The sequence below is a fragment of the Cyprinus carpio genome, chromosome A19 (genome assembly GCF_018340385.1).
Source record: "Cyprinus carpio isolate SPL01 chromosome A19, ASM1834038v1, whole genome shotgun sequence".
NCBI lineage: Eukaryota > Metazoa > Chordata > Actinopteri > Cypriniformes > Cyprinidae > Cyprinus > Cyprinus carpio.
This window is the reverse complement of record NC_056590.1, coordinates 8067992-8129598: the sequence shown is the minus strand read 5'-3', so window position 1 is coordinate 8129598 and position 61607 is coordinate 8067992. Positions and strand designations below refer to the sequence as shown.

The following is a 61607-nucleotide window of genomic DNA, read 5'->3' as shown; positions in this document are numbered from 1 at the left end:
GAAAATACAACTTTCAACAGATCTTTGTTAGATGTTAATTCTGATCACACTGGAAAAAAAAAGTCTTTCTCAGTGTTTGTGTCTCATTTTCCAATTTAAAAAAAAAAATCAGTATACATTTGACATAAAAAATGACACAAAAATGACATAAGATTTTTTTATTATTATTATTTAAAGTGTCTTTTCTGAGAACAAATATTTTAAGATAGGTTTGGAAAAATCAACTTCAAAGGGAAAAGAAAAGTTTTCTTAGCCCAGTGACAGATATTTGCTCATGTTTCAAGCATAAACTAACTTCATTTTGTTCAGTTTCTCAGAAAACAAGACTTTACATCTTCATTTTCCATCTCATTTAAATGTAAATCTTGATTTAAGGATGTTTAGACAGTTCAACTGGAAAACAAGCCAAAAATACTGAGGAAGAAATAACTTTTTTTGCAGTGCATGCAACATTTAAAAAGAAAAAAACGGTCATATTTAAGAATTGTAAAGATGTTTTAAGACCCACAGAAATCCTGTTTAAAATCATTATTCTCCGAGATGTTTCAGTGGCTGAGCAGATGTAACAGAGCACCATTATGATGCTGTATAAAAGGAGTTACAGGTGAAATTCCTCCAGGGATTCAAACAGCTGCCAAAGGTTGAGGAACATGAACGGGGAGGAATTATCATCCATCCCAGTGGACCTGGAAAACACACATATATACAAACAATTACCCAAATACAGTGAACATGAAAGTAATGCGTGAGAGAGACAGCGATAATGAGAACAAGACACACATCCACATAATAGGATTGGTTTTACGAGTGCTAAATACCCGCTATCATGCCGCGCACACGTTCAGCGAGGATGAACGGCGGCTTAGTGACACTATCCAAACCTGCGGCGTGTCTGCGCTCCCTTTGGAGTCTCGAGGTGTGAAAGGCCTCCTGTGAATTACATTGCCTTTCTTACTGGATTGTGTGTATTGACAGACATCGCAGACAGATGGCCGTTTCGCAACGCTCTGGCGGTGGACGCCGCTCGCCACCCCCGCTAGCATATGTACAGCGAAGACAATGACAAACAAAATGAAAATAAAAACAAAGAAATATGTATGTTCTTCTGTCAGTCTCACGTTGTGAATCCCGTCATACTGAATCAATAGATCAGGTTAGGTTGATCCTATCTACCCGTACGATCGACTGCCGCGCAGAAACACCAGCTTAAAATGAAAGGCCTCGCGGTCGCAGATACAGGTGTAATTTCCGCAGTCAATGTGAATGAATTTGATGAACAATATTCAATAGACAAACATCCCAAAGGGTATAAGAGAGATCTTAGATATGGGTGCTTTTGTTGACGTTTTTTCACTGTGATCCGCAGCTCCGCACTCAAATCCCATATCAGTGAAATATATCTGAGGCGCTGCTTTGTTGGTTTAAACAACAATGGATTTTTAACTACCGGAGCATGTTTGTACAAATGGACTGATAACCTGCGATAACCCAGCTTCTTCTCTTTCTGCCATCAGCCTCTGTTTTCACTAGAGAATGAGAAACAAGAAAGCATTTAATCTAGTACTGTATCTCCTTTCTCAGGTTGCCATAACAATGTTTATGAATATATCCACTTTAGAAAAAGGTAAAAATGAACTTTGTAACCATAGCATCCACCGAAACACCATAGTGACTGGCTGTTATTATTACTGCTACAGTAAAATGGTGATAATTTGTGATAGACACCAGTGCCATCTACAAATAAACAAAGATTCTTTTAAGAAAGCAGAACATTTCCTTTGACTGGGATCCCATTTTATTATATGATTTAAATGCGTACTATATTATTATGACAAACATTAGTACTAGTATTGCTCATGCTTAAGTTATGGATTTAAATTTAAAAATGTAAAAAAAAAAAATAAAAGGGTTCCAAAAGGGGTTTGTTTATTTCCACAATGATGCCATGGAAGAACCATTTTGCTTCCCCAAAAAACCTTTCAGTGAACAGTTTATAAAACAAACATTTTCTTAGTGTGCAGAACATTAAAAAATTAGAGTACCCTTTTCCACTATAAATATCCATTTGTGCAATTGAAAGGTTCCATGGATGTTAAAGGGGTAGATCACCCAAAAAAAAAATTAAATTCTGAAATCATTTACTCACCAACAATTTAATCCAATGGCAACCGTAAACTGTTTCTTCCAAACAAATTTCATTAACCCATGCTATGGAAGTCAATGGCTACCGTCAACTGTTTGGTTACCAGCATTCTTCAAAAAATATCTTCTTTTGTGCTAAATAGAAGAAAGAAACTCATACAGGTTTGGAACAACTTTAGGGTGAGTAAATGATGACAGAATTTATATTTTTGAATGATTCTTCATGGTACTGTAGGCCCAGTTTACACCTGGTATTAAGATGCATTTTCAGTAATCCGATCACAAGTAGTCAAGTGAGGTCTTGCATGCATTATAATGAGTCTCTTGTGACCAGTTGTGTTGGATTTCATCTAGTATTTTGTCACACTCTGCATCACTTTCATGAGAGAGCTGCGGTAAACACGACTGAATGAATGCTATTTGCCATTACAAAGCTTACCAGCGACTGGGAAAGGAAGCAAATGGAAAGGATACGAATGGTAACAGCGTTTAAAATCCTAATATGTTTTTCATCACAACAAAGCGAGGTTGGAATTGATTTTTTGGTGCGCTTCCTCAAATCACATCCCACAATGCATGTGTGTCAGATCAGTGCAATATTTAAAAAAAAATTATATGATCTGTCATGGCAACTTATGTTTTTAGATTACTTTAACTCATCAAAATCAATTAAGCAATTTCAGCTTTTTAATAAGTTGCATGCAATTCAACTTGATTTTAAGATTATGTAATGTAGTGATGATTATACTTAAAAATGTTAGGTATCAACTGAACTGAAGTTTTTAAAGTTGAGATAAGGAGGTGGCCTTTTGTGGCTATTCGAACACATTCAACTTCATGAAAGCAACTGAATAAAAAGCATTTGTCTACTACCTTCAACACCTGTATTTAATGTCTTCCACTTGTGACTGGGCTGATAAAGACACATTACCAAATGTAAACAGGGCAATAGACGCCAATAAAGAAGCTTTATTTTAAGAGTGCAGTGACAATAAAACAGCCTTTAGCTCAAATCAAAGTCAAGTACACTTAATGTTTGCAGGCAAAATGTGTTCAAAAGCAGTTCATTACATAAGCGCACAATGCATTCTCCATGTCTCACTACTGGGTATTTGCATAACTGACCATTTTTAACAGTAATGTTTAAGCAACTTGCTAGAGTAATAAAAGAGCATGTTTCTGGCCTTATATTTATACTGAAGGAATTTATATCTTCTGACTTTGGCCAGTAAACAACCACCAGACACCAACCAGAACATCTTAGTAGAAGCATAAGCATTCACAACACCTTATTAAACTTTAAGTAAAAATGTAGCTTTGGTCGTAATGCTTGATAAACCCCAAAGGTTTGTTGCTGCTTGGTAAATAAATCATCAGATTTCAACCACACAAGACAACCATTTACAAATTTATTACTAAAGGGTTATAGAAGCTTGCAATCCAGCTACATCTAATATTTGAAGCGTGGTGTATATTAGACCAGTGGTTCTCAAAGAGGTCTCAAAATTACTTAATGAAAATGATTAAAAAAAAAAAAAAAAAAAAAACAAGCATTAAAATAAGCTAAAACTATTAAAAAAAAAAATCAAGATGTTAATTCACCCCCACAAAATTTTTAAAGGTGTGATTTCTAGACCTGGAAAAGTCAATTAGATTAAAAAAAAAACTCCTTTTTAAATAGTTTACTATAATTTCATGAATGTAGTTGTGAGAATACCTGAAAGATTTGTATGAATTGTAAAATATTTAATAAAATAATAAACTTGAAAAATCATGGGGCCTTTGAATATTGTTTTAGACAAAATGTAAAGAACCATTATACTAGATTTAGCACATATAACAAATGATCATAATCATTTAGTCTTTTTTGTCTTTTCTGGTGCATCTTTGCTTACTTCAGGTGTGTTTTTAGTGGTTGAAATCCCGTAGACAGTCTGCTTTCATAAGCACCTAGTCATAACAGGTGACAGTCAAACAGGGGGAAGTCGTGCCCTAATGGTTAGAGAGTTTAACTCCTAACCGTAAGGTTGTGGGTTCGAGTCTCGGGCCAGCAATACCACGACTGAGTGCCCTTGAGCAAGGCACCAAACCCCCAACTGCTCCCCGGGCACCGCAGCACAAACGGTGTGTGTGTGCACTTTGGATGGGTTAAATGCAGAGCACGAATTCGGAGTATGGGTCACCATATTTGCTGTATGTCACGTCACTTTCACTAGACGCAATTAAAACACTTTTAAGATAAAAATACATCACAGAAGGCATCATTTGACTCAACAGTATATATATATATATATATATATATATATATATATATATATATACACACACACACGCACACACTACATATATATGTGTGTTCACTCAAAAACTATCAAACTATCTGCAATGTCTTATATCATATGATTTGCTTTGATTTAAAATTCTGTACTTTGCTTTCAAATTTAAATGTACTGTTATAAACAACAACATTACCATCAGGATGTATTCATGTTATTATTATTCAAATAAATGTTATAAAATGAAAGATATTCTTTGATGTCCTATAATGACAAATGCATTTCCAGTTCTCTGTCTGTGGTTTCAAAGTAAAATACTGATGGGCGAGTGCCACATCAGCAACAGTAAAACAATTCATCAAGAACAGATTGTCGAGGTACGGTCTGGGGTCACGATCAGAACGGCACTCTGAATGAAAATCTGCAGGCTTTTACAAAAAAAAAAAAAAAAAACCCATGCATGGCATTTTATTAGGAAGAGCCAAGAGCCCACACTAGCTACACTAATAAGGCCAACGTGATGATTGATAACACATTCAAATTTTAATGTCAATCACTAATGATGTGTTTTAGATTAAGAGCAATTTGCATACTTCTACAAAGCATGAAAAGTACGTTGATTTTGCACGTTTGAACACCACAAGCCAGTTATAGCCTAAAAAGGATGTACAGAATCATTTGAAAAAGGTATACTATCCAGGCACCTTTGACATTTTTAATGTACTACCATTTGGGATAGACTACTTATGATCCTGTATATCACCGCCCTGCATCATATTTGCCAAATGCAATCGAGTACTTGTTTCTTACTAACTTTGGTGTGCCGATTCCAAAAATAGTGCCTGTTTTTCTCAGACCTGTCACACTTTCTCACAAAATATGTGCATTTTGTAGCATCTGTCTTGTATTAAGATCTCTTGCCACACAGACATGATTCCTATATTCCTCTGAGCCAGATTATGTGTTCAGTTTTCATATGATTTTCACGATGATTCTGAAAACATTATTTTGTGCTTATTCTTGATTTCAAGGTAAGTATTGTGGCCAGTGACAGAAGAAAAGAGAGGTTTTCTGTGGCTGATTTACTACATATACAAACAGTGACAAATTATTCATCTTTGTTTATGTAAATTAATAAGAATACAACTGTTCATTGTTAGTTCACGTTAACTCAAGTCTATTAAATAATATTAAAAGACACAACTTGTGATTTTAATAATGCATTAGTAAATGCTGTAATTGACATGAACTAAGATTAATACATGCTTTAGAAATATATTTTATATTTGTTAGTTATTTCAAATAATTACTGGAAATATTTAAAGTGTTACCCATAACTTATTTTGTGGGGGAACAAAAGTATGTGATGGAAAGTTTTTATTGATATTTTTGTCATCAAATTAGGTAATATGAGTAATTTTCAGCAAATAAGTTGATTTTTTTATTTTTATTTTTTCTAAATGCAGGGCTGTTACATAAAATGAACAATAAGTATTCTTAACATTTTGCAGGTGACTACAACAAATCATATTTCATTTAATCTAATAAATAAAAAAAGCACTGGTGAACTGTGAGCATGCTAAATAGGCAAACCTATGACCTCATCTGAATATCTGCACTGCTTTCTTAATCTATGATATGCAAATTTTACAAAATGTTACAAACTGTATTTCACTTTTTCTGTTCTCTCATTTACATAATATAATTTAAGGGGTGAAAGGTGTGGTAATATAGCTGAAATCACTGTCTCTGCTGAGCAGGAAAACAACTTAAAAATGCCATTTCAGTCCAGTGCTCTGCTTTATAGCCTTTCCTATATTTCAACCATCCACATCAACCATCTGTTTGTGTTACGTAAATTAAGTCTCGCTTTTACTTTGTCCATTTATTGACAGCTTCATAACCATACAATAAAAAAAGAAGAGAAAAAAGAAGAGCCATAATGATATAACAAACACTACATTTTCACATCTATTCATTCAATGATCTACTGCATTCATAAACCTCACAAGCGAGTGTTTATGCTCATATTTTCTGATACAGAAACGGCCACTGATAACAGGCCGGACTAACGTGAAGTGATTTTGCTAAACAACAGCAATTGGTGTCAGCAGCAACTGTGACTGATAGACCTGTACCGAAGTTAATTTATTTACACCGTTGTTAATCTCATTAGTGTGTTTCTTTCCTTAGAGGTCTTTCATTAGACTGCTGAAAGTTAATTAATGACTCACTCCCACATGGCTCGCAAAAGGCATTTTCTTACTTCTCGGAATAACAAATACAACGGATCCACTGCATTATGAACAAATGCTTTGGCAAAACACTTTCCACCTCCACTTTCACCAAATGACTCCTCATGCATGTTGAGCAGGCTTAACTAAGTCTAAATTTACTGCTAAACTGCCATTGCACAAATTCAAACAATCTTCAGAATTTCTTCATCCATGCCGAACAAGGGATGAGGTATTCAACACCCTTTTGCAAACATTTAATTCCATCAAAGATAAAATATTTTTTCCTAGACACCTGACTATTTTTCTTTCACGCAACTCAGAATATTTTAAGTGGGAGGAAAAGTCATGCATTAGCCTTGAACTGAGATTCAGTGCCAAAAGGGAACACGTTTCTAAGCTTTATAAATAGTCTCATTTAAATACACTGTATGTAAGATGCAACACAGTTAAAGGCTCCCCTTAAAGCAAAACATGATATTATGATCTCAGAGTACAAATCTTTTTTGCCACAAACAGTGTTTATAAAAAAAGAAGTGGTTTTAGGTGAAAAATCATGTTGATGTAGAAAGCAGGAGAGGTCCTGGGGTGAAACAGTCAACATGAGCCCACTTTTCAAAACCTATATAACAAATTGAATCCAATTATTTGCACTACAGGTATTCATATATTGTCAAATATTACTGTTCGATTTATTTGATAGTTACTAAAAAAACAAAGCAAAACAACACTAATGATTAAATTACCCTGAACAAAAGCAAAAGCATAAAGTCAAAAGTCTTTTGTCTTAAAATATGTGCAATAATTTCATGGACTCCCATTTGTGACATTTGAAACTTCTAAAATTATTTTAGAACAAAAAGCCTTAAAAATGCACCATGCTGGAGTCATTGCATATGAATTCGTTTAGTTTGTATAAATGAATTTTGATATAATTCTTATATGTATACACACACTGCTTATGGGCCAGCATAGCCATTAGTCCACATGCTAACTGCACGTCATTGCCACCAACACATGGGATGGGCCCAAGATCATTGAGACTGGAAGAAAGTGGCCTGGTTTGATGAATCAAGATTCCTGGTGCATTACGTTGACGGCCGTGCATGGATACGCTGATTACAGAGGCTATGGCACCTGGATGCACTGCTGGGCAGACACGGGTCAGTTACGCTGTGGCTGATGTTTTCTTGGGACACTTGAGGCCCCATCCCAATAGCACAATCTCTGACAGCTGTCAGGTATCTGAATATCGATCCAGACCAAGTGCACCCATTGTTATCAACAGGATAATGCACCATGCCACGCTGACGGAGTCATCAAGTAGCGATTCAAGAAACACGATGGTGAATTTCTGTTAATGCTTGGTCTCCAAATTCACCCAGTCGAACATTTGTCGTTTGACTTGGAAAAGCGGGTTCACGATATATCACCACCACCCCATAATGCACGGGATCTGCAGAACACACTGTTGAAATTATAGTACCAGATACTACCAGATATAATACCACCTCGTCGAATTAATACCTCACCGCATGGCCGCTGTTTTGTGGGCTAAAGGAGGTCCTACAGGTTATAAGTTGGTGGTCATAATGTAATGGCTCATTGGTGTGTGTGTGTGTGTGTGTGTGTGTGTGTATGTGTGTGTGTGTGTATGTGTATGTATATGTGTGTATATATGTGTGTGTGTGTGTATGTATATATATATATATATATATATATATATATATATATATATATATATATATAATATATATATATATACACACACACACACACACACACATTAAATGTCATACCAACACACATAGTGCAAAATATAAAATACTATTGGAGGGTTCTTAACCCCATTGTAATTAAGAGATGGACATACTACCAAACTCTGCATTTAAAAGAATTAAAACAACAACAAGATAAACAGCAGAGAATACACACTGAATGCATAGTACAATTCCCTGATGTCATGCCTACTCTCTTGTTCATGCTTACACGCAGTTCACAGCAATAAACGGTGGAAGGGAGTATCAGATGCTTGATGGGTCAGTGCTGTCAGTAATGGCCCGACAGCTGACCCATGGACACGGACAGAAACACCGATACAATTGTGAAAATGGGTCATTTCCCGCGGGAAGCTGAAACTTTCTCTGGCTTTCCATTCATTGAAACCTAGACAAGCACTGGCGAGTCGATCTTTCTGAACAGATTACACTGAATTATCCAAAATGTTGCCAATTAATGTGCAGGTTGTTTCCTGGCAACCATCTCTTAAGGCTTGCGCACATCAGACAGTGATAATCTGGAAAGGCCAGAGGTGGCTGAAATTATTAACAAAATCAGTGTTGCATGCTTATGTGTGCCGTAAGGCCAAGCTTTGATCGACGGTGCATCAGATTGGCAAAGTTCCTCAAAAATCATCTCCATAAATAGAATTGAATGGAAGCATGTTTATAGTCAGCTATTTCCTACATTTGTGCAATGATGCCCTCTGGTGCACGCTTGTTTTTATTGCTCATTTACAAAAATGTGTTCTGAAACTGTTTTAGGCTGGAAGGTGAAACAAAACAACTTATTTTTAAACTCTTTGTATTGGAAACGGAAGATGGCTTTGCTTTGTCCATATTGGACAATATCGCTTAAAGGGATACTTCAATTAAGTCAAATTTAATCTGATTCAAACCTGTATGATTTTCAAGCTACAAAGAATAGATGGATGACAACAAAGAAGACCATTATGTGGAAATTATAATGAGATTATAGGGGTTTATAATTTCTGTTCCTCACGGAAAGTTTAAAAGTCCTGGTTTGCTTGTAATAGCTGGGAGAGAGAGACTCTTTTAAATTCTCATTTTGTGTTCCTCAGAAGAAAGAAAATCATACAGGTTTGGAAAGACATGATGGTAAATGGATGATGAATGGATGAAACGAGGTCCTGTCTAGCATGTAATGGCCTCTGCAACAATACACAACAAGTTGAAACAAACCGCACATGGAAAATCTGACATAAAATAATACTGTGAAATACTGTACTCACAGTGTTTTTTAATTCCCTTGAGGATATCCCTCCACACCAGGTCACTTCCAGACTGCCTGTCCTGTATTAAAGGCTGCTTTGGGCAAGAAAGCATCTGCTAAATGACAAACAACCCTTTTAAAATGAAAAACTAAATTAAAAATTTACCAAAGACATATTTCACAGATAGCAAGAATATACATTCAGCATGGTTCAAAAGATTAAGAACGGAATTAAAAATATACCTGTTTTGCATTTATGTAATTTAAAACAATTTGATCCCATTAGTAAATATAGAATTTAAAATTATGCAAATTATAAGTTCAAGACCACTTTTGCATTTTGCAATTAGTTTCCATTACAAAATATATTTGCAATTATGGAAATTAAATTAATATTAAAACCTGTAATTTTGAGTGAAAAGTCAGACTAAATTTCTAAATAAACTTAAAGCAAACAGATTTTGCGTCACAAATTTTCAACGTAGTCTCACACTTTTGGCCCCACCATAAATGCATTCAAATAGATGGTAAATTAAAGTCATGTTAAACAGGTAATGCATATAAAAATTCACTTGCAGCACACACACACACACACCCAGCACTGCCTCTGAAAAGTTTATGAAATGAGTTCAATTTATTCTGACAAGCTCTCTCCATTCGTCTCTCTCTTTGTCTCAGGACACGATTGCCTTGGGCCAGAACGTTGAGGCAGAAAGTTCCAACAATTAACAAAAAAAAAAAAAGGTTATAACAGGCTAACGTTTGTATGGCAGGCTTCAGGCAGAGACAAGGGGGAGGCTAGGATTATAGGAAGAGGCTTCGCAGGCTGGTCTCAATTCATTTAACAAGCCTTAAAGGGGATATCATATTTTTCTAACTGTACACATACATGACGCTGTGAGCTTGATTGACAGATGTCATATTAAAGAGTAAAGACATTCCACTGTCTTTGAGACTTAAAGCCAGATTGGCAAAACTGCCACAAAGCAGCCGATTCCGAGGAGACCTTCCTTTTCATGAAAAACAGAGCATATGAGCATGGCTTCCAGAGCACCTTCGCAAAAATGTGCTCAAATGGCCAGGTAGAGAACAAAGCATGACCCTGCTGGACATGCACCTCAAGTTTTATTCAGAAATGTAAACCTTTTCTTCACAAATCAAGTGCTGAGCTCCTGACATACAGTACGCTAAACAAGCCTCTCAGCCCCAACATTACAGTGCAAAACAATAAATACTGTAAATGCCAAACAAAACGGACGCCGAGCTCTTCAGAGCTACGAGAAGACAGCCCAAGAGAGATGAAGAGAGAAAGACATCAACGAAAACACAAAAGTGGTACAGTGTCGATATGTACATCTTACACAGGGCTCAAAAACTGAAGTAGATTTACATACAGGTGGGTGAGAAACCTGGTCAAATCACACCCACTGAACAACATAAAAGACTAATGAAAAATGAAAAAGAACAAGAGAATAGCATCAGCATCACAGAAGGTTGGAAGAAGGGCCCTCGAGGGCCTCAGTAGAGGGTTTATTGAGAGGCTAACAGATATGTTCTCAAGAAAAACAGAAGATATCAGTAATTTTGGACAGTTTATGGATTGATACAGCTGACTGAGAACATTTGAAGTTACAATTTTCAACTTGTGTGCAGATTCACAAACACATTCTAGAACTGTTCTACCACAAATCCTTAGGAGTAGCTTAATTTACTGTAAAAATGGCATAGACTGAAATGCTAAAACTGAAAGAAAACGTACTGAAACACTGAATTATGACGCATGGTTCAGTCTTCAGACCTGACGTCATCTAAAAAGTGAAACTGAATGAATAAAGACTGTAATCTCACAAGCATAAATTAAGCCTAGACCCAGAGCATCATTAACAGTTAATGATAATTAAACGCCTGGGAATATAAAGTCACTTCAGTACAGTACAACAATATTAATAGGCTATACTCTTGCATACCTCTTTCTTTCCTTTCCTTATGGTCAACAAGAGCATTAAACCTTTTCCCAACTGGCTTTTCTTCACTGTGCATTTGCTCCACAGGGAAACAACTGCAGATGCTTTCTCAGAAGTCCATTCAATTCATCATCTTAAAAGAATAAATATATTTACTGGAAGGTAAAAGCAAGATATTATTCTCGGTTTTTAAAATACAATAACATAACAGTATAAAACCACCACAGTTAGTCTCAACAAGATACACCATTTACCGTGACTGCTTGTTCCCTGCGAAATGTATTTGACCTCTGATAGGAATATTGAGAGGGATTAGAGTGTTTCTTCTAAACAAATCAAGGGAAAACATCCACTGATAACTTTGATTTAAATAAATTTAAATAAATAAATGAGACAGAGGACCCGCCCCTAGCTACTGAACCAATCATAATTGACCTCCAAACACGTGTGGTGTTGCATTATGGGTGCAAGTGAGCTTTACTACGGGTGTAGGCAGCCATTCGGAGCACTTTTTAGATTGACTACCACTATTATCTGAAGCAAATACTAGCAGTATAACTTTTTGTTGTTGTTTGTTGCATGGGAGTGTGTGTGTGTGTGTCCTGTATGTTTCTCAGTAGACTGTAAGTTTGTTCAACAGTCAGCAAACATCGGGTTTCTGCAACGCATGACACCTGAATCTGTTGGTAAATGTGTAAATTAGAGCTAGGGAGGAGAGGCCATGTATGAGGTAAAGAGCGTGTAAGACGGAGTGTGTGTTTGTCAGAGGGAGCGATGTGCGCTGAGGTGGCTCAGATGCTGTGGTGTGTAAGCTTCAGGTGCTGTTGGTCAGAGTAGATCCGGGCTGTACAGAACCTTCAGAGCCATCTGGCAGAGAAGAGACAGGACCAAACAAAAAGAAGACATTGAAAAATGACATTTGTCAGTGTGATCGGCAAACACAAGGCATAAACACAAAAAATATGTTACATACGTTACTGTCTACAAAATATCTATACTATTACTACATCTCTTAATAATAAATTAAATTAACCAAAATTTTCTTACAGCTCATACACAAAAATATAAAGAGTACTATCTCAAATAAATGCTGTTCATTTAAACTTTCTATTAATCAGAAAATCGTGAAAAAAAAAAAAAAAAAATGCATCACAGTTCCAAAAAATATTAAGCACCACAGATTTATAACAATAAAACGTTTTTTTTTTTTTTTTTTTTTTTTTAAGCAGCAAATCAACATATTAGACTGATTTCTGAAAGATCATGTGAAACTGAAGACTGGAGTAATGATGCTGAAAATTCAGCTTTGCATTTCAGGAATACATAAAATTTTAAAATACATTAAAACTGAAAACTGTTATTTTAAATTCTAATAATATATTCATATATTGCAGTTTTTAATGTATTTTGGGTTACATTAATGTAGCCTTGGTGAGACTTTTTTCCCCAAAAAAAAAAAAAAAAATCTTTAAAAGATTGGTAGTTTAACAGGAGTTAAATTAAGACCCAGGTAGGGCGTTACTACATCTGAAAAAAAATTGCAGAAGCAGGGAAAGTTATTATCTGAAGAAAGGAAACATTATCCTCATTAGAATAAACGCACTGAATAATTATGCACTATAAAGATCAGGAAGGCTTTATTAACATTAAGTTAATTAGGTGAGCTTTGATTTAATGTTTTAACCCCACCCACTCCCAGAGCATCAGTGAGAAGGATCACAGCATTACCGTTGGATGAAGCTACGGTCTGTGCGCGGGCATGAGGTGGAATGAGAGTGGAATTGAGCTGCGGCTGAATCATCAGCTCTGAAATAAGAGAAACACACTCTGTTGACAGACCTTGAAGTAGAACAAACAACTAAGAAAAATATCACATTTTAAGAGTATCAACATTTCACACAAACTATCTCTGGGTTGAATGGTAAAAATAAAAGAATAAATAAATGTGCACGCACTGCTCCAATAAGCAATAGCAGAGAAAACCAAACCCATAAAAGAAAGAAAAGCAGCAGGATATTTGCTGCTAGTCTCCTCTCAATGGCTTCTGTAGTATTTCATTTTCTTCCCTGAAGTTCAATTTTGTTAGTCAAGGTTTCTAGCACCAGACGTAGTTGTAATTTAGTATTACATGACCATTTGCTGCCCTCTCTCTCTCTAAGCCTCAGAATTAAAGGAATGGTTCATCCATAAATGAAAATTCTGTCATAATTTATGCACACCCATGCCTTTCCAAATTTGTATTATTTTATTTCTTCTGCAGATCACAAAAAGGAATTTGTACCGGCCGTGCAATTAATTTCAACGCAGAATTAAGCTTTCAAGCTTCAAAAAGAATGTTAAAGTATCAAAATGATTATGAAGTATTCCACAGGACTCCCTCTGAAGTCTTCTGAAATCATACGATATTTGAAATTGAAATCATTATTCTTGTGCTGTTCAGAAGAACGTCATGATGGATGTCAACAAATATGATGGCGAGCATTTAATGACAGATCTTTTGTATTTACATACACCACCTTTAAAAGTTTGGGGTCACCCAACAGTAATATTGTGAAATATTAAAACAATTTATAACTTTTTTTATATATATATATTTTAAAATGCAATTAATTCCAATGATGCAAAGCTGAATTTTCAGCACCATTACTCCAGTCTTCAGTGTCACATGATCCTTCAGAAATCATTCTAATATGCTGATTTGCTGCTCAAGATACATTTATTATTAGTATCAATATTGGAAACAGTAAAGCTGCTTAATATTTTTTGTAGAAACCGTGATTTCTTTATCTTTTTTCAGGATTTTATAAATGAAAAATTAAAAAGAATAGCATTTATTTGAAACTGAAATCTTTTGTAACATTACAAATGACTTTACTGTCACTTTAAGACCCCAAACTTATGAATGGTAGTGTATGTAAATAATTGGCTAACCTCTCCGGACTGCTGTGTATACTGTCATTCATCATGGCAGGCGTGGATGTGGTCGTTTTATCATACTGTGTGACTGCTTCAGCTCTGAACAAGCTGTTCCTGCAGAGTAGTTTTAATAAATGGTCTAGGTGCACTGGGGAGGGATATCTCATGTCTCCAATAAATGATTCTCACAGCTGAATTTACAGTAAAGGCGGATTAAATACTGATCTAGATCCTTGTTCTGAGATGGAATAACATCAGGCTAAACTGACGCTAATCCTACAGAAATCTGTTTTGTTGAGATGACATCTGGACGCAATCAGTGAGAAGTTTGTTGCAAAGGATAACCTGTCGTGGTGAAGTTGAAAACTGCCATGTCGTGGTAAAGTTCTGAAGTTGAAAAAGCGGAGGCTCAAAATCTCGCAAGATCCAAGCTGCAAAATGTAAAAAAATAAAAATATCTCTGCAGACATTATGGTGCCAGGTGCAAAAATTTTTTTACGATGGCGCAGCTCGTCAAAGAAGTGTTCATGTTTGTTTTCCAGCGCAAATGGTGATCTGAAAAACTGGAGCGCGAATGTGTGAGTTTTGAAACTCGAAAACAGAGTTTTTGCAGGCTGTGGTAAAAAAAAAAAAAAATCTCTGCAAACATAATTTTGTTTTTGACTTTTTCCTTCTTCAGCCAACAGCACAGGGCGATTGCAATCATTTTTTCAGGCGGAGTTCTTGGTTTAATTTTGACAACCTGTGGAAAACTGAATGAAATAGGTGAAAAAAAGTTTTGATGTCAAAAAAAGGAAATGAAACCAAAGTTATTACAGACATCTGACTCCTATTAGAGCCGAGTTCGTTGTAGCCCACACAGTTGCGATTGCGACTCACGTGATTAGCGTATATATCTGCGAAAATGAAGCTTCGCAAACTTCGAGGGATTTCTGCTCTTGGCCAATGCTAGGACATTCCAATCAAAAGTCGTATTTACTGGAAAGGTGGGATTACACACTTTCCGCAACGAAAGGCACAAATCCAAACAAGGATGCTTCTCTGAATCACTAAAGGGAAAATGTGGGCTGGATAGCGTCCGGGTTCAAAAATAAGGCTGACTTCTATAGATATCTCCAACTGTAAGGCCACTATATTGTACCACTGAATGTAATATCACAACCAGAAATATTGCAAACTTTTCACTGAGACAGGGCACATAATTTTATAAACGTGTTTCTATCAGTATGTGAGGCTCAGTCTAAAAAAAAAAAAACTGTAATTTAAGATTTTACTCTCAGGAAATGAATATGAAATAGTGATTCTCCTCCAAACATGTACAAAAATCCTGAAAATCGCGCCTGTCGTCTGACTTGAAATACCCTAATACACATACAGTTAGAAAAAACAAAGGGAATTTTAATGTCTCAGATGAGGATTGGGAGAAAATATTTGTAAAACACAAGAAGGAAATCCACAAGCTCATCCATGCAATGGAAAGTCTCAATTTAAGTTTGTGCAAAACCCTAAAGATTTATCGCTAGGTGCTTTTTTGAAGAAGAAAAAACTTGCTAAAGGGGTCTGCAACACTAAGTTGGCAACACTGTACATCTCCAGGCCATGGGTCAAACAGAAAATGAGTCATTCGCTGCGGAAGTGTGTATATTGATGCACCGCGGGCCTATCAGTGGTAAACTCAGTGGCTACTGGCAAATAGTATAGTGAATTCCCGCGACAAGTCGGTAGCCTTATTTTTGGACCGGACCGGACGCTATCCAACCATAGACGCGGTTCTTCTTGCAGCTCTAGACGGGGACCGCCCTGTGGCCAGAGATCCGTGCATCCTCTGTTTGCGTATCCTGTTCGCTTTCGTCATTGGCGGGGCATCGGTCAATCCCACCTTTCCAGTAAATACGACTTTTGATTGGACTGTACGTCAGCAGATTGGCCAAGAGCAGAAGGCCCTCCTCCAGGCTTTTTTTTAAGTTGTTTGCGAATCATTTTCTATATTTCAGGCGGAGCTGCGTGACAAACGCTGCCACAAATTGAGTAGGCAACTGTGTGGGTAACTCCGCAAAGTCGGTGTTGTAAACTCGGCTCTGAAAAAATAGTCTGCAATAGGAGTGCAAATGTAATGTAATTGATAAGTTCGCCCTTTCGAACTAGTTTTCAAGTTTCAAAACTTTTTTTCACCTATTACGCACACCAGTTTTCAGAACTATTTACAAGGTTTCAAATCTGGAAAACAAACTATACACTGGGAGAACAGTGACAAATTCGAAACTCTGAAAAAAATGATTGCACAACACCGTAAAAAAGAGTTGAACAGTGGATTGAAAACTCAAAACAAAATTATGTTTGCAGATATTTATTTGTTTACCATTTGAAAAAACTCTGTTTTTCAGAGTTTCAAAACTTTTTTTCAATCCAAATGGATAGATTATATTAAAACCTGGAAAACAAACTAATACAGATTTTAAAAATCTGAAAAATGACATGTAAAAAAAAATGTTGCAGTCCTGATTAGGAATCTCAAAAACACAACATAATGTTTGCAGAGATATGTTTTATTTTTTTACATTTTGCAAGCTTGCAAATCTTATTTTTCGATCTTGCAAAACTTTTTTTTTGTAAGATAGCTTTCGAACACTTAGTTTCAACCTTTCATAACTTTATTTTCAGTTTTGAATCATGGCAGGATAAGGCGCAGCTCGTGCCTCACCTGTCGTGGTGAAGTTAAAAAGCGGAGGCAGCTCTCGCCCGCTGGGCAGACGGGTGCCAGGTTGGCGCAGCTCGTCAAAGAAGGCATGTAAGCCTTTGAGCGGAGTTAGTCGCTGACTCAAATTAGACAGCCGAGAGCACAGGGCGATTGCCTCAGGCGGAGTTCTTGGTTTAAACACCTGTGGAGGAATGACATAAGAAAGAGAGATGTCAAAGAAAAGGAAATGAAACCAAAGTTAACAGACATCTGACTCAAATTAGATATTCGTTGTAGAATATATATATATATATATATTGATCGATTTCGAATTTGGACTAATCTAGGAATTTCAAATTATTACACATTTTTCAACAAGGGCAAAATCCAAAGCTTTGAATCACTAAAGGGAAAATGTGGGCTTATTCAAAGTGACTTCTATAGATATCTCCAAGTAAGGCACTATATTGAATGTAATATCAAACCAGAAATATTGAAATTCACTGAGACAGGGATAATAAACGTGTTTCTATCAGTATGTGAGGCTCAGTCATGTAATAAGATTATCTCAAAATTATATAATGGATTTCTCCAGACTGTACCCTAAAACACATTTTATGTTGGAAAAATGGAAGGGAATTTTAATGTCTCAGATGAGGATTGGGAGAAAATTTATAAAACACAATGGAAATCCACAAGCTCAGCCATGTGGAGAGAATTTAGTTGGAAGAATGTTATTAGGTTCTTTATTACACCATCATAGAAAAAACACAGGGAAGGGTACTAGCTGCTGGAGATTATGTGGGAAAAAAGGAAGCTAACCACTACCATATTTTTTGGGAGTGTCAAAAATCAACCCCATATTGGCAAGAGATTAAATGGAATCTGGAAGCGGTTTTTGAAGTAGAGATTGTTTTCAATTGTGAATCTCTATATTTGGGTAATATAAATTTAGATAGGTGGAACAATAATGATAAGAAACTGTTGTTAATTCTTCTGGCGGCTAGTAAAAAAAAAAAAACAAAAAAAAATTTAAAAAAACAAAAAACAACAACAGAACAACAGATTAATAAAACAAAAAACATTTAATTAATATATATGGAAAAAAACATACTTTATATTAAAGAATTTAAAACAAAATTTATATATAATATTAAACCGGTACACCCAGATTTTTCTTGAATTGTAATTATTCTTTTAAGGTATCTTTTTGTACGAGTTGTAAGCAATAGCTCCCCATGTTCTTTTGAATATAGTTGTTGTTAAAAGGAAGAAAATATAATGCGTATGTAACATTTGAGAAATTTGTTTTCAAGATTGAGGGCATACTTACTCTGTATATACATACTCTCCATAGTAATATTAAGGTGTATGTATGTTTCCATTCATTTATTTATTTATTTTTTCTTTCTTTCTGAGAAATTATGTATGTCCTGATCTCTATATGTATTTTCCCTCTGAAAATAAATAAATAAATAATAATAATAAAAAAAAATTACAATACAAGAATTACATTAAAATGACCCTTAAATAAAGCAAGCAGTTATTTTTATTTCGTTAAAAATGGCCCAAAAGAGACCTCCGAAGTAGGCTACCAGAAAGGGGGGAAAAAAAAACTTTGTATTTAATCCCTGCATTGTTTTAGTCATAGGCCTACATGATAAATATCAAATATGTAATAGCTTGACTACAAGTTTAAAAACAATGCTGCAATTATAATTAAGGAAATTACCATCATGAAATGTGTTTACATGGACGATAATACCAAAAAGAAAGAGAAACATTGGAAAATAGGCATATTTTATTCAAGACATTATTATATGACATCAACATGCATTTATCATTATTACAAGTTATTCACCCATCAGTTCTCCTCAAAAAAAAAAACTAAATTCATTTCAAACTCTATTATTTTTCCCCATCAGTTTTCCTCAAAAAAAAAAAACTAAAAACACAAAAAAATTTGTGTGATAAGAACAGAGGGGAAATTATTAGCAACACAAAAATAAAAGCAAGGCTAATGTTTTCTGTTAGTTTAAGCACAAACTATTCATAGTGGTGCTGCAGCTGTCCAGCCATTATTAACAACAAACAAAACAGATAATATGCAAGTCAGGAGATTTGTCTGGCCAGGGCTGATGTTAAAATTCATAGTGGTGCTGCAGCTGTCCAGGTTTTATGATCACGACACCATATTTTTCATATTCAGCATTGGCATCTGTGATTAAAGGGTACCTATTATGCCCATTTTTACAAGATGTAATATTAATCTTATGGCTCTCCTGAATGTGCACCCGAAGTTTCAGCTCAAAATACCATACAGATCGTTTATTATATCGTGTTGAAAAGTGTCATTTTTGGGGCATGTCTAAAAAGTGCTGTTTCAGGGGTGTGTTCATTTACATGAAAATGAGCTGCAACTTCCCACCCGACTCCAAAAGGGGGCGGAGCCTTGACATCTCTGCTTTGCATATGGCAATAAACAGAGAGGAGAAGCAACATGAGCGAGAGAGAGGACCGGTATTCAGCCGTACATGTACGAACCGGACAGCAGAAGAAACAATATTAGGTTCGTTCGAGATCAAAGTAAAAGTGACATCAAAGTACCACAAGTGTGATTAGAGAGCAGACGTCTCTTTGAGCTTTTGAATCGCTCTCGTTGTATTTTGCTTTCTGTGTTTCCACCGCGGTCTAAAGTACCGGGAAGATTAGGCAAATAGTCTGGTAACGTAGTTCTGCGCGTGTTTCTCAAAACAAAGTACGCAAATGTCGGACTTGCATCCTCGGTAGTTCGGACTTTGCGAGTTCAACTCGGGAGTGTGATCTCCCACGAACGGGACGACGCAAGTCCAGTAATTCTGCAAACAGCAGTGTACTTGATAACATCAGTCAGCTCGCCTTGGCTACTGCAATTTTCCTCACTGTATATTCACAATAAGACGAAATAGGATATCAAACACCAATGCCTCCTTTCGTTTTCATTTAAACATAATAATAGCTGCAGAAATGTACTTAGTTCATGGAAATGTGTTTATATACAGCCTATTTTACAATGAAACAAAATATTATATCAACTGCCTCTTTTTATTTTCATTTTAAAATATAGATAAATTGAATAAAGACCAAATATTACCAGTTAGATTTGGTTACACAAAACAAATTATGTTTTATGTTTAACCACTAAAGAGACATCAGAGCCAGCGGCAAATGTCAGAAGGACTAGCCGAGTTGAGATTGCTCTCGTCGGTAAACATGAGCACTGAGCTCCTGCTGATCGTCTTCGAAATCGGCGAAACATTTTTAAATAGGTGCCATCTTTATAAATAAACCACAGATTTGATTTTTAAACACCTATATTCTCACCTGAAATACTTTTAAAACTACATTTCGTGACACAATAACAGTAATATTTTGAAAATTATCTGAATAAATGGTGGTTGAAATCACAATGCTGCGTGAACTCAACCAATCAGCATGTTTAGCGCCCAAGTCCCGCCCCCGAAAGCTCGGGACCTTTGTAAAAAAAAAAAAAAAAAAAAAAAGTACTACCTCGCCAGCAGGGGAGGGGCATTTTTTTACCCGGAACTTTATTTAGATCCTGGTTCCTGTGGTGGAAACACACCGAATACCAGCCCAAAGTCCCTAGTTCCTGGGTAAAGTTCCAGCGGTGGAAACGCAGCTTAATATACTTGTATACTTGCGACCCAGTTGATCACTCGGAGACAAAATGGCGGACTTCATATTGCGGACAGGATCCAAACCGCTCATTTTTTGAGCCTGGTTTGGTTTTATGAAGATTAAAAAAAAAAAAAAGACTGGTTGAATTTTGAGCATTCTGGCTGTGTTCACAGAATTCCAACACACATTTCTGTCCAAAATACCTTGTAAAAGTGGATTTTGCATAATAAATGTGCCCTAATTGCAGCTCTTTCATGGATGTTGGCTTTGTGAAGTTCTCTGTGGTTGTTTTTTTGGAAACAGGGTCTTGAAAGTGAATACTGAAGTTTTCTGTCACTTTACTGCAGTAAATTTGTGTTGTCTGGACACAAACCTTCTTAGTATTTGATGGTCCCTATTATTCACTTTCAGTTTTTGTGCACGATTTGTCCTTTTTGGACGTTTGACAAGTCATCCATATTACCCACTGCTTGTACTAAACATTGCTTAACACAACTTAAGACTACACTGATTTATAAACTACAGAATATAGACAATGATAAGATGAATATAATGTAATTGCAACTGCTGAATTTGGTAAGTATAAAACTTAATGTAAGACACTCAAACGTTCCCTTACATGTTGGTCAGATGATTTCTTCCTGTCTCTTGAACAAAACAAGCAGTAAACTTGCAGACTGTCAGAAGTTGTTACATGAGAATATTTATAAGCCAGTTTTATAACACTGCTAACCGATACCACATGGCTTTGGCTGTAGATGCTTGTCAGATATTTGTGAGAGGTTTTACCTTGGTCCATGGATGTGCTTTGATCTGTGGGAATTTGAACTCTGTGTAGTTCGGGTTCATTTCACGGATCTGTTCTCTTGTGGGTGTTCCAAGCACCTGAGCAGACAGACAGAAACAACCGTAAGGAATGATAGGTTAAAGTAAAAAAAAAAAAAAAAAAAGTTTTTGAAAGAAGTCTCACATTCATTTGATCAAAAATACAGCCAAAAAAATTGTAAAACATTATTACAATTTAAAATGACTGTTTTCTATTTGAATATATTTTAAAATGTAATTTATTCCTTTAATGAAAAGCTGAATTTTCAAGCTGAAAATCATTCTAATATGCTGTTTTTTTGCTCAAGAAACACATCTTATTATCAATGTTGAAAACATTTGCGCTGCTTCATATTTTTGAAGAACCTGTGATGCAATTATTTTAGGATGTATTAGTGAGTAGAAAGAACAGCATTCATATTAATTTTTTTTTAAAAATCTTGCTGACCTCATTTTGAACAGTAGCCTAAATAGACTCAGTTAGATGCTGATTAAGTAAAATAAAGCCTTTGAGGACATCATAAGTCTTCTTGCCTAACAGTGTGGAACTGAATCTAAAAATAAAGCTCAAAAGTAAAGGGTTCTGTTTACCTTTATGATCTCCACTAGCTGGTCCACACCACTGTCTCCAGGGAAGATGGGCTGCCCCATCAGCAGTTCGGCCAACACACATCCGGCCGACCAGACGTCAATGTTAGAGGTGTAGTCTGTCGCACCAAAGATGAGCTCAGGGGCGCGATAGTATCGTGAGCAGATATAAGAGACGTTGGGCTCACCCCTCACCAGCTGCTTTGCACTGAGAGAGACCGATTTGAATTACAAGAAAAACTTTAATCAGACAGTCAGTATGAAAAAAATGACAGATTTATACTTCCTCAATAAAACAAGCACTTAATAATGCTCAAAATCTCCTTCCATCCCAGTACAAAATAGAGTATTTCACCACTATTGATCAAAAGTTTCTGTATTGAATGTTTTGGATTTTTTTTAAATTAAAGCGGGTAAAAATTTAATGGACTAAAACGTTTCTGAATGACAGAACTTCAGGGAAAACAGCTCCCAAATTCAATACAGCGGTTTCACTTTCAAACAGAGCGATTTTCAGCTCTCTACTCAGCCAAATAACTATTTTCAAGCCTTTGATTTGCCAAATTGTCCACTTTTTACAGACACAAAAAGCAGTGTTCATGTTCCCTCAAAAGAAAACGGCCTGAATGCCATCAAGAGCCTTACACAATCACAAATTAAATACTTGAAATTGCAATAAATTAAACAAATGTGGTCTGCATTACAGTGGTCAACATGTCTGCCTATCATCCAACAGTTCAAGTGGTTCTCATAAAAACAGCTCTAAAAAGACTGTTTTTAATGGGAATCCATCGGAAAAAAGCAGCCAGATTTTGGCCTGGAGGACGAAGGATCACATCAAAGAGACAATCAGATCGGCACCATCAACATCTGGATGCATATTGCTTCTGTCAATGAACCGTGGACAAGAACAATGACTTTTGCTAACATATTTAACAATGCACTATCAAAAACAAACATGATTTACAAAGACCGGAGGCAGGGCGAGATAATGCATCTCCAATACACATCAAATCTAGACATCAACTAAGGCCCACACTTACAAAGTGGTGCACTCTCGAAATATAATGACTATTATAGTGTAACACCCATTAAAACTGAACATAATGTTGACTGGTGGGCAGGAGGACACATTTGAGAAGCCATCAAATCCACCCGCTCACTCTCTCTCTCAAACTGCACTGACCTGCCAAAGTCACAGAGCTTGAGAACAGCTGTTTCTGGGTCCACAAGAAGGTTCTGTGGTTTGATGTCTCTGTGACACACGCCCTGGGAATGGATGTAGGCCAAACTGCGGAAAAGCTGATACATATACACCTAAGAGAAAACAAGAACAACAAACATAAATATCTTTATATTAAAGAAAAAGGCAATATCTTAATCAGTCTTAATCATTGTTATTTTAACAAAGACTGATTAATGAAATTAATTTATTATTCATTAATATATACATTCTAAATATTATTCAGCAATATTCACATTAACCCATTCTGTCAAAAATAATTAAAATATACATCTAAAAAAATAGAAAAACAAATTCTAACGATGGGACTCATTTCAAAATGAATCAGAATATTAAGCAGGAAATAATGTATGGTGGGCTGTGGGATTTTATTTTATCCATCATGACTGTAGGCTGTAATATTTTAATCTAATATTTATTTCCTGTCCATATGGTTTTGGTTATGTCAGCAAAAAGAAAAGTTGTCTCAGAGGTGTGAAAAGTTTTTATTAAAGCAGTAAGCCTTGAGAGGCTGTGTGTCGGTGATTTTCCCACAGTGGCATAATAAAAGACACAATAAAAGAAATATAATAAATTTATATAAAATGTATTTATCATGATCGGATTAATTCTTCTGCCAACTAAAATAGCCTAACTGGAAGCTGCTTGTGTTTGCATATCTATACACATATTGTAAATGTAGTACATCAACAGCATTGTGCATAATAAGACCAAAAAAATGTATAGAGAATAAAACTGGTAAGTTTTGATTTGTGGTGCCTTGTCGAAATGTCAAGAATTTAAGTATGTCTGTTCAGTCAACTTTACCTTCACAAAAAAGATAGGAATAATGGTTTTAGCTTTGCTGAATTGTCGTGCCACCCTGTAGACCGTCTCAGGCACATAGTCCAGCACCAGATTGAGGTAAACCTCATCCTTCTGTGGAAAAAAGACACATAAGCCTCTGTAGGTTATGACAAACAATAACCTACCAAAAATACACTACGTGGCCAGAACTATGAAGGAAAATCCTTGTATCCCTATTTCAACATTTAACCAAAATACTTCCCAGAAGTGTGGAAGCAGTTATAGCAGGAGCAACTCTTTATTAATGCCCATACATTCAACAAGCACATACTTGTGTCCATAGAACAGGATATCAGAATGGAAAGAGTCACCGTTATTGTTTTAACTATAACAATCTAAACCTAATTCAACAGATATTCTCATGACATACATGACTGTTCAAAAGTTTAGGTGTCAAAAGTGCTCAACAAGGATGCAATTATTTAATTAAAAAATACTGTAAAAAAAATTCTGAAATATTATTACAATTTAAAATAACTTTTTTCTATTTATACATTTTTAAAATGCGATTAATTTTTTATAGGAACCACAATTCTTTTTTCAAGATTCTTTGATGAATAAACAGTCCAAAAGCACAGCAATTATTTGAAATAGAAATCTTTTGTAAAATTATTAATGCCTTTACTGTCACTTTTGATCATTTAAAAGCATCCTTGCTGAAAAATAAATAAAAATAACAATTATTATAATAATTAATGACCCTAAACCTTTTAACAGTAGTGTACATGTTGTTTTCACTTTAAACTCATAATATAGATCTTTGCCACAAATGTCACAGTTCTTTTACCTTCTCTCCACTGCAATAGAAGAAATAGCGCAGCCTCACTATATTGCAGTGGTCCAGTTTTCTCATGACCTGAAGTTCTCGGTTCTTCATGAACAGAGAAGAAAGACTGTTAGCATCTCTCAGGGATAAGAGATGTCACAATATTTACAAGCAATTAGTCACGACAGTACAATTCCCCTACAGCAGCCTGGGTTTAAGTGCCTCATTCAAGGGCACAGTGTGTGCTTTGGTAGTGGACAGCACACGTGGGTCATGGAAATGGAAATAGATGGTGGTGTTGGTCGTATAACATACTGGTGAGATATTCAAATTTAGAATACTGAGACTGAGAAGGTCTCAGAGAACCCAAGACTGCTCCCAATTAATATAAAGCATCTGTTGACTGTCAGGTAACATAAAAAAAACAAATGGACACTTACATTTTGAGTAATACATTGTTGTTGAAGTAATCTTTACAACTAGTGGATCACGATGAGTGTTAAGTTAGTATTATTTATCAACTAGTATTAACATTTTAATTTGCTTTTATTTTTCTGTTTTCATTTTAATTTTAGTTTGAGTTTTAGTATTTTGGTACGTGATTTTGTCATGCCATGTTTGCAAATACTTCTATATAGCGTAATTTTTATTTCAGGTTTAGTTATTTTAGTATTTCAACTTACTGAAACTTATTTCAGTTAGTTCCCAAGACTACCAAAAACATTTTTAATACTTTTAGTTAGCTATTAAAAATTACACATATACCTAACTATTGAATGCTTAACTGTGTATATGCAAGTGTACAGTGAGTCTCTTTGCTAATTACATACAAAAAAGAGTTTGTGACCTGGTCAATAAATAGTTTAATTCAGTTTCAGTTTAAATCAAATTCAATTTCAATTAAACAAAAATGTAAAAAACAAAAAACTAATCAAAAGAACAACTAACCAAGCATTAATTTAGTACAAAGTAACCCACTTTTTCGAGTTTTTCTAACTTAAGGTTTACAGTGTTTTATTTAAGTTTTTTTGTAGACTAGAAGACTAGAAGGAAAATGCATCTTTAATTTAGTACAAAGTAACCTAATTAGGCAGTTATGTTCCACTACACAGGAATTATTCTTAAAAAAAATATGTAATTGAACAGAGCGAGTGAACAAGTATTTATACGCTTGTGTGTGTGTGTGTAGGACTGTGTCATACCTTAAATCGCTTATCCTGAAGTACCTTCTTGATGGCCACCCACTCCTGACTGTCAATGAGGCGTGCCTGATACACCACGCCAAAGGAGCCATTACCGATCACCTTGATATCGGTGTAGGACACCTCCTGCGGGCGGTCCGGGCCCTGCCCTGGGGTGGCAACCACTGTGGTCACCTTCCCACTGTCTCCTACAACACATTCGAGACATTAGATCTGATTAGATCCCTGGGTGTAAACGAACAAATATGCGGCAGGAAATTATATTCATTCAGAGAGTGATGCTGTTCTCTAAAATAAACATATTCCTACCTACTTGGCATTTACAGGGAGTATTCTTTCAAAACATAATGTTAAGAAAATATACCCATATATTTTGACTAAAAAAGTAATTTATTTGTACGAATCACTGTGACCACAAAGTTTCTAGTGGTATAAAAGCTGTAGACTGATGTCTCATTCAAGTGTACTTGGCAAAGAGTGTAAAAAACTAAAGAGTCTAAAGGAAACATGGCACGTATATCACTAAATATGGGCCTGACGGGTCCTTCACACAGGACATTATGACAGCGGGTGTGTCAGGACAGGTAGTCACCACCCATTCAACATGCCCTGCAACCTAGTAAGCTGCCTAGTAAAGCATTTAAACAATCATTTTAATAACAGAGCCTTTGAGAGAAACATTGCTGTCAACCAGTTATACTTCCTAGTGTGCTGCCTACTTAGGCAACATTATCCACATTCACTCTACACAGCTGACTAAGATACTACCAGTTTTTTTGAGATCATACCGTGGTAAAATCATGTTATTTTGGGGTATGGGACAACTGTAATGCTGTTTCATCTGGTAGCAGCATCGTATTATTTTAAGTACCATATAAATACAATTTCACATGAATACAGAAATCAGTAACGTTACCATGTTATATAAAAGTACAATGGTAATGCCATAGGATTTTCTGTTAATGTCCCAAAAGGCCGTCTGCGCAGCTCAGCTGGTTTTGAGGCACAGTCAGTATTTCTGGGTTTATAATTTAACTCAAAATTGTGAATTTTTTCCTAGGTTAGCTTAGGCTAGTTTCGTTGAGATGACATAACTGTCAACATCAAGAAAACCTGGGTGTGTTGTTTAATCACATACACGATATGAACATTAAACACTCATAACTGAGATAACTTCGCTTGTATACTCACTAGAAAGTTTTAAATTTGCGCAAGCAGATGAACTGTCCGCCGAGGCCTGTGAGACCCCGGGCTTTCCTGCGTTGCTCCCCACGACAGCGGCGGATCCGGCGGATGCCGCAGCGGCTCCGGACGCCCCCTGAGGCTCAGCGAACGAGGTCGTCCTGGGCCGCCCGCTGCCGCTCATATCTGACTGAAAGTGAGGCTGTGGGGCGAGGATCAGCGGTTCCCTCGTCGACGTTGCCAGGTGCGGGGTGAAACATTGGGTTAAAAACGATAAGATGACAAACCTTTTTGCCGCGACCCTCAGCGTTCACCCACTCGCTCACGCGCTGAGAACACGCGCAGCCTCCTGGGGGATGCAGTTCGGGCGCGCTATATTGATCCGGACCCAGAACTACAGGAGCAGGTGTCACACTGTCTGCCTTTAACTTTATCATGCACGATTAGTTATTTTTGTATGATGATGATGATGATGATGAAAATAAGTAGTAGTAGTAAAGAAATAACTAAAAATAAATCATTAAAAATTAATTTAAATAAAATGCATTTTAAAACTAATAAAAGCATAATTAATTATGGTTATGAAGATTTTTTTGACAGACTGATATATAGATAGATAATATTAAGGAAAAGAGCTGTTCATTATTACATATAACATATAATTAATACAACTTGAGGTCTGACAAAGATAATAAAAAATATTAAAATAGATTATAATAACACTGTACATCAATATGCTTTTTCAATATGCATTTAATTTTAATAACTCAAAAACTAATTATTTAAAGTTAAAGTTAACTCATTTGAATTAAAAAATAAGCTGTTACTTGATGAATAATAAAGATAAAAATAAATATTAAAATAGATTACAATAATAACCCTGTATATTAATATAATACAAATAAAAGTATAAAAATGAAGTATAGACATTATTTTACTAATTTAGGTTTAAATTTACAAACAAGATCAGATTCTGCATTTAACGTGTATCTATTAAAAACACCCCATCATAGTGACAACATGAGCATCTAGCATTTTTAAAACATAACTATATATCACACATCGCTCTGCGAAAAAGAACTACGCAAAATCCCAAGCGTTGTGTTAGATCTTTAATTTTTCAATAATCTCTTGTTTAGAAATATTGCACATGGTCAACATGCCTGTTGATGAGTTTGCACTCACCTTCCTCATTCTAAAACTCCTTCTCCAAAGTAAAGACAGTTTATTGGATACACAATCATAAGTTGTACACGCATACATGTGCAGGTATGTGTGTGTGTGTGTGTGTGCAAGCACTTGTCTGTTGCCGGGGAAGGCAAAGAAAGGGCAGATAAATCAAGTTAAGAATTGAGTTGAATGGTTATATATGCCGATTTCTCCTCACGCACATCAGTAGCCACCGGGTTTCAGGCATATGATAACAGTCTTTTAATGCAGTGCCACTGCATTTTCGGGAGGGAAAATATGAATAGCCTTTGAGTTTGATTTGTCAGGGTGCATGTAATGTATAAGCACATACGCTCGCACACACACAGACATCTGTATATCATAGACATATAGAAATATATAGGTATATTTATACATTTATATTGTCACACATTCAAGTGAAGACTGAGTAGCATTTTTATACTCGACACACCTTCTCTTTCAGCAAAACCAGACGCAAGAAAGTGCTAGGTTACATTTTTTTTTAGTTTGTTCAGTTTGGAATTCTCTCTCGATACTCATTGATTTTTTTTCCCCCACTCTCCTTTCAATATATATTTTTATTACAGCTTGTACAGTGAAAATCTATGGCACTAACAGGTCACTCGTCTACTTCAAAAAAAGAAATTCCCACCCACGTCCTATTGCACCAATGAAAGAAGAGGCAGAGTAAGAAAGAGGAGATCCTGAGAAATGCCGCCCCAGCGCTGGTCTCGAGTCAGCTTTCCCTTGCGTAATCCTGAATCGAAATCGTCATCGCAGACTACAACGCTTACTCTGACTCCAAACCAGCGCTTAAAGTGGCGCTTTCCATCAACACTTCGGTTAATAGTCTATTAAGGAGATGAGAAAAATAAGGGCTTTCCCTACGGGATGTGGAAATGGAGAATCGAACGCAATGGAACAAAGTTGTTAGTTAGTTTTTAAATATCTAAAAACAAATACTTTCCTGATTTAAATCATGGTCTTGGACCACATATTGTGCAAACACCTGATTGAAATATAAAAAAGCGAGAAAGAAAGAGGAAAAGAACACACCCTCTGCCCCCCTCCCCAGCCATCACGGTTATATATAAATATATACAGTGTACGGGGAAAAGCCTAAGTCGGCGGCCAGAGAAGAGGAGCTTCAGCTAATAGGCTAAAACAGAGTCTTTTTTCTTTTCGACGTTATCGCTCCAACACTTAGATAGCTGGATTAGTCCATGCTGAAAATATTACTAGAGTAAGAAGAAGAAGAGAGGCGCAAGCTAATACAAAAAAAAAATGATATCAGTCAGTTCCACCATTACGACACAACAACAAAACACAAAGCATAACTACACGTTGATTCGAAGAGGGGTAGTGTCTCTATTCGTCTGAGTCTTCTTTTTGAGGTTTGGACAATGTTTTCCTCTCTCACTTTTGAATGTGCTGTGTTGTTGTTGCTGTTTATGCGATTGTGGCGGTCGCCGTAGCCTCTGTTTTCTGCTCTGCTGGTCTACGTGATTACAAGTCTTAAGTTTGTTGCTTCTGGGACCAAAAAACAAAACAAAAAAACCTGTGAATTTACAGCCCGTGCTGAAGAACAGTAACAGCCTATGCATGTACCCCGTCACAGGGGCATAACATTCGCATTAAGACCCTTCTCCTCCCCTGGCTATTGCTTTCCTCTCGGCCTATACAAATGAAAGTGCAAGCGCATTTGTACCCCTTCCCTCCCCCACCCACCCACCCCGTCCCCGTTTTGGATCGAAAGTTACCGGTACCTCAAACAGTCTAATTTCTCTTCTAAAACATTCAGTCCTTTCGATAAAAATCTGTGCTGGCCCCACGCTGGGGGCTTTACTGAGTGTGTGCAGACAGGCTGGTTTGGTGCTGCCTGTAGTGCAGCATTGAAGGGCTCGAAAATTCCGACAGAAGGTGAAGCCACGCCCTAATGCAGAGGTGGACCAATGACGGCCTAACACGAGTGGCATATGCAAATGAGTGCGACCTCATGCGTTGTATGTACTAGTTTCTTGTGCAAGTCGTTAATGTGTAAAAGTGATATTATTATGTAATTGCATAAAGTGTATGTGTGTGTGTGTGTGTGTGTGTGTGTGTGTGTGTGTAACAACAGAACATCAACGAAGTGAACGCAATGGCAACGAAATCAGTTCGATTAGAAACTAAGCAAAATCCACAAAAGTGCTGTACTGTATATCGCCAGCGGAAACGGGTTTACACATTTCTATAATCCATCCCTACATTCGTCTTTCATCCTTCTGTTCTGCTCGTCATTCTTCATCTCGACTCCTGCGGATCGCCCGCGTCTTTCTTTGGCTCTTCCGTGGCCCTGCCCCTCTCATCTGCTTCGGAATTCTCCCTGGCCGCTGGATTGGATGGTCCGGGAGTAGAGGCGGAGTCAGAGCTTCCGCTAGCCACACCTCCCATGATTTCAGAACTGCCGGCGGTCTGCATGATCTTCTGCCTTACCTCGCGGATCTTCAGCTGCAGGCACACCTTGCTGGGAAATGTTTCTGAGTGGCGAGCTTGGAAGGCAGCTGTGGCTTGCGCTGTAACAAAAAAAGATATGCATGCTACGTTCTGCCTTCACAACAATGGCTGATGCTTATTATTTATTCAGAAATCATTATTATATGCAAATTTGGTGCTCAATTATTTCTTGATATCACCAATGTTGGAAACAGTTGTACTGCTTCATATTTTTTTGTAAACTGATACTATTTTTTCAGGATTCTTTGATGCATAGAAAGTTCAAAAGAAACAGCATTTATTTGAAGTAGACTTTTCTTTTGCTGAATAGAAGTATAAATTGAACTCAAGTCAAAATTCTAGCTGTGCTATACTGGGAGATGGCTAACTTGATGTTACCTGAGGGGAAGAAGCCGTGCTCCTGGAAGAGCTGCATGACGAGCGCACGCCGCTGGTCTAACATCCTACGCAGAGAGGAAGGCGGCACGCGGTCCAACTCCTCTAAAATATGCTCGGTCTCTCCAACTGATAAACACAGAAGACGAGAAAACACACATAAATAAATACCTTAATGCATGGGTTCATGAGACTGAGTTTAGGCATAACAATGAGCCCACCAGCCCTGTCGAAGGTAAAGATGTCCCCTTCACACTTGGCAGCACTCTTGGGTGTGTTGGGTTCTGAGCTGCAGCTGGACAGGCGACGACTCTTCCTCCGTGGTGAACTGGGATCGTCGGCAGAGTCTAGATCTATTGAAGGGAAGAAAAGAAAATGAAAAGAGGGCTCAAAATCACACAAAAAGGACTTCCGGGATGACGAGGAAGCGAGCAAAAGCGTAATATCTTAACTCCCTGACGGTCTTATGCTCCCTGACGGAAAAATACATAAAAACCTAAAAATTATAGTATAATATAGTATGTCAGGGAGTAAACAAAGAAGAACAAGGGCGAATCAGCAAACAACTACTCAACCGGCAGATCTTTTATCCTCAGAAGCCAACGCAGCTAACGAGCTAGCTAAAGATAACAAAAGCATGGAAGCTATTCAAGCTACTATCATTGCAGAGCTAAAAAAAGTTCAAGAGGACGCTAAAAACGAGCTGATTGACAAGATTGGGGCATTAAAATACCGAAGTGAGTGGTTTCCGAGAAGAAATGGGGAAACGTATGGACGACATTGCTGAAGAATTAAAAGGAGTGACTCAAAGAGTGGAGGAGACAGAGCAGAGAGTGACCGACATTGAGGAGATCAATGCCGATGTTTTACGATGCCCTGGAACACGCTCTATACATGCAAAAGGAGCTCCAAAACACGAGTCACAGAGCTGGAAGCACGTTCACGAAGGAACAATATTCGCATACATGGTATAACCGAAGAATCCGAAGGCACCAATATTCAACTTTTCATGGAGAACTTTTTAAAATCAGAACTTTTCTCTCGCTAATACGACACTTAACATACAGCGCTGCCACCGCTCACTAGGCTCCAAACCACCACCGAGTGCTAATCCCAGATCCATTGTCATGTGCTTTCTGGAGCACACAACGAAGGAGAAAGTGTTGCGTGCGGCATGGGAGAAAAAGACTATTCAATTCCTCGGAAAACGTGTGTACTTTGACCACGACTACCCTAGTGACATTCTCTCCAAGCGCAAATCTTACAACCCAATCAGAAAAATGCTGAAAGAGAAAGGCTGTCGTTTCCAAACTATGTACCCGGCCAGACTTCGCGTGTTCTTTGATGAAGGCCCAATCATTTACAAAAGTCTAGAGGAAGCTACGGACGACTTGAAGAAGAGAGGGCTAATACAAGATGATGTGGTGGAGGACGCTGCACCCACTCACAGGACGAGGAAAACCCCTTGGGAATCAGCGCGTGGAACCGGTCGGAAACAGAGAGGAGCGCACAAAAACATATTCAGGAAAAGCTGAAAAGATTCAAGCGCCCCGATAATAAGGACTAACTAAAACTTCCCAGCTAGTCATCTCTACGTGCTGGAATAGAAAAGTAAACAGAGGATTATGACTCCGCCCTTAAAAAAGAGTGACATTGTTATTGACCGTCACATGAGGAACGCTTTCTCTTTGCGCTGCTACGATAGAGGAGAGGAAGAGTGGAAGCACTGAGAGGGATGCCCTGGTTCTCCAGGCCCTCCTCCCCCCTCCAAACATGAAGGTGGACTTACACTTCACTTTTGGAAGTCACCCCCTTTTTTTCTTTTTTGTTCAGGTGTGTTTTACGTTCTTCCTTGCAGACCTTTGTTTGTTCAACAGAGCATCTAGAGATATATATGTACATTATTCTATACCCCCATAAAGATGACGGTCAAACAGCATTATAAGGTAATTACCCTTAATGTAAATGGTTTACATAACCCAATTAAAAGAAGCAAGGCTATTGCTAAAATGAAACGTGGGAAATATGACATAATATTCTGGCAAGAAACGCATTGTTCATACTAAAAGAACTAAAATTATACTAAAAATCAGGCTAAATTTCCAATTATTACTCTTCATACTCAAAAGGTAATTCTAGAGGAGTTGCTATTCTTCTACCAAGCAGGCTAAATTTCCAATTTTCATCTCAGGTTAGCGACAAGGAGGCACGTTATATATTGGTTAAAGGATATATAGATCATAAAGAAGTGACTCTCTTAAACGTTTATAGACCACCAGGTAAAGACAATAGTCTAATTAAGAGAATTTTTGACCTTATTGCAACAGAAATATCGGGAGTGTTTATTTGCGGAGGTGACTGGAATATTTGTCTTAACACCTCCATAGATTCTTCGAGCAAAAAATAAAAAACCTCAAGCAGAGGCAATCCTTGTTAAGAAAATGCTTAAGGAAGTTGGGATGATGGATGTATGGAGAAGTCTGTATCCAACAAACAGGAGTTATACAACTTTTTTTTCTCATTCTCACCGTGTGCATTCACGCTTAGATTATTTTTTTATGCTAAACGCTGACAGACATAGAATTGTAGAATGTGAAATAGGAGTGAAGGACGTATCCGATCATGCAGATGTATGTTTAACATTACATTTAGATAATGACCGTAAAGAAACATTATGGAGATTGAACACCAGTTTTTTAAAAGATGGTGAATTTCATAATTTTGTTGAAAAAGAAATTAGAGACTATACAGACTATAACAATGACACCTGCACTTCTCCAAGTATATTTTGGGACGCCTTAAAGGCCGTTCTTAGGGGAAAATTGATTATGTGGTCTTCTATGAAAAAAAAAGAAAGAGAAAGGCGTATCAATGATTTGACCGCAGAACTAAAGTCCCTTGAACAAAAAACATATGCAAAATAATAATAATGACCTATTAGAAAATATAGCAGAAAAAAAGCAAACTTTAAACAGGGCCTATGAGGATCAAATAGAAAAGAAAAACCAAATTTATGAAGCAAAATTACTATGAAAATGGTCCCAAAGCTAAGAAACTTCTTGCTTGGAGATTACGTAAACAGCAGGCTGATAGATTTATACACAAGGTGAAAAACCCTCAGGACGACAACATACACTATAATTTGAAAGACATACAAAATTCTTTTGCAGCTTTCTATACGCAACTATATACCCAACCACACCCATTGGATCAAGAAGCTACAAACCGTTTTCTGTCCTCGCTTGACCTACCATCAATAGGAACAGAACAGAACGAAAGGTTAAATCAATTAATAACAGAGGAGGAAATCAGTAGAACAATTTCTAAATTGAAAGTAAACAAAATGGCAGGTGAGGATGGTTACCCCGCAGAGTGGTACAGACATTTCCGAAAATTAATTATTCCCCAACTTAAAAATTGCTTTAACCACATCTTAACAGGAGGAGAAATACCACCATCCTGGAAACGGGCGGTGATTTCAGTTATACACAAACCAGGCAAAGAGACAAAATTGAATGTGGTTCGTATAGGCCAATATCGGTTTTAAACATTGATTACCGCATATTTGCAACAATATTAGCCAAGAGGCTTGAATCAATTGTCCCTGAACTAACAGACACAGATCAATCTGGATTTGTACGAAACCGACAAACTCATGATAATGTAAGGCGGGGCCTCCCCATCTTTTTGATAAAATGAAAATAAAGAATCAATAGCCGTTAGTCTTGATGCTGAAAAAGCATTTGATTCTGTTGGTTGGGAATATTTATACCTAGTTTTAAACAGATTTGGATTTAATAGTAACATTATTGGATGTATAAGATCTTTGTATGACTCGCCATCTGCCAGAATTAAAATAAATGGGGACCTTTCCGACACTGTGAATTTAGAAAGAGGCTGTCGACGGGGCTGTCCCCTTAGTGCGACGTTTTTTGCTCTGTTTATTGAACCTCTTGCTCAAGCAATCAGAGAACATAAAAACATCTCTGGTATTATCATAGGAGACTCGGAACATAAAGCATGCTTGTATGCTGATGATGTCCTCTTAACATTATCTAACCCTAAAGTGAGTTTACCCAACCTCTTGTCCTTACTTAAAGAATTTGGTACCTATTCAGGATACAAATTAAATTTGCAAAAAACTCAGATTATCTCATTTAAACTATCACCCATCCATAGATATTAAAAAAACTGTCAAAATTCAACTGGAAAAATAACAAAAATAAAATATTTAGGAATCCAAATTCCAAAAGATCTTTCTAGATTGTTTGAGGAAAATTATGCTATATTGACCTCAAATATTAAAGCTGATATACAGCGGTGGTCTCTGTTGCCAATGAATATGTATAATAGGATTGATAGTATCAAAATGAATGTGTTACCAAGGATTCTCTATTTGTTCCTGGCACTGCCAATTCGGATACCACCCAATCAATTTTATGATTGGAATAGAATGATGTCACATTTCATTTGGGCAAAACAAAAACCAAGAATAAAGTTCCAAACATTACAGTTGCAAAAGGAGAAAGGCGGATTGGCTGTCCCATGTTTGGAAGATTACTACAAAGCAGCACAGCTGCAAGTACTGATAGGCTGGAGTGACCCAACATGCGAGGCTAAATGGAAGGAAATAGATCAGTCATATTTTGACACCCCCCTACAGTCCATGCTCAGTGATAAACCTCTTCTCAATAAACATTTAAATTCACAATTGCTACCTCCCTGGATAACAGTACCAATAGAAATTTGGTTTAAAATACTAAAAAACAGCAACACTGAGAGGAGTGCCAGATGTTTAAGATGGCCAGCCTATGATTCTGAGTTTTTACCTTCAAAGACAGATTGTGGTTTTGTGCATTGGTCTCAAAAAGGCATCACGGGATATTGGGCTCTTTCAGATAAGAAGGTTCTTAAAAGTTACTCACAACTTCCAGAGACATATAATTTACAAAAACATGATTTGTTCCGATATCTTCAGCTGAGGAACTATTATGACAAAAATATAAAATTTTATGGAAGAAGAAGTAGGACTGGTTAAACTTCTGGTAGAATCTTGCAAAGGTAATGCCCCTAAGAAACAAATATCAAAGGTATATACATGTTTACAAGCTACAAGAAACCTCTCAACCACATATATTAGACAAACATGGGAAAAAGAAGCAGATATATTAATTTCTGAAGATGATTGGTTGAACATATGTAAGACTGCCATGAATACCTCATCTTCTGGTACTTGGAGGGAGTTTATATGAAAAAACATTGTACGTTTCTTTATTTCACCATATGTTAAGAGTAAACAAAGTAAAGATCCAGACAAAGCTGTGTGTTGGAGAAACTGCGGTGACATCAAAGCAAACCATTTTCATGTTTTTTGGAGCTGTACCAAAATTACACCCTTCTGGTCAATGGTGGTAAATGAAATAAAAAGCATAACTGGACTGGACTTGCTATACGATTTCACAATAGTCTATTTAGGTAATCTACCTCAAGAGTTAGCAAAATCAGAGAAGTATCTTCTGTCAATACTATTAGCTGGTGCAAAGAAAGCCATAACACGCAAGTGGCTGTGTGAAGATGTTCCCTCCAAAACAGACTGGTTCCAGATCATCACAGACATTCGCGAAATGGAAAGACTCACATTCTCAATAAGGTTGGCCTCGGACAAATGTAAACATTATTGGAAAAAATGGGACAATTATATGAAACGAAACTCTGCCTTTAGATATTGACAAGTATTACTCTATTTTGTTATGCTGAAATATCAAGCGTAATAGTCTAATGGTATTGTGTGTGTGCAAACTAGATGCTCTGTGATTTTGTTTTTGTTTTGTGGTCTGCTGTTTTGTTATTTTTGTAAAATAACATTTGTGAAAAATAAAGTTTAAAAAAAAAAAAAAAAAAAAATCACACAAAAAGCAAAAGTTAGGCAAAAAGGAATCTAGATGCATTACCCTCCTTCTCTAGCTCGTTTCCTCATCTAGTTGTCTAATAAACCAGACTTGTATATTACAAATATTGTTGGCTCTTTGAAAAATTGCTCTTTTGTAAGTCGCTTTAGATAAAAGCATCTGCTAAATGCATGAATGTAAATATAGATTTTATGGAGTAAAATGTGGTATATGAATCTACTATTTCTCATTATATTTCTCATCTTCTCTGACCTGTAGAGTTCCTCCTCTTCTTGCGGTAGCTGCCCAGTATGGCTCTAGGGGAAGTTGCTAGACTCTGTAGATTGGGAGAGGGCAGCACATCTTCAGGCTTGAACTCCGGCAGCTCTTTAAGACGCTCTTCAAAAGAGGAGCCAAACAGCGCCCTGTGAAAGAGCAAGTATAGTTGTTACAGAATGAAATAATTGGCATATCAGCAGAGAAATAATGTAAATGATGTGAGCAGAAAGATGCAAGTAGAAATAGAGGGAATTGTCTAACCAGTGACTACCAGTTTGGTGTAAATGCAAAAGAATAAGGCCTGAAAGATAAACAAGCTCAACAATCAAATGTGTTACAATGCATAGGCATAAATGTGCACTACAGTCAGTTTTCCCTTCCAGGTCAAATACTGTCATGGCTGAGCAAAAGTTTGAAGAGAATCTTGAAGTGAAGTTAGTAAACTGTAGCTAGCTAACAGAATAGTATTACATCTGCTTTGATGTCAAATATATTTAAAGGTCTATTGCCATCACCTTGAAAACTATGATGTGTTAATTTTACAGTAAAATAAGGATATTAAAGGGATACACCAACGCAAAATGAAAATTTTGTCATTATTCACTCACCCCCATGTCGTTCCGAACCCGTAAAAGCTTTGTTCGCCTTTGGAACACAATTTAAGATATTTTGGATGAAAACCGGTAGGCTTGTGACTGTCCCATAGACTGCCAAATAAATAACAGTGTCCAGGTCCAGGAAAGTATGAAAAGCATCGTCAGAATATTCCATCTGCCATCAGTGATACAACTGTAATGTTATGAAGTGACGAGAATACTTTTTGTACACATGCTCAGATTTGCTAAAATGGCGCTTCGCTGATTTGGAGAGGCACAGAGAAGAAGAATTGTAGAAATAAGTCATTATTTTTGTTTTCTTCGTGTACAAAAACGTTAACAACATCTTTTACAGTTTAATCACTGACGGCAGATGGACTATTCTGACGATACTTTCCTGGACCTTGACACTGTTATTTATTTGGCAGTCTATGGGACAGTCACAAGCCTCCCGGTTTTCATCCAAAATATCTTAAATTGTGTTCCAAAGACGAACAAAGCTTTTACGGGTTCAGAACGACATGGGGGTAAGTGATTAATGACAAAATTTTCATTTTGCGGTGGAGTAACACTTTAAGTATATAACCTTGACCACACACTTACAATGCACTGGCCAAGAATATAATGCACCTGCGTACATGCACATATTATATTTTTTGGCTACCTGTTTACACAGTTATAATCTTCAATAAAAGTGTCATTGGCTTATTACAAAAAATGTTGAAAAAAAAAAATAATTATATAATTATGAAATTTTTTTATTTATAAACCGAAACTTTATTTACACTTAAACTTGAACTTGAAAATTAGAATGAAAGTGAGAAATGTTGCTTTGGCACCTAAGTGAAATAAACAAGTTTAAGTTGAAGTGCTACAGTTACTAAAACTAAAAATAAATTAAAGCTATAAACAATAAAAACAAAACTAATAAAACAAAAATATAGAATTAAAAGCTAATTCAAAAGAATAATAAATATCATAATAGTATGTTAATGATATACTAAAACAGCTTTTGACTGATCTTGGGTCATGCCACTCACTTGTCGCCAGCATCAGTTGTGTTTTTCAGAGGAGGTGGGCGGAACTTGGTCTTTTTAGCAGAAGGAGGGTCAGTCTGCAAAGGGGTCTGTGGGGGGTCCAAAACAGAAGCTTCCCTGCGTCCTGCCTGAAAGAAAAAATAAAAAGCAATTAACAGTCTCCTGACTTAATTTAGCAAATTTAGTGAATTCAGAAAAGTTGTATTGCATAACTTAGAAAAGCATCTTACCTCTCGACACGGTTCGTCTTTGCTGTTGGTCTCAGCTTGAGTCTCTGTCTCCCCTTCCATCGCTCTTGCTCTCTCAACTCTCTCTGTTTGAGACGGGCCCCCTCCTATGTCTCTCTCAGACTCTCGCTCCATTTTGCTCCCTTTCTTTCCATCCTCCTTCCCTTCACAATGCTGACCTATAGAACATTTTGAGCAAGACTTTTGAGGGACTGCAAGCACATTTTGTAATGCAAATGCTTATTTAAAAAATCTCACTGACCCCAAAATGTTAACATATATTATATATGTCATATTACATATACAGCATAAATACAATGTTTAAATTTTGGATTTTGGGGTCAGTGAGATTTTTTAAATAATAATAATAATAATAATAATAATAATAAGCGTTTGCGTGTGTGTGTGTGTGTCTGTGTGTGTGTGTGTGTGTGTGTGTGTGCATATATATATATATATATATATATATATGAATGAGATAGATATAACACTTTACAGAGTTCCTGTTACACTAGTTACATGTACTTTTTTTGCATAATATGCAACTAACCCTAACCTTATAGTAAGTACATGTTGTTAATTATTATTCCTTTCTTGAATGTATAATTTCACTGTAACAAGGACACACCTTAAAATAAAGTTTAACCAAATGTACTATTGTGCAGTTTATGAGGTTACATTTACCTTTATGTGCGTGTTGCACAGATTCCTCCAAACCACTAGGTGGCATCTGATGTCCATCCTTTGACACCACCAGGTCTCCCTGTTTCTCCATCTCCTTTCTAGATTCTGGTCCTCTCTCGTTTTCGTTTTCCATGTGCATGTTTACCTGAGACTGCAGCTGCGCATCTGTCTGCGTGTGTGGTTGCGCAGCCGCTGCTGAGAAGGTCTTTGCTTGAGGTGCTGAGGATGATGCTGGAACTGATGTGGAAGTTGCTGTGCTTTGTGGCACGGCTGTCACTGACACAACTCCTCCGGCTAAGCTGACACTGGGGTAAATGGCAGTCACAAGTTGACGGGTGGCCGTCGAGGCTTGTGCCGGTTGTGACAAACCGCCCGTGGGTGGACATGGAGCTAGGAGGGGTGGCTGACCTGTGGTAGAAATTTGATGATGTTCGTCATGCAGTGTTAAATATGTGTTGGTGGTTTAATCAACTGTCAGTCATAACACTCACTTGCAACAATAGGTTGAACCAAGGCTTGACCGGCTGGGGCAATTGCAGTAAAGCCAAGGGTAGCCACCTGTGATTGCAAAAAAGATGGGCCCGCAGGTGACAGGGCCTGCTGGGTGGAAGAGACTGCAGGTGTTGAACCCAATGGCAAAGGAGCCGCAACTCCAGGAGTTGACTGGACATATGTGATCCTGAGCAACGAAAGCACAGCGTCAAGTTAGGTTTGAGTCACAGTGACTTTTAAAAGAAAGACATCTACCTGCATCTTTCTTAACACTCCTGTCAAAGAAACAAACTCCTAACCCTAACTACTAAAATCAGAGGATAAGCCATTGGTAGAGTGGTATGAAAGTGTTTGTTTTTACACCAGTTCAGTTTAGTTATAGACAGCGGAGTGTGTGTGTGTATACACACACACATTTAAAAAAAAAAAATTTAATAAAATATATAAAACAAAAGAATACAGAAGATTTATGTCTTATAAAAACAGTTATTTCATTGTTAATTCTTGCAGTGTTATCATTATGTTTTCATTAAAATTCATTATTTCATAATTTTCATAATCTTTTTCGTCTCATCTTTTTTATCAGTGACATGATGACATGCCCATGATTAAAAATTTATGTAAAATGATATATATTTAATAAAAATCAAACATAAAAAAGGATTTCATTAAAATCCTTTAATTATAATTATGCATATTCTACATCTCATCTTAAAAACTTTTTTTTTCAACTAACCTATTTGTCAGTAATTTTCTTAATGTTGGTGCCCATGATTAATATTAATATATATATATATATATATATATATATATATATATATGAAAAAAATTAATCTAGTATATTCTTATATAATATTTATTTATTATGCATTATAAAAGAATATAGAAGATGTTTGTCTTCTAGAAACAGTTTCAGTACATTGTTAAATGAGATGCTGATCCAGGAACATGTCTTACAGTCACTAGCGGGTTAGACTGTGTAAACTTAGCCTCTTAAGATCTAGTCTGACCAACTAGCAGTTAGTCAAGCCGTAATCAGTCTTTATTTTTTGGTTTCAGCATAGACTAATCTACGTTTTAATGTAACAGAATTAAATACTTATGACCAGTCTTAAGGAAAAAAAATGATAAGTCTAAGCCTTTTATGCAACTGGCCCCTGATGTCTGGCTGCAGCTTTAAAGAGACAGTGGGCAGTAAAGTACCTTGTAGGTGGTGATGTCAAGAGCACCGTCTGAGGAGGGGTAGGTCCAGGGGCCATGACAGTTGCGGTTGGCATAGAGACAGGAAATGAGCTGCTGGTATGCACTGATCCTCCAGGATGCACATTTGTTTGGACCACAGGCATTGATGCAATCTGAATGACCTGGAAAGCAAAGAAGGGCATGAATCTGACACATCTGTTGCAAATATAACAAGTGCTTCTTGTTCATGTAGCGGGATAGTAACTCAAGCCAATCTACCTTACTTCCTGGTTGAGTGCCATTTTGAACAGGAAGGGGTGGACCCACCAGGGAAATTGGCTGCGGAGGTGTAGCTCCTGTTCCGACAGTTGCCATGGGAACCAACATCTTGCTCTGCAAGACTGGGGACTGTGCTTGAACTGTGCAAAGCGATGAAAAGGACTGATATAGTAGAGACCGAGAATAGACTTGATAAACTAATTTCCCTAACACTGTGTGCATAATCCTGATCCTTACAAGCTTGGGAAACCTTTTTAAATATGTTGAAAAGCTCACATTCTCTTGGATGAGGACACATTAAATAATTTACAGGGTACCCACGTTTTGAAAATAATTTCCCTGACTTGTTCGTGAATGAGTCATTTGTGAAGTGGTTCGACTGAGTCATTGAAAAGAACCAATTCACTCATACATCAAATATTGGGCTTGTTTTACACAAAATGCAATATCTAGTCCAGTCATTCACAACCAGAGGTTTTGCTCTGTTAAACCATTCAAATGAAACTTGAAAATATTAGAGCTTTTTTTATTTTAGAAATATTAAGTAGAATACAAGATCAAATTAATTAAAGGTTAGATGTCAACATTACTTTTAATACTAATATAATAATAATAATAATAATAACACTTTTATTCAGCAATGATACATTAAACTGATCAAAGTTAAATAAATGTATGATGTTACAGAAATGTTGTTCTTATTTTATTGAACTTCAACAAAAAATCCTGAAAAAAGTTTCAGTTTTCATAAAAATATTAAGCAGCACAACTATTTTTAACAATGATAAGAACGACTGAGCATATTACAATGACTTCTAATGTGATTTCATCACAGAAATAATTAACATTTTAAATATATTCAAATTGAACACATTTATTTTATGATGTAGTATTTCTGAATGTTACTGTTTTAATCAATTATAATTTTTTATTTTTTAATGAAATAAATGCAGACTTTGAAAAAATCAAAATAAAATTAACTTAAAATAAATATTAAAAAAATATAACTTCTGAATGGTAGTTTACACTGATCAAGTAATTGAAAGAAAATGAACTTAAAATTAATGTTTATTACTTATTATAAAAATATGCATTAATTTTAATATTTGATTAATTTCCATAATTTTTACAGTCCTGAAAAAAATATTAAAACTGGAAATCATGAATTTAACTGAACGTGCATCTGATTTCTTCACCACAATTTAACTGCCCCAAATCTCACCTCCACCTCCTGGGCTGACTCCTCCCACTGCTGGGACCGAAGCATATCTTATTCCTTGCCCCGCACCTGAATGTACACCATTGGCCAGGGTCACATGGGTGGGTGCAGCACTGGGCAAGGTAAGGATGCTGGAGGCCTGCTGGGTCTGCTGGGAGGAGGGACTGTTGGGATTGGCTGTTGCAGGCAGAGTTGGAAGGATGTACTGAACCTGTGTTACAGGTTTCCCGCCACTAGGGGGCGTAATGGAGGCAGCAGGGAGAAACTGGTGATGAAGTAGGGGAAAGGGTACTGCACTGCTACTAGGGGCTCCGTTGCATGGAGTAGGTTGGGTTGGGGTGATGAGCTGAACGGTGGGTTGGTTTGGGAAGGTTCCTCCCAGGACTAGGCCAGTAACTAAGCTTCCTTGTCCATTCGGCTTGGGGGAAGAGGAGGGAAAGTACCCACCTCCTCCTGCTCCGCCAGCACCGATCAGTAGCTTGGGCTTCCCGTCTGGAGGTAATGTCCCAACAGCCACACCCCCATCAACTGGCTTGCTGGCGATGGAGATAGGGGTGCTAGTGATGGGACGAACAACATTGGTCACTACGGTGGGGGCCATCCTGACAGTGCCTTGGGAAGGGTACATCCTGGCTTCATGCGGCAAACTGGCAATTATACCAGTAATGGAGGCCGAATTAACATGGAACGGAACCTGCCCTCCTCCACCTCCTCCTTGCCCTTCTTTGGGCCCACCGTTATCCAGCTCTGCACCACCCATCCCTCTCTTCTCCTTCTTCTCAAGGTTCTTTTCATGCCGTTCTTTGTCATCTTTGTTGACAGTCGGAGACAACCCCAAAGAGGAATGGACTGGTTGGAAGGTGCGCTGAAGAGAAGAAGATCATTTTTGACATAAGATCACTATTATACACTGATCATTTCGTTCACATTCTGATTCTGACATGAGGTTTGTGCTGGATTTGATATTGAAGACATTTGCTGTTTTGAAAGCAGAAAATTGCTGCCCCCACAGGAAGGCAACGAGGCACATCTGAAATCAATGATCGTGTCATATCCTGTGTACTGATAAACCTTCATCTGATCGATTTTTGAAGGCAGCATAGATTAATTCTCCACTGCCTATGATATCCCACAATCCAACTTTTTGTCCAACTTTTCCACTATTGATGTAATTTCAAGATAGAAATTAGTATTATAGTAATTAATTATCACCAAAGCTCTCTCTATTTTGTTGTAGAATCTATTATGTTGCCTCAGAAGCTTGTCCGAAATCAGTTTCAGGAGGTACCTTCATGCACAAATGAATCATTTCCTGACAGGACAGTGAGGCAATAAGTCAGCTGCCTAAGATTTCAGATGTAGCCACTGTTTCGTACAAGATGAGATCATTTAAATATGCGGAATAGAGAATAAGAAGATTTTCAGTGAAAAAAAAACACTTCAATTTTCTACACAAAGCCAATCTACGTGGATTTTACATTGACATTACATTTATGCATTTGGCAAATGCTTTTATTGCAATTTTTTGCACTTCCTAGGAAAATCTGCATGAAAATATAACAGAAAAAATTAGAGAATACAGGTTTGGAACAGGGTTATTAGTCAACTAAAACCATAAAAAAGTCTTTGCCACTTGGAATAAAGTAAACATCAACTGAAATAAAATTAATTAACTTTACTTGAAGTAAAAAAAAAAAAAAAAAAAGATAGACTAGATAGACATGAAAAAAATAAACATGACAAAAACAACAAAATTACTTTGAAATTAAAATGGAATATTTAAAAATAAAAACTAATCCAAAATACTGATTAAAGCTTTAAGAGTATTTCAGTGTTACTAAAATAATGCAGGTTTGAAATGACATGAGAGAGAATAAATAATTACAGAATTAAAATTTTTGGGTGAAATATTCCTTTAAGGCAAAAAATTTGGTCGGTGACCCATCTAAGAGAAGGAACGCTCCGAGACATCTGCTGCTCCATTGGCATGGAAAACCTCACAAGGAAATCCTGAAGAAATAATAGTTGCTTGCCAGACAACCAAACACACAGATGCTGAAATAATCTGGTTTTATAAATAATAACTAGATGAGAGCAAATATCATTTCTGTTGCTATGGTAATGAGGCTTATGTAATTTAAAGCATATTTATTAACAAAGAGCTTTATGGTCCTTTCATCAGTAAAATATAACCATTAACTTCCCTTAAGACAGTATAGGACAGCTGGATGTGGTTGGCAGGCGAATAACACTGACATTTTTAAAAACATCAAGATTTTATAACTTGTATACTGGGAAAGTGTGTTTTTGTCACCATTTTAATCAGTTTTCCAAATGAATTTGGAATTTGCATGTAGCACATAATGTTTATTCATTTAAAAAAAAAAATCAATAACTGAACTATAACTGATGCACTGTGGGACACATTGCATGACATGTCATGCCAGCTACCCATGTGATGTATTAAGTGTTACCTTGCTGTCAGCTTCATCTGCATGCTCGTTTTCGTCATCGCTGTCTGTCACTCTCTCTTTACACTTCAGGTCAATGGAGCCGTCTGCAAACGAGTCTTCTGTGGAAGAATCACACATTAGCTGTGAGACAAGGGCTTGCAAATCTCACACTCATGGGACTGAGAGCGCCGAGCAGTGAGGAGATTTTGCCTTTCCAAAATGAATTAATGAAGTTTGGATGGTTGTGGTGCATCAGAGAAAACAGAGCTCGTGGGAGACACAGATTCAAGAATCAGTCAAGACTGACTAATAATGAGAAAAAGAGAATGGAACGCAAAACACTTGTAACATCAAAACCGAATCGCTGAAAGATAATCATTTTCTGATGGTGGGTACATTCCATGTATAACAGCATTATCTACAGATCGGGAGTTTTGGGGATCTTGTGATGTCTACGATGCAGAAAACACAGATGAAATCAGAATCCGGTCATAAAAATGGAATTTACCATATAATGCGGAATGTCTTGACTAAATTTGGATCAATAAATCAAAAGTACAAATGTACAAAAATCCCCATATGAACTACTGTCTGTGAATATTAAACCACAAAAAGACATTTTAATCCACAGAATCCAAAAATAATCAGAATCCAGAAATATTAAAACGGAAACATGGTATTTTTTGGGCGGGGCGGGGGGTGGGGGGGGTTCAACCTATCCAGACCTCTAGCATAAAAAGTGAGGCTTCCTTGTGCCAACACTATATAATAACTTACATTAACTAACATTAAAACAATACTTAATACTTGACAGATCATTAGTTAAAAAGTTACATTTCTAAAGAGAAACTATGAATAGTGCTTGCATATGCAAATTATGCCACAATGATGCTAAGGAGTTCTGGATGGTTGCTAGGGCATTGCAGGTGGTTGCTAGGAGGACCTGGGTTGCTGCTAGGTATTATATTGGCAAAGATGTATCCATCTTATTTTTAAAGTACGGCAATTTGTAACTTGAATGTGCAAGACTTTCCATGTCATTCACTTCCAGGTATTTGAAGCTGTACAAAACAGATGCTTGATATTGCAAACCTGTATTTTAATGAATTGTAAACAAATTGGTTTGTAGTGCAGATAGTTTTACCATTTACTGCACTTTGTTATTCCTCCAGTTATGTCAATGAAAAGTCGCACATTCACAGAAAATAGCTTACTTTTGAGTGCCAAAATAAGGTGGATATGATGCACGTAATTTACCTATGACATCATCATCCCCCTCTTCACAGATCACCATGGGCTCTTCATCACTGCTCACATCCTCACTCGGTCGTCGAGGGTGAGCAGGGGGACGGGGATGAAAAACGCCCGCACTTTCCTGAGCTCTCTCCTTCTCCCTCCTCTCCAGAGTATGCACGGCGCTCTGGGAAAAGGCGCGAGGCCGTTGAAGCTGCCCTCCCATTGGTCCTCCGTGACCGTCAGACTGAGGTGAAGTCCAGCTGGGCCCTGCTCCTTTGTGGTCGGCCCCCTGAGATGTGGAATGGGCCTCTGGGGAGACAAAGAAGGTTAATTCAACATCAGTTGTGTTTCACACTACTATGCACTCATAGTTTCACAAAACCAACAAACGCCCACACATATAAACAAACTCCCACACGGACCTGTGCTTTCAGACACGCTACGCTCACAAGCTTCTTTGGCCCCTGGAGTTCCCCGGCCCTCAGACAGGGACTTCCTTCTGTCCTTGTTACACCATTTCCAATCAGGGTGAGCTCGGAAATGAGCCTCCTTCACCTGTTTAAAATATATATTTTTTAAAGAAATTCATATATTTATGCATTAAATTTATCCAAAATGACAGTAAGTGATTTATTTTGTTAAGATTTCAATTTCAAATAAATGCTGTTCTTCTGAACTGAATAAAAATGTATTATTGTTGACACAAAATTATTAAGCAGCATAACTGCTTAATAACATAATATTTGTTGAGCAGCAAATCAGCATATTAGAATGATTTCTGAAGGATCATGTGACACTGAAGGCTGGAGTAATGATGCTGAAAATTCAGCTTCGCATCACAGGAATAAATTTCACAATATTACTGTTTTGGTGTATTTTTGATCAAACAAATGCAACCATGATTAGCATAAGAGAGCACGAATGTAATGTTTTAAAAACATAAAAAAATTTGAATAGTAGTGCACTAAATGGCATTAAATTGGCCATCAACCACCCTGCTTTCCAGATATTTGCATCTACAGTACATACTGTATATCGACCACTGTAAAACTGATATCAGTCTAACACTAATTCATATGCAAAACCACATTTTTACTTCACGTTTCATCTTAATTTCAAAGGAAAGACAACGGATTGGTATGACATCTTCTTCTTATGCACTATTTCACAATATTTCACAAGAATGACTGTACCTGGAAGGCAAGATCATGATACTTCTGCTTCTCTTTGGGTCCCAGCGCGTACCACCATTCACCCAGTATTTTACTGACAGTACGGTTGTCCTGGTTGGGGTGCCGCTGGTGAACCAGGGCACGGTGCCGCTTACTAAAGATCATAAATGCGTTCATTGGCCGCCTGATGTGGTCCTTTTCCCTCTTTTTGGTTTGACAGAGAAAGAGAGAGAGAGGAGAAATGATGAGTGTACATTTTTATAGCACTTTTAACAGAAGGGAAATTAATGACTGCAATGCTTAATGATTGTAAACTGAAACCCTCGACAAGTTTCCAAGGTAATTTTTCTGCTCTCACTAAAAGCGAGATGGCGGACTGTCTGGTGCAACTGACAAAATTTCTTGCTGTATGTCACTAGGACACGAATAGAAGACTTACAAATAGAAACTTACCTTCTTGTCACCTTCTTTTGGGAGTGCACTGAGAGATTGCGTGCGCCTTTTCCCTGGGCTGGTGGATGGAGCAGTGTCTTGAGCTGGAAAAAAACTGAAAAACAATATAAAAATAAAAAAAGAGATAGAGAGAGAGAATTGCATGAAAAACAGTAGCCAGAAAATAAAGTAAAAAACGTAAAAATATATTATTTTTCCCCATTATATGTGTATATTATATTTCATTATGAACCAATTTTTTGAAAATATTGTAATCTTAATGTTTGCTTTTATTGTTAAGAGGTGAGATGCAAACAGATATTTACAGATCATCAGCATCACTCTCGGTCTCACTGTCACCTCCTCTCTCCACAGGTGGGTCTTCAGCAGTAGGAGGGGGGCAAGATGGGGAACCTCTCTGTGGTGCTGGGTGGTCAGTAGGTCCCTCAGACACAAGGGCAACTCCACAGCGAGGTTCTGCAAGTTTATTCAGTTTCAAAACATCAACTGAAAACATATATTCTGAATGTGATTTTGTGTATATTCTATGCAGTTTCAAACAGGAAAATGTTGCAACGTCAAATTATAGTGTTTCGTTTTTTTTTTTTATCAAATGTTACCTTTGCCCTGATTTACAAGTGTTTGGCCATCCGCAGGCTGCATGGACATTTTTGTTTGGTTGGTCTCCAGAAAAGGAACCAACGAATGCCACGCAAACACTGGCACAGAGCGGGGCTCCACGTTGGTCCAAACTAAATGAAGAAACAGACAAACCTTTTATATATACACACAACTGTTTCGCAAAACATACAGCCTCTCTATTCTCTTAAGAAGGAACTGGTGAAAAAGCACCTTTCTGAGTCAGACTGAACCTGAATGGAAGCCATTCATATACATACTGTATATCTGTGTATCAGTGATTGGTAAAACAAAGAAAGTGTGTTACTGTCCTAGGCATCTGTCACTCCTATGAACTGTGTATCTCAGATTAAGTACTCATTAGAATCAGGGTGGTCCAATCACCCTCTAGCCATGCATGTCTGGGCAAGTTCCTGTGTATCATTTCAGACATGCTGCAACTGTCTAAAGAAACACTGACCCTGAAAGCACAGTGCATTCTTCACTACACACACCCAAACACACCTGCTGCTGACCAGCATACCAAAATCACTCGGAGCCCCCCCTTATTTTTGCAGTTTGTCAGTCTGAGAGGAAATAGAAAGTGTTTGCTGGTGTCCTTCAATTTACAAAACAACATATTCTGGCCAGCACTAATTAATCCAGAAAAAAATTGTGCAATAAATTAATTTGGACAAATTTTATTGTGAATAGAACTGCCTAGATAATTTGGCACTGGAAGAATTTGGTACTACATTTTTAATAATTAAAAAAAGAACATGAATTTGACTTTGTTATCTTGGAAAATCAAAGCATAGCTTGTGACATTTTGAGATTTACTCTGAAACATGTGAGAATCTTTTTCAGGGACAATGATTCATTTAATGCATCCTTGATGTATAAAAATATTCATTTCTTTTTAAAAACCATACTGATTACACCCTATTATGCTCTAAACCTTTCAATCATAGCGTACAAATAATAAAAAGTTGGCATGCTTACATTTTAAACTGGATACATTCATACTTGAAACTGTGAGTGGCTATGGTAATCAATAATTTACAAACGTTAGTGTTCTAATTGGTTTTATTTATCTTTCAGGTCTCTTACCAGTGCCAGGTCGTCCCATGATGATGTCTTTGCGAGGAGCAGGGTGAGGGGACTCGGCTGGCAGGATGAGGGGCAACAGAGCAGTGGGTGAAGGATGGCAAGCCACAGGCTGTGGGAGAGCACCACCTGCATCTGCAGGCCCACCTGACTTCCTCTCTTGCTCTTTACTTCCTAAGCCTAATAGTGCAAGGGCAGGTCCAGTGGTTGCATTAGAGGTGGACACATTCAAAGTGGCAGAATTTGAATGGGCGGGATGTCCAGGGGCCACAGGTGTCAATGACTGAGAGGAAGTCACCAGGACTAAAGTGGAAGCAGGATTGCGAAGGAGAACGGCTCCGTTGGTGGCAGCGCCATTGATGGGCACAGGGGCCTGGAGGCCCATGGCATGGTGAGGGGGCTGGCTGTGCTCCCTAGAGCGTGAGCTTCCTCTACGGCTCAGGGGGCCTTCGCTGAATTTTGCCAGTGGTACATCGGGGTTACGAACAATGACAGGCGAATCGCGTAGGGGAACAATACGACGTGAGCTGGGATCCTGTGGCAGGGGTGAGGGTGGTGTAGGAGAAACCAGCATAGGGGGTGGAGTGGATGCGGCAGAGGATGAGGGTCGACTTGTGACGCTCCTCTGTCGAGGGAATGAGAGAGATGAGGGGGTGGTAGGCTGGCTTTGGGGGGACAGAACCCTGAATGCTGCTGTGTTGAGGCTGAGGCTGGGGTCATTTAGCTGGGGATCAGATTTCACATAGTCTGATGCACTGGGCAGCGGGGGTGGTGGAGCATCCAGCTTACGTTTACTGGGACTCATGGGTACAGTGAATGTCAGGTTGGTCTGAAAAGTGGGCATGATGCCAGAGATGTAGCGCTCACGTTCTGTGCTGGGAGTGCCAGGGATTTTCGTGCCACTGAGATGGCGAGGGCGGCGAGGGGTCAGAGGTGCTGTGATGGGGCTGAAATTAGCTGGGCGGAAGCCAAATAGTGTGGGTGAGGGGGATGGTGCAGGTGAGAATGGTGACTGATTGGATACAGGTGAGAATGAAGGTGTGCATGAGCGAGAGCTGCCAAGTGACACCAGCATATTTGCAGCCTCGCACTCATCAAAGTCAAAGCGGGACATGTCACGTGGCAGTTCTTGTGGTATAAGAGAAGTCATCACCAGACGTGGTCGAGAGTCCCCGCCACGGCTGCTTGCTTCACTGCTGTCTCGTGAGTTGTCATCCCAGTCATACTCGCTGCTGGTGCGTCCACTTAAACGAAGGTCAGGTGTGAGAGTGCCCGTGCTACTGGCACCACTTCTGTCTCGGCCAACCCCACCTCCAGCTTCCATCTCTTTGGTGCGCATGGAGAGATGCCGCGAGCAGTAGCCGCGCCTTTGTGACTCCTTCGAGCAGCCTTCACGTGAGCACAGTCTCCGCCACTGCTTGCCGTTGAACTTCTTGCGGATGCCTGTTGGGGTGCATACCACATCGCCCTTTTTGTACTTCTGTTGAGCGGCTGTGAGGGGTGTGCGGGAACGGGAAGAAGAGGACGAGGATCCAGAGCCACCCCCTGAAGCACCATGTGAGTTGGAGCTGGGGGTCTTGTCCAGGGAGCCTCGAGAAGAGCTTTGGGGCAAGGGAGGAAGCTGGGATGTGGAGGAGATGACTGCCGCACCTGTGGCTGAATCCAGGCCAAGGAGCATAGGGGGGTGATTTGGGTGAGGAGCAAGGGGCGGATGGGGTGCAATCGGGGTGCTGAGCCCTCTCACCACAGAAAGGTGAGGGCTGAGGTAGTTTGGTTTAGAAAGAATGGGCCGATGCTGAGAAGGAGCCCCCAGACCTTTGCTTCCCATGGCAGTAATGCCACCATCCCTTAGCTGACTAAGACAGCTGACTTCCAAGTCCACCCCATCTGGGGTGGTTGAATGAAGAGGATGATGCTTTTGCCTCTCCCTCTCCCTCTCCCTCTCCCTCTCCCTCTCCCTATCTCGATCTCGTTCCCTTTCTCTCTCTAAGTGCCTATGCAACTCTCTTTCCTGGTCTTTCCCTCTGTGATGTTCCCAGTCTCTGTTTGGGGCTACACTGAGTACAGATGTGATGGCAGGGTTAACGGCAGAAGACAAAGAATGGGGTGAGGTGAAAGGTACAGTCACAGGATGCAACAAACTCTGAACAAACGTTGGTCTAGTCAGTTGAACCACCTCCTGCTCCACTTCCATGTCCTCTCTTTCCTCCCACTCTCTTTCTCTTACCCTCCTACCATCAATCCCTGGCTCTGCTGGCTGGGGCGGCTCTAGGTCCCAAGGAGGAACCAGGAGGCGAAGATTTTGTCGTGAGACCCATATGGCCTGAGCCCTTCCATCATCCTCTACACTTCTCCTCTCCCAACACACAAAACATCCATCATCCCAAAGCTGAACGCGAAATACAAAACACACTGCTGATCGACTATAGACACTATACCACCACACCACCACTTTACCACTGTTGCGCTCCCTCACTGCCCTCGTCACCTCCTCCGAAGGGGACGCAGACTCGTGTACCTATAGCCACCGGTGCCAAACCAGGAGGTGAGGCATCTAGAATAAGGTCAACAGAATCAGTAGCCACTCGAAAAGGGTACTTGCATATGGTCTTTTCTCCATTCAGCTGAACCTCCACAATCCCATGCTCCTCGCTGACTCTCCGCACAACTCCAGTGCGAAACACTCCAGACATTTCCTGGCCCTGATCGTGAGGCCAGCCTTCCCCTAATCTGGGACCCTGTCGGGCCAGAACTCTCTGATTTTTGAGTCCTTTGGCGAGGACTCCAGCTAACCCAGATGACAGGCTGTCCTGTGAGGATGCTGAAGTGATATGTGCTTGTGGCTTTTGGGAGTTGGAGTGAGAATCACGTCTTGAAGCTGTCACTTCTAGGTCGGCTGAGTGTTCACTGGCTGTATCGGTTGAGGAGCAACGCTGTGGGCTAGATGTGCTCGTCCCATCCCTCTCTCCGCACTCACCTGCAGTTCTACCTGTAGGCCCAGTTACATTGTTTTGTCTGTACCCAGTGATGCTGTCCTCAGCCAGCTGGCTTTGACCTTGTAGGTCTCTGTGCTCAGCAGAGGCAGCTGGGCCCTGGTTAGCACCACTTGTATTATGAGAGCTGCTGCTGCTCTGTGGGGGTGTGCTGGGAGTGCTGGCGTTGCCATGGTTTCCTGCACAGTGCTCCGAGGTGTACTTCTTCTTGGGCACACGGGCCTTAAAAGTAGCCGTCTTACGACTAGACGAAGGGTTGGGGCTATTGCTGGCGCTGGTCGTGCTACTGTTGCTGTCACTCTGTGTTCCGCCAGACTTGGAGCTCCCGGGGCATTCCTCTGTTTTCCCAAAATCCACTGCTATACTGAGGACGCCCTCCTTTTCCGGAGACCCACTTCTTCTCAGTGGCCCTTCCTGTGATGAGTCAGAATTTGAGGAGAAATGTCTCTTGGGAGAGGTAGGTGAAATTTGGGGTTTTTCCTCAGTTTCTCTCTTCTCTTCCTGTGGGCTACTATCTGCTGTCCTCCTCTTAACTCCTTTGGCGCGAGTGGATGGGGGCGACCGCCTTTCTTGCTTTTTAATGGGCTTCATCTTTTCTTGCTCTAAGAGAGTCTCTAATCCTCCTGATTTCCTGCGAGTCCCAGCCTATCAATATCTTCCACTCTGTTTCCCTCTTGCATCCCCGCCCCTTCTCTGTCTTTTTCTTCTGTTCTTGTCCAAGCCTCTTCCTGTTTGCGCTGTCCTTTCCTTCTTAAATTAGAGCCTGCAATGAAGCACAGCACATGAGGCGGATCAGTCTGTTATACAGCACTACAATTCTCATATAGAGAAGGGAGTATGGAATACAACATATAGAATAAAAAAAAAACAAATTAGTGCACAAAATAAAGTTGTAAGTTTAGTGCCTAATCTCATCAAAACATCTCCATGAAAATATATAACACAGCCCTAAAAAGTGGATATAACACAACTTAACACAGAAAAAAATTGAAAACGACAGAACACAAAGAAAAATGCTTGCCCAGACAAGTCACACACTCACTTTGGTTTTTTGGCTGGATCAGAGGAGGCGGGGGAATTCCTTGTTCAGTGGTATTTTTGTGACTCTAAGGCTCTCTCTCGCTCGCTCTTTCAAATGACCTTTTTGCATTCGTTACAGAGGCAATCCACCCCTACAGTCCTCACTTCCTGTCACAGCACTACAACATCTCAATGTACAATACCATCCTTACACATTACTACTTACACATTTTTTCCTCCTACCAAAACACCCTTTTCTTCACCATCCAGCTTCTTACAGTGTGGATTGTGTTTAAAGCCCATTTAAAACCCACAGATATGTTATCAACATTAATGTTTGCATAAATATATTTAGACACTTGGATACACTTGCTACAAACCATTTTATATACACCCTACATATTACAAATAATTCAGTGTAGTCAAATGACAATGAATTTAAGCTTTGAATATCTCAAAAACTGCATGAATATAAAATATGATATGAATGACTGGTTTTCATTTAATTACGGATGTGCATCTACCCTGATAGCACACATACAACATGGAGACGTCTATTTGACGTCTGCATTTACATCTGCGAGATGTATTTTTTTAGAGTGTTTGCTCATCTGCAATATATCTGCAGGACGTTTCATATCAGGCATCAAACAGACGTTAAGAAGATGTCTTTAAGAGGATTTAGATGATTTAGAAAAACTGACATCTTAAAAACGTCTATCAGAGGTCTGTACACAGCAGATGCTTTCCAGATAAAGCGATCTTTAACAGACATTTTGCAGATGTACGTGTGATATCTGGGTAATATATTATGGTTAAAGGACAAGGTCAGAACATGAATGACCTCCTTTGATAAGCCAATGCATGCCGGCTTTGACGAAGACGTAACAGATCATTTTAGGTCCGCAATGCAAAACTGTCCCATTCTTGTGAGCAGAAACCACAGTAACCACACTGGCATTTGCACTGTAAGACAAGTTTGCAGGCAATATGCAAATCTAAGATATGCAGTATAATACCTCCAGTAAGAAAATCATATCATAAAACAGTTTACTAAGACCTGCTAAGACTTTAATTGCTTTGTCGTGTAGGTGAGTAAAATTTCTGGGTCACTAAACTATTTCAGTGCATATAAGATAACACAAAGTGTAACTAATGAAAGGTTCTATTTAAAAGGGCACTCAGTTTTTATCCCAATGGTACCACTGGTTTGGATTTTACACTGACATGATCACTTTTTTTACTCAATGCGTCCTTATTCTGTATGGACTCGCGGATTCCATGCTCATGCACACCATCGCCATGTGTTTTATAAAGTGCCATATATAAAATAAACAGTTTATATGGTAATAAAATAAACATATTTAATATTTTATAATCACTGTATTAATTTAATATAATTTTATATGTTTTAGAATGTCATTATAAGTAGTAGTAACTGTCAACTCTGGATGGCCCATAAGGTGGCGACCAGCTTCATATATATATATATATATATATATATATATATATATATATATATATATATATATATATATATATATAAAATGTATATCTTTAATGGTTTTGAAACTCAATCCGTAGAGCATGACACCAGCAACATCAAGGTTATAGGTTTGATTCCCAGAAAAAAATTATGAACTGGTAAAATAAATACTAATGCGATATAAGTCAATTTGAATGAAACGTCTGCAAAATACATGAATTTTTTTGTTTGTTTTTTTTAAATGTGTATATTTCTTTATTTTTTTTATTTGTATTTTTATCAGAACAAGGTACATTAAAAGTATTCAGTGACAGAGGCACTTTCAAAGGCATTCATTTTTACGTTTTCTACCCACAACACACACAGACACACAAAAAAAATGTTTGTTAAATAAAATAAATTAAATAAATAAACTATAGGGGAAGGGGAAATAATGTGTGTGTGTGGGGGGGGGGGGTTCAAAGTTGGAGGAGTACATTCTTCTCGATATAGGTTATTAAAGGATCCCATGTTTTGTAAAATGTCCTGGTTGATCCTCTGAGAAAATATTAGATTTTTTCAGTTTTTAGAAAAAACATTACACCAATAATACATAGTGACAATTTAGGTGCCATTGGTGATTTCCACTCTAAAAGAATTCTTCTTCTAGCTATTAATGTTGCAAATGCCCAGGCATTTTCTTTATCTTTAGTTATGTGAATGTCATCACCTGTAACTCCAAACAAAGCCATTATTGGGTTAAGCTGAATTCTTAAATTAAATGCTGAGTTTAAAATTTCAAATACTGAAGACCAAAATTGTCTCAGTTTAGTACATGACCAGAACATATGGGTTAGATCTGCCTTAAATGCATTGCAACGATCACACGTTTCATCTATATTTGGGTATACTTTAGCCAGTTTGGTTTTAAATGTGTATATTTCTGTATAAAACTTTCTGAACTGGCAAAAAAAAAAAAAACTTATTTGCAATGCACTAAATAGCCATTTAACTTCATCGGGCTGCCCACTGCACTCACTGACCCTTCAAATAATTATAACAACTCAATCTCATAATGACTCGCCAAATGCACAATAATAAATGTTCCCATGCAACAGCAAGTCTCCAAATAAACACAAATGCCCTGAAACAAAGTAAAAGCGCTGTTTGCCATCAACAATGGAGCCGCTGTCGTCGACTTGCGAAAGTTTTGCTGAGTAGTACATACACCGCCGTATCTGTGTCAAGCGCTTTTATTGGTCGTAGTGCCCTACTCTACGCTTACAACCTCCTACGACACCGTCGAGTGGTGTAGGCCTCCTCCATAACACAAGGCCGCAGAGCAGTTCCCGTCTCCCTAAGGCTCCTGAATCGAGGGCGACGTTGTCCATAATATTAAATATAAGAAAAAGAAATTAAAAAAAACAATCCTTCTCAAATACACAAATACATTTAGGCTATAAATATGAAAACATCCGATTTAAATGCAACTGAAAATATATTAGTATAATACAGTCAAGTTTAACTAACAAAACAATCGCCTTGTCTTTATGTAAACAAGCTGTGGATAGAAGCAGTGACAGTCTCTGAAAGGTAAAGGAATACACGAAAGCAGTTTGTTGAAGCGGTAGCTGTTGTGTCACACAGATATTTTCAGGAAAAAAAGTTTTTAGGCTGACTGTGCACCTCCACCCCTCCCTTTCAATGTGTGTGTATGTTAAAATGCTTAACGTAACTGCGCCATTTTACACAATCCAGTAAGAAAAAACAAACAACTGACGGCGAAACGTTATAGACGCGTCCGCGACGTAAAGGCAAAACCCAGCGTTAAATATATAGGCAGATCACTGCGGTACTGCAGATTAAAGGATTCAACTCACCCCGTGAATAGTTACAGTGTCGTCGAAATGGTGTCGATGCGAAAGCCAAGCCTATAAAACCACGGAATCCCCGAGAAAGCTTTTGCAAAGAGTGTTTTTCTTCCGCAAATGAGAAAAAGTCCAGCCGTTGAGGTTCCAGGGTACTCTACAGTCGCAAAATGGTGAATGAAGCACTAAGCCTTGACAACCAGCGCCCTCGACCAATCAGCGTTCACAAAAGGGTACAGTAGCCTGTCAGCGCTCGGGTAGCGGTGATGAGGGCGGAGCCAGCTGTCAAAGTCCTGTTGATTGACAGGTCGCCCGGGCCAATCGCGCTATGGGAAAACAAGAAACAGCTGGTCGATCCTGAAGCTGCATCGGCCAATGAGATTCAAAGGGAGGGGCAGCCGAAGGGAGTAGGTGGGCAAAATCGAGAATATTAATAACCAAAGCATTATTGCAAATTACAATATAAATCGATAAAACAAAAACAGCATAGTGATGTTAACAAAATAAATTAATAAACAGGACATTCGTGAATTTTAAGACTGCATAGCAACACAATAAACGACAGAATGCCTTGCTGTCGGTTAAAGTATACATCTTAAAAAAAAAAACTCTTAAAGAAGATTTAGAATATGCAAAATCTGTTATATGTTTTTTTTTTTTTTAATCTTAATATGTATTTACATCTAAAGCTAAAATAGCACAAGCATACTTAGACTTGGAAATTAGTTTCCTTCCTGTTTATTATTTACGTTAATATAAGCCCTGTCGGTAAATCCCACTAAAACTGTTAGCCGTGCGCTTTTCCAACAGCGAATATTACATTGATTTCCATAATAAACAGTCAGAAAAATCATTTCCAAGTCTGAGTACGTGTCAGAAATTAAACTATTAAACAAAAATTAAACCAGACACAAGAGGCTCGTTTGAGATGCATCTGCGCTGCGCAGAACGATCGGTGTATAACATCAAAGTATCGCGAGAGTGATTGGAGTGCAGGCGACTCTTTATGCTTTTGAATTGCTCTCGCGGTACTTTGATGTCATTCGCCGATCGTTCTGCGCAGCGCAGATGCATCTCGAGCAAGCCAACTGCTGTTTCATTTTACACATTCTATACGTCATCAAATCAACCTGTGATTGGTCAAGCTGCGGGGGTCTCCAGACCAATGACCAAGCCACGTGATGAGCTCATAATGCCTGTTGCCATCACTGCAGCCAAACAGGAAGGCTTGAGAGTAAATGAGTCTAAATGAGGAATTAAAATGCACTGCCACAGAGTGCAGCACACATAGGCTTCTGCATTGCAAATTCAGTTTTGATGTGTTTTTATCATTGTGGGTGGCCTCCTTTGAGCCATGTTTGACTAAATGTGTGGTTTCAACGAATGCAAATGGTTGTGTGTGAAACTGCACACTGTGGAGATGATGAGTTTATGCATCACGGCTCAGCTGGACCGACATGCAATGGAAAATTGCATAACGCACATACTCACACACACACACACACACACACACACACACACACACACACTTAAGCACTCAGTCATCCACACAGAGACCGTAATCTCTTAGTACACGCCACACCCTGTTCTGTTGTTCTGTTATGCTCCCGAGAAGTCCTGCAAGTGGTTGACGTTCAATACCGATACGTGAGCGTCTGTGTGGCTTGTTAACGTTTAACTACGAGCAGAAAAAGTTATGTCAGTGCTCAAAGGCCAGTTTCGGCCTGACCTATAAAACAAAGTGAAATCGAAAGGGAAAGGGAGGCCAAAAAGTAGCATATTTAGTCATAATGAGACTCTCAGGTTGACTCAGTACACACTTTGATGGGGATATTATGAAGTACAAAGAAAGGGTTTGAGGCCTTCAGAAAAAAGGGCTGAGCTTCAGAAGGGGCCAATTTGAGCTTTTGACTCAAACAACGAGGAAACAAACAACCACTCTGGTCTGAATTACACACAAACACTCAAGAAGCACAGAGTAATGTAAGTCTTGAGAGGACAAAGCAAAGAAAGATAATGTTTTTAAACATTAATACCAAGAAATGCCTCATTAGACAATTCACATATAAACAGACCCTACAGTAAACTTCCTTGAGCACCAAAGCAGTAGTTTTAAAATGAAATTCATGTGTTTATGCAATTATATACGTACAGTATATATATTTTTTTTCAAAACATACATAAATTAATCTTCCCCATGATTGTGTAGCCTACAGAACTAGACTGAGAGACCATTTAAAGGCTTTGCAGGTGTTTTGAGTTAATTAGCTGATTAGAGTGTGGCACCAGGTGTCTTCAATATTGAACCTTTTCACAATATTCTAATTTTCAGAGATACTGAATTTGGGATTTTCCTTAGTTGTCAATCATCAAAATTAAAAGAAATAAACATTTGAAATATATCAGTCTGTGTGTAATGAATGAATATAATATACATGTTTCACTTTTTGAATGGAATTAGTGAAATAAATCAACATTTTGATGATATTCTAATTATATGACCAGCACCTGTATGTATATATGTATGTATGTGTGTGTGTATATCTATATTTAAAATGTGATTATTTATATTTAAACTACTTTTATTTAAAATATGTATTATTATTTTCTTTATTTATTATTTAATTAATAATAAATTAATTTATTAATACAACTGCTATACAACTACAATCTCCTTTGTATTCTTGGTTTCTTTTATTTGGATACATTTAAATAAAGTCAAAAGCCAGTCAGTGTCAATCAATCAAATCAAATAGCACAGATACACACGGTCTCTTCAAAACACACAAAGAATCACAATCAGAGACAAATTAGGCCTCCTTGTTACAACCAACCACTGGTTCATAATGCCCTGATTTACCAGCAAAACTTAACCTTTGACCTACCCGTACCAGGTCAACGAGCCCTCACAGCAAGCATCCAGGCTTGGCTGTCAATCAAGCAGTGTGTGTCCCCGACTCCTCCACCCCATCCTCTTTTAAAAATCCTTTTATTATTTTAGGGTGAAGAAAGAAATCAGACTTCTATGGTGTAAAGTGATTAAAAACCTTAACAGAGCATGCAGTGCAAGGAAATGTGTGATATTTGCATAGTGCTGGTTCCTGCACTGAATGTCATGGTACATGACATAGGGTGTGTTTTATGTGTTAAGATACATTATCAAATATATAATTTTGGCTTTTGGCTATTGGAACATTAATATTACCCATATCAGATATTATAAATTGCTTAATACCTAAAAAAATAGCTGTTGGGGGGATTTGATTGCTTTGTTAATTTCTTGCATACAGTTTAAGTTTAAAATCTGATTTAAACTTTAAATTGGTGATTTAAAAACGCTTTGGAGTAAACCCATGGCATTAGCTTTCTGGGTCTGCATACATATTGACATCACGACTGAACTGCTCTGAAAGATAAGGAGCTTCATTTTTACACAGAGAAGATGTGAACTGTTTCTGCACAAAAGGGATTGCAAAAAATAGTGATTAATGATGACTACTAAACTAGAAGAGGAGACACCATTTAAACATCACAAAAAAAAAAAAAAAACCTTCCCCTTTAAGAGTCTCGAGTACGGTTTCTAAACAGGAGTGAACGATGACGATATTTAGCAGCAGAGGGCGCTGTTTTATAAATAATTACAAGTGGATAAACGTCTCAAATTTTAAGTTATCTTCTGCACGGTACTTTCTCAACCAAGTGAAACCAAACCATTAAAAATATTTCACCATACATCTCTCTAAAACG

The 61607-nt window shown here is 38.0% G+C and overlaps 2 pseudogenes; both read right to left on the bottom strand.

Annotated features, from left to right (window-relative positions):
- Positions 1–11158: 11158 nt before the first annotated feature.
- Positions 11159–27941, bottom strand: LOC109111356 (annotated as a pseudogene).
- Positions 27942–28650: 709 nt separating this feature from the next.
- Positions 28651–58063, bottom strand: LOC109111354 (annotated as a pseudogene).
- Between the last annotated feature and the right edge of the window lie 3544 nt (positions 58064–61607).